General features: G+C 38.0%; 1 protein-coding gene and 1 long non-coding RNA gene across 3 annotated transcripts; one reads left to right on the top strand and one right to left on the bottom strand.

The window, feature by feature from the left end:
* The first annotated feature begins 18,308 nt into the window (after positions 1-18,308).
* On the top strand, positions 18,309-50,397 carry LOC136013772 (uncharacterized). Its single transcript, XR_010612366.1, has 3 exons — positions 18,309-18,384; positions 20,531-20,621; positions 50,269-50,397. It is a non-coding gene; the product is annotated as an uncharacterized LOC136013772 (long non-coding RNA).
* Positions 47,804-53,145, bottom strand: PCDH20 (protocadherin 20). 2 transcript variants are annotated; one of them, XM_065678150.1, is made up of 2 exons: positions 53,001-53,145; positions 47,804-51,903 (listed from the first exon to the last, which is right to left on the bottom strand). In XM_065678150.1, exons 1-2 carry the CDS (start codon positions 53,133-53,135, stop codon positions 49,201-49,203), a joined length of 2,838 nt encoding a protein of 945 aa, XP_065534222.1. In that variant the 5' UTR covers positions 53,136-53,145; the 3' UTR covers positions 47,804-49,200. The 2 variants fall into 2 exon arrangements, with proteins under 2 accessions (XP_065534222.1, XP_065534224.1); XM_065678152.1 differs by lacking the exon at positions 53,001-53,145 and adding an exon at positions 52,686-52,740.
* Positions 53,146-72,089: the final 18,944 nt, after the last annotated feature.

Here is a 72,089-nt window from a genome sequence, read left to right as displayed (position 1 = left end):
GGGAAAGAAGGGGGATGGGGAGTGAGTGAATGGCTGCAAGGTTTCTGGGTTTAAACCACGAGACATCCTAAGCTCTCTTTGTGGTCAAATGTGAAACAAAGTAATTTTAAAGATGCATTTTATCTTTTCTTGTTTCCTATTTTTCTTCATCCTTTCCTATAAGACACTATAGGAAGGCTAGCTCAGACACAAACATCTACAGCAGAAGAACACAATGCTGACTCATTCTAAAGTGAAGTTAGTTAGATGAAGTGTACCAATCACAATGATCTGGTTAAATGATTGCAATAGATAGTGTGAATAAAACTCATGGTTTTGATTGCCGAAATTTTAGCATGAAGTGTGACACATAAGGGTAAAGATATATAATGATGTAAGGAGAAAAAAAATAGATGATGAAAGGACCTGCAGGTCTTCATTTATGGTGAACATATATTTTCTGTTCTAAACTCAGATCTGTACAATCTAGGGCCACTACATTTGGCTACCTTGGTTATCACCATGTAGATACAAAGAAAGCATAGCCAATGTAAATCAATTTATTTTCACTGCATGTCCCACACCACATCCTTCTCTCTAAATTGGTGAGATATTAATTTGATGGATGGACCACTCCGTGGACAAAGAACTGGCTGGATGGCCGCACACAAAGAGTTGTGGTCAATGGCTCGATGTCAGGCTGGAGACCAGTAACAAGTGGTGTCCCTCAGGGATCGGTGTTAGGAGCAGTCTTGTTTAACATCTTTGTCAGTGACATGGACAGCGCCCTCAGCAAGTTTGCCGATGACACCAAGCTGTGTGGTCCGGTTGATATGCTGGAGGGAAGGGATGCCATCCAGAGGGACCTTGACACGCTTGTGAGGTGGGCTGATGCCAACCTTATGAAGTTTAACAGTGACAAGTGCAAGGTCCTACACCTGGGTCGAAGAAATCCCAAGCACAACCACAGACTGGGCAAAGAAGAGATTCAGAGCAGCCCTGCGGAGAAGGACCTGGGGGTGCTGGTCCATGAGAAAACGAACATGAGCCGGCAGTGTGCGCTCGCAGCCCAGAAAGCCAACTGTATCCTGGGCTGCATCAAAAGGAGCGTGACCAGCAGGTCAAAGGAGGTGATCCTGCCCCTCTACTATGCTCTTGTGAGACCTCACCTGGAGTATTGTGTGCAGTTCTGGTATCCTCAACAGAAAAAGGACATGGAACTGCTGGAACAAGTCCAGAGGAGGGCCACGAGGATGATCAGGGGACTGGAGCACCTCCCATATGAAGACAGGCTGAGGAAGTTGGGGCTGTTCAGCCTGGAGAAGAGAAGGCTGCATGGAGACCTCATAGCAGCATTCCAGTACCTGAAGGGGGCCTATAGGGATGCTGGGGAAGGACTCTTCGTCAGGGACTGTAGTGACAGGACAAGGGGTAACGGGTTAAAATTTAAACAGGGGAAGTTTAGATTGGATATAATGAGGAAATTCTTTCCTGTTAGAGTGGTGAGGCACTGGAATGGGTTGGCCAGGGAGGTTGTGAGCGCTCCATCCCTGGCTGTGTTCAAGGCCAGGTTGGATGAAGCCCTGTGTGGGATGGTTTAGTTTGAGGTGTCCCTGCCCATGGGAGGGGGGTTGGAACTAGATGATCTTGAGGTCCTTTCCAACCCTAACTATTCTATGATTCTATGATTATGGTTGCACCATAATCCTATAAAAGTTTACTGAAGACTTAATCTCTAATAGATCTATTCCCTAGCACACACTAAGTCCAGAAACTGCCATATGGCATGAGATGCAGATGGATCAGCTCTGCATGATCTGTAGTCTATAGCAGGTTGAGCTGTGGTCTACAGTAATTTAAGCGCACATTTGCTTTTTTTTTTTTTTTTTTTTTTTTTTTTTTTTTTTTTTGTGGGCTGCTTAGACTTACTCTCTGGAAAAAGAAAAAATACCAGAAAGTAAAAAATAGTCACCTATTGAAAAGTTCAACCCTACAGCCATGGGTATAATATATTCTTGCTATTCTGTGCTTTTAAGAGAAGACATTTGCTTTAGCAGCTAGAATAACATACAGAAGATGATAGCCTATTTTGGTTTTATGCATCATAAAGAAAGTTGCATGAGCAGGTGTGAACTCAGGAATAAAAAAGAGAAAGTCTTCAAAATTGAGAGATGGCAACAAGTGGATGGCTGATTTAAGAGAAAGATGGTTAATTTACAGTTCTGTGACATGATTCCCAAAAGGAAAGCATACAGATTACACTGTGCTGCCTAAAACAGGCAAAGAGGAGAAAGAAGTAGCTGATGTGTTCACCTGCAAAGTCTTCAGGCAATATAGCCCTGTAGCATAGACATGACAATAGGAAACTAGTCAGGAAAGTATTATGAGACTGTGAAAGACTGATGTCTAGATTTCAATAATTTTGAAGTATCTTCCTATGCCAAAATATTCTGATATGCCTTGAGAAGTGATCAAATACAATAAAAGATAGCCTCTGATTGAGCGAGATTAGGAGCATCCCATTAGAATAGCAAATTCTCTCTTTCTCATTTGTCTCTTTCTTTTGAAGACTGTTTTACCCTTTGTAGATGGTAGCAATAGGGACTGAAGCTAAGTTCAGAAATAGGAAAGTAGAAAGGAACGTTAATGGTACTGTCTAGGCAATAGGCAGTAGTCCATTTGTAGATATGCAGACAGCTTTTAAAACATTTATATTACTTATGTTTCTGAGTGGTTACTGTATATTGCCAGTCATTCTGCTCCAAGGGACAGTGAGTGGATTTAAAAGCAAACAAAATAAAGATATTAGAGACACGTTCTCTTATACTAAATGGAACTTTCCTCTCCAAATCCCCTCACAAATCTCTTGCTATTAAACCTACATGAGCTAGAATACAGGTATTTAATTGGTTTTGCCATTTATATATGCATGTGATTTGAAGCATTAACAGCATCATTTTTTCTCTCCTGCTCAGTGCAAGAGGGCAGCAAATATATAACACATTTCCAGACTGGATTCAGAATGTAAAAACTAAATGCTTCCAGTCTGTCACATCTTTGGAGTAGGAACAGAAATCCTGTCCCTGTTTGGTTTGAATATTTAATTTATTATATTTTAACCCCTATTTTTAACCCCTAATGACTTTTTGATCTCTAAAATCTGAAGTTATCCTCAGCTGAGTATTATCTGATTTATAATCAGAATAATCAGCTCTTCAGCTGCAGGCAATATGTGTTCTATTCAGCAAATCTGTTGTATGGTTCATAGTTCCGTACAAAGAGGCTGTTCTCTTACTTTAAAATGCTATCTCCTCTCCAAACTTCATGTTCATTATTGAGGCAAAAATTATACTGATCTCAGTGTTAACTTAAGTGAGTGTGTGAGATTAGGATCTCCAAGTAGAGGGGTAGAAAAAAGAAAAAGAACTATTATATAAATTTTTATTTAAATGATTGTTAATGTTTTACAACTAAAGTTAATAGTTACATAATTTATGCATACATTCCTGAGGTTTCCATGGAATTGGAGGGCACAAGTTATGTCATCTGCTGAGAGCAGATTTTCAGCCCTCTAGCACTGAGGTAGTACCTCTGTATGCTACTTCGTATCTTAAGTCCCATAAACAAAATTATGGACAAACACTTTCTTCAGACAATAAACACAGAGAATGTTCAAATGTTCAGTCTGCAATTTTTTTCTTTTTTTTTTGGTATGAAGATGGAACTTGCTTCCTTAGGAGAGTTATCTATGTAACATAGTCCATTTCCATACAGACTCTTAAAAACTCTGCTTCTCATATTCCATGCAGAAGAATTTTAACGTTCTTATGGAGGCAGGTGTTAAAGTGAATGAAACAGGATGCATTGCCAAGCACAGGAACTCTTGCTGCAAATGTTAGACAAGAGGTCTAGCTGTTAGTAAGCGCATGGTAGAATAAAATTTTTATGATGCGGCTTCCAGAGGTGGACAGAAGAACTTGCAATAACACAACAAAGACAGAGCAGGGTACACCTAAGCAGCTACCCCTGTGTCCCCCTGGAAGAATGTAAATTTTTTTTAATAGCTGAAAGCAATGGATTTTTCTGAATCCTACTCTGTGAATCTAGGAGCCAAGATGAATCCAGGAGAAATCAAAGAATGTGCCTTAGCATTATTATGAAAAGCTGGTGAAGACCCTGAGTAACTTCATCCCTAATCTTGCTGATTGTTAAAGTTGCCTCTAGATCCTGCCCTCCCTCTTCCCAACTTGCTTTATTAACATAGTTTCTTATCTAACTAAATAAATATGAGTTAGATAAAAGTCATCAGCTAATGAATTCCCGAGGGACAAAAATATTCCTTTAGCAAAGTATCATCAATGTCAGAACTAGTATTTGCATTTGCAGCCTTTTTTTCACTATTAATTATTTTCATGTGTGTTTAGAATATAGCTTCTGAGAAAGACAAAATGTCAAGTAGACAGTTAGCTGAGCATTAGGTTTAATTTCAGTACATCTGGACAACTGAATTACATGAGATTGACAAGTAATGCTGTTTGCTTGGTACTAAATAATCAAAGAAATCTACTTTAATATACTGTTACTGCTCAACTTGCCATCACCATTGCATCTTGCATAGGATTCCCCAGGTTAATTCTAGTGGTAGTAATATCTCACCATATTAGAATCTGTATTTCTGCCTATCGTATTGTTCTGAATTAATGAGCACCAGACATCACAAATTGTAAAATTATGTGATACCATGAATGATGAATAATTAAAAAAAATATTAATGGACTATACACAGTTTATGTTTTTCTATTTCTGATTGAAGAGTAAAATGAAATTTTTGTGAAATTCTTGGTCTCTCTTGACAGACTTACTGGGCAAGCATTGATAGTGTTATGCATTGTTTAATGTCATAGAGCATAATGTCAAAGTCATACACCTTTTCAAAAATTCTATCCTCAGACAACTTTAGATGAAACACTGGATAGAGGTCTTGGTACTTGCTGAGATATGTAGACCAGCTGAAAAAGAAAAACAACAATCAAACAAAAAAAAAAAACCCCAAACCAACAGAAAACAACCAGCAGAGATGATTAATTATGGATTTGATGTAATTAACTGTAGCATGCATTTGAATTTTATTCAAATAATTTCCATGTTTTGATGTAATAGCAGGTGAAGCTTGATCGTGAAATTATATGTATTTTCACTTAAGAGTTGATTTTGTGTTATAGACAGTTTCATCTTCTTTAAGTTTACTGAAAATACCAAGTAATTTAATTTCTGGGCTAAAGTGTTTTTGAATGAATACCTGAACAGACAAAAAAACTGCAAAAGAAAGGAATATGCATACATATAAAAAAAAAATCCTTTACATAACAACACTATGTTTATTAGAGCTGCTTTTCTGAGATCCTTTAAAGAAATATTGTATGGTGTTGTGGCTAAGGCACTGGATTAAGAGATCAGTATTCAGCTTCTGGCTGTGTAACACGTTCCCTGTGACCTATCACCTAGGCCTTGCCTATCTCATTCCTCTGACTTTTTTATTTTTTTGTGCTATGATACAAATCCATTTTATTTAAAAATAGTTCATAGGACAGTGTTCATAAAAGTTGCTAGCCAAAAATGTGCCACTGAAGCAATTAATCAAAGGAAGGAGACAAAGGTATATGACCTCACTGATCACAAAAAGTGCTGTATATATACATGCAAATGCACTTACTTTTTATAAAAGTGATGAAGAAAATTGAAGTCTCTGTACAGAGCAACCAAATTTGCTTCCAGCAGTTTATTTATGACACTTCTATTTCTTCAGTCAGACAATAATCTGTGTATTTTCCATTTAGGAACCAATTCCTTAACCGGAATGCTAAAGAATAGAAGGACAATAAAATTAATATGATATAAAATTCCTTGGACTGATTATTTCCAGCTATCCTTTTAAAAAGGTTCCATCCTTTCCTCAAGAATTTCCAAAGTCCTACTGACTCAAATAAAGAGTTACAAATTGAGTCAAGCTAGTACTCCAAATATGCATTTTGGAGAGATAATACATTGTGAGAATTGACATAAGTCTCACTACTATTACACGCATTTCATTTTCAGAGGATCATGGCCTTTAGGCTTTAAAAAAATAACTATATTGAAGAGGTAGAATAACCATTAAAAAGAACTGTATGGTTTGGAATGACCCATACATAGTCATAAAATGCTCAACATTTTAATGTTTTCTGTCTACAGTGTTTCTTTAAATCTTTGATACTTCTCTTGGCTGAACAGACTGCTGAAAACTTGCAGTTTGAAAGAACAGAAAGTGTTTTTTCCTAGCTCATGAAATTCCACAATTGGAGCATGAACTTTCTTTATGCTAATCAAAAAGCAGATTTATGCTATAACTTGCTTAGTCTTTGTGGGCAAAGCAGCACATCTTTTATGTGAAACCAACAAATCATTCTTAGTCTAATTAAAATATAAATCTAGTCAAAATGCAATACTTATTATTAGTAGTCCTGGCATAATACTAACAGTTTTAGTCCAAATTACACAATTAAGCCAGGGGAAAAAAAAAAATAAATCAGTATTAATACCATTAACATCATCATATGGGAAACTCTGCAAAACGCCTTTTCTAGGGGTTTTGCTTGCACAACCAGTGTTCTTCTGAGGATGCTACAGTGTGTCGTAAGCATCTCAACTCCTTCACCAGGATACAGAACCTAGTGTGGGGATCCAGACACTGCTAGTGGGGGTTTGTTCTTTATTGTTGGGGCCTATTTTGACATATTGGGAACATTTTGTTGTCTCTTCATTGATTTGTCATTTCATGCTACATCCACATTTACTGTACTTTGTTGTGGTTTACATAATCTGGCACTTCTTTTTTGCATTGTCATCCCTTGAAACAAATTCTATCCAACTGACAAAGTTGCATTCCTTTGATGATCGTTAACTGATGACTGCTAACCTTTTCTCAGTCCTGAGGCCTGTGGTATTGTCCTGTGCTCGTACTTCCAAAGTTTCTGCTGTCATCCTGTGCTTTTACTTCTCTATAGATTATCATTATTTTAGGGTAATACATTACACACAGAATACCTTTTATCAATACTTGTTACTTAACACAACAGTGACTGTTACGGCTAAGCAAACTAAATCAAAGTGCTAGAAAAGCCCAAAATAAGTACAAATAAAAAAAATATCTGAAAAATCTCAGTCATGAGGCTTTACAGGGTTAGCAAAATCTGTGGCCTGTTAAAGCAAAGAAAATCTCATATTTGCAGGCCTACATAAGTACAGCCCTCTCTGTGAAAACAGCCTTCAAAGCTAATAGAAATGAACCAATAAACCAATTGCTCAAGAGGAATGCTGAAGTCTGGTGTTCTGTTACTCCTGCCAACAACAGAGTGATGAGGGTGAGAGCTGAGCAGAATTCATCTTGGATGTAGGGTTAATATTTTAACTGGAAAAGATTCTGTAAAAAAGTGCTATATCAAGAGATAGTCTCAATGGAAGGACAGCTTTGAAAAATTACAAGGTAAATCTATTGTATGATTTGCAGCTTTGACACCTCTTACAAATAGATTTCAATACATCTAACAAAAATTACTGTCTTCCCAAGGATTTCCCTTCACTGTCCAGATCCTTGCTTTTGAACAGGATGTTAAAAAAGGAAAACCAAAACCAAAACATAAACCACAACAATTTGGATCATACACGTAAATTTATTTCTGTCTTAGCCTACCTGTCAAATTGTCCATTTTTAACATCGTTTTGGTGTAATTTTCTGTATTTTTGCTTTGAGACAGTCTAAAATTTCCTCCTTGATCATCTGCAGTAGTTGTTTAAGTGGCAGAAAATACTTGGTGAAGGTGTGGCAACCTCAAGTTCTTTGGAAATTTTGGAAGTTTAGCTTTAGCTTTTATTCACGAAAGTAGGTTAGTACAGAACAAGAACAGGGAAATGAATTCCACTCTGAAAGAAGAAAATGGGGAGCCACTGCTCTGAAAGAAGAAAATGGGAAGCCACTGTAAAAGCAAACACCAGCACTACTATGTCATTAGCAGAATGCTGCTTAACTGTTTCTGAGTACTTGCTCATTTCTTTTACATATTGAACAGATCTGAGTCTTTATTTAATACCCATGGACATCTGTGAGACATACGAAACCTTGAAAATCTGACCTCTACGCACATTTCTTCAATTCCAAGGAATATTTTTAATGTAGCTTTTATATAACCTTGCATACAGTTTAATATATATGAGTTTATGAGTTTGATGAAGGACATTCTCAATTTCATTATATTTCATTAACCATAGCTGTAATTATGTCTTTCAACCAGCATTTTAGAGCCTGTGTTTTTTTTTTTTGATGAATTGGCAGGCTCCCCACCAAATTATGAGGGTTTTTTTCTTTCTTTCTGTCATATTCTGAGGCTGTGATGAATAAAAACAAAGTATAAAGCTGAGACAAAGAAAATAACATTAATTATATTGAGACAATCTTCTAGCACTCAGGGTAAATGAGGTCTTTTTTTTACAGTCAAGTGTCACCAGTATCAATAGTCCCATCAGCTTCTGTGCTTGTTCCCCTGCATGACTGAACAGCTAGGTAGGTCATTTGTCACAGAACATAAAAGAATTCAGTCCTTTGAAGTGGGGAATCCAAGCCTACAAACCCACCAGTAATTCATACTATAATTCCATTTTTGCATAATCAGAGAGATTAGCTGCCAGCAGTCTATGTGCAAGAGCATAGCAACATCTTGAACTTAGTTTTCCTTTTAAGCCTATAATTTTTTTTTAAGGTTTGTATTTTTTCATCAGCAAAACACATTTTGAGAAAAGGTAAATGCATTTTTTAAAGTAAACATGTTTCACTTTTAGTGATGCATGGATACTGGTCTGGCATTTTGTTATGAGAGGTAGCCAAAAGCAAATTGGGCTCTCTTTTTCTGACTGGTGAAGAGCTTGAATTTGGGACTGCACTAATGCAGATGACCACTGAATTGATTTGACCTCTTGAGTGTTTGTATCAGCTCAGCTGGAAAACTGTATATTAGCAGGGCCCAACTGAAAAACAGATGTTGTAGCACAACAGGTACAGTTTCCATAAACAAATTACAGCCAAAACCTATGTGAAATAACATGTAGTTATTGTAAAAAAGTAAAATGAGAAACAGATTGGTGACATTATTTTTATTGGAAATTAAGCAAAGTTTCAAAAAGATGTGTTGCTATGGTTCCAAATACATCCTTGCACTGAGAGGTTAAGTAGCATGACATTACAAATTTCTTGAGGGGGGAAAAAAAAACACCTTGAAATCTGAGAGACCTAAAGTAATAGAAAGTCATCTAATGAGGAACACATTTAGCAGAAATCAGTCAAAATCAGAAGGTGAAGCATCAGCTACCTTAGACATTTTCTTATAAATAAATAAATAAATAAATAAATAAATAAATAAATTCTTTATAATAAGTAATTTTCATATTTATAGCCTTAATGTTATTGAATCCTTCATAGGTTTCACACCTACCTCTTAGAATACATTTATTTATGAAGGCAAGTGCATATCACCATTTATGTTTTTCAGACAGTGATGTTTTTTCATAGGAAGAAACATAGAAACGGCTGAAGGAGCTATGTCACTTCTTTGGGGGGATGAGTGGTGGGGGAGAAGCTTCATCACAGTATTCTGATGCTTAAGAGGTGGATACAAAGAAGTAACAGACTTTCCCTTCACATGGAGGAGACAAGGGGCAATGGACAAAAATTTCACTGAGAGAGGTTTCATCTTGAAATAAGAAAGAGATTATAGTGGTAACAATCATTTGCTGGAATGACCTCTCCAGGGGATAGTGATAACAATCATTCACTGGAATGATCTCTCCAGGGGTGCGGTAGATCCCTATCACTGGGGGTTTTCAAGATGCAAGTGGACAGGAAGCTAGGTAATCCCATGTAAGTTCCATTTCCTATGAAAGGCTGGACTAGATGATCTTTTGTGGTCTTTTCCAACTGTCCTGGGTTCAGCAGTAGCAGTTATTTTTCTCCTTCTTAGTAGCTAGTGCAGTGCTGTGTTTTGATTTTTTGGTCTGGGAACAGTGCTGGTAACGCTGATGTTTTTAGTTGCTGCTCAAATGTTTGGTCTGGCCAAGGACTTTCTGAGCCTCATGCTCTGCCAGGGAGGAGGGGAGGCCAGGAGAAAGCAGAGACAGGACACCTGACCCAAGCTAGCTAAAGAGGTATTCCATACCACAGCACGTCATGCCCAGGATGTAACGGAGAGTTACCTGGAAGGGCTAGGACTGCAGGGTTGGACGAGGTATCGGTCGGTGCTCGGCTGGGGGGAGTGGGGTGAGTTATTGGTCAGCTGGTGTTGAGGTGTTGTATTCTTTCCTCGTTATTTCCTTTAGCATTATTATCATTGGTGGTAGCAGTAGTGATTTGTGTTATACCTTAGTTACTAAACTGTTCTTATCTCAACCCATGGGAGTTGCATTCTTTTCGATTCTCCTCTCCGTCCCTCCAGGAGCAGGGGGAGGGCAAGAAGGCGGGGAGTGAGTGAACGAAGTTTGTGGTTGGGTTTAAACCACGACACCAACACTGGCTGTTCTATGATTCTAAATGAAAGAAAGTACTGAAACTTAAAACTTCATGCTAGCATCTTATCATTGAACAATGATATAATTGCACTAATAATAGCAGTCTGAAGAGATGTATAACCTGAATTCAAACTGTTAGTTTACCTATGCAGTAATGTTTTACAGTCCATACTTAACACCAGTTTGAAACTTCTTTGAACTAATTTAAATGGTATGAAAATAATCTAAAAAGTTATTTCCATAAATATTAGAGGTCACCCGAGTTAAAAGAATCATAGATTCATAAAACACTTAGGGTTGGAAGGGACATTAAAGATCATCCAGTTCCAACCCAGCTGCCACGGGCAGGGACACCTTCCAGTAGACCAGGTAGTTCAAAGCCCTGTCCAACCTGGCCTTGAACAATTCCAGGAATGGGCAAACACAGCTTCCCTGGGCAACCTGTTCTAGTGCTTCACAATTATTATAAGTAATTTTCTCTGTATATATTGAAGTCTATATGTTGTGTGCAGTGAGTAGTGTATGATTTCAGAGCTATAACAATGCCATTTAGATGTGGTGTAGTGATTTGTTTTTGTTGTGGTGGCATGCAGCACTCACGGGTTATCAGCATGGATGTCTCATTGAAATGAAGAATGCAAATCTCAGTGGCTTTAATGGTGTGAGTGCAGGTGAGCATCACAATTTATAGACTACCAAGGGAAGTTTTTCTCTATATTTCAACCATTTATATAATTGAAAACCCTTAAAGCTTCTATGAAGATTTCAGGTATTCCAGCAGAACTTTTTCTTTACAGGAGAAGTTTCTGTAGTGAGGAAGACCAATCTGAGTTTAGGATAGGAAAATAAATAAAAAAATATTTAAAATTCATGAAAATTCACTGTAAAAATCACTAACATATAGAAAGAGGAGGAAACCTCTGGCCCACTTTCAGAAACTTAGAACTCATATTAAACTAGTAGTAGTTAATTCCTGCCTCCCTCTGAATTTACACATACATAGTACAATTTATTTCTGTAATAAAGCACAGGGAATTGCATTTAACAATTAAAGATTAATTTCATAAGAAGGTCTACATATCATAGATTCATAGAACGGTTTGGGTCAGAAGGGACCTTAAAGGTCATCTAGTTCCAAACCAACTGCCACAGTCAGGGACACCTTCCACTAGATCAGGTTGCTCAAAGGCCCGTCCAACCTGGCCTTGAACACTTCCAGGGATGGGGCAACCACAGCTTCTCTGGGCAACTTGTGATAGTATCTCACTACCTTCATAGTGAAGAATTTTTTTCATATCTATTCTGTATCTCCCCTCTTTCAGTTTAAAACCATTCCTCCTTGTCGTATCACTGCATGTCCTTGTAGAAAACCCTGCTTCAGATTTCTTGTAGGCCCCCTTTAGGTGTTAGAAGGCTGCTCTAAGGTCTCCCTGGAGCCTTCTCTTCTCCAGACTGAACAAATCCAACTCTCTTAGCCCGTCTTCAGAGAATAGTTGCTCCAGCCCTTACATATGGTAAGCTGTCTTATGCTATGCTTAAAATCTAAAATAACTTAATGTTTATGGAATTGAAATCTTAAAGAGTCCAAGAATAATTTTTAGTTAAAAGTAATTACTGTAGAAAAAGAATGAATAATTCTATGCAGAGAAGCTTTCAGTAACATAGTTAATATAGTTATACAATATATTTAATATAGTTATACCTTCTCATGGTATTATACTTACTCTCCCCTTCCTCTTCAGGGTCCTAAGGTCAATAGTTTAATTCTGCTCACAATGGGATTTGTCAGCACCTGCAACTCTTTACTGGGAGGAATGTGGTGTTCATCTTAATGGTTTCTTCTTCACTCCAAGAGCTAGTTGGGATCCTTTTTGTGTGTTACCTAACATGCTTTTAAAGAGCTACATAATTACACCTCTTCACTCTTGAAGTTTAGGATGTTTAGAAATCAAAGGATGAAGCCAAATGTTCAAGCAGAGGTAGAATGCTGTGATTCCAAAATTTTAATATAGTTGCCTTGATTGTCAAGCACACTTAGAGGAACTTCACCTTGTAACTCAGGCCAAGGATAGTTGCATTTCTGCCTGAGTGGAAAGTTCCTTTAGGTATACTCCTTCTAAAAACAGGGAAAAAAAATGAGAGCAGTTTCTTCTACACATCTTGTTCTCAGATATTTTCTAGTGGAACCCGGTACAGAAATTCTTTACCACTTTTGTTTGTGTATTTTTTATTTAGAAAACATATGTACTCAAATTTAAAGTTGTTTTTCATTTATACACTGTACAGAGATTAGATATTGATATGTAGATAATTCAACTGTTCGACTGTTGGAAGAAAGCCCTTCTTGCAAAAACCCTGATAAAGATAGGTACAATTGAATTTATCTTTGCATCACTGTGTTCTTTATTTGTAATTTGTAAAATAGTCAGATACCTTAAATTTATTTGAACTTCCTTGTCTAATTCTTAGTAGACCATGATATCAGAGTGAGACATCTCTGATACAGTAGACATATGTGGTGAGATTTTGAAAGCTCAGCTATGTTTTCAGATGCATTTATGATAATTGCTTTTGACTAGAGATTATAGGACTCGGTGGGCTGTTCTTCTGAAGGATTTCTAGGCAAATGATAGGCATACTGCAAAAGGCACTTGAAACAGTGTTTGTGTGCAGCCCTAAAGGTACTTAGATAAGGCTCAGTTTTTTTGAGCAGACGGTGTAATTTGCTTCCTGCTGCTTTTAAGAGTTGTCTTCCTTATCCTGAGGTATTCTAGTATACTCTCATGCAAATACTTTTTGTCCTTTACAATTTTTTTTGTTTCTTTATTTTAATTCTCCTTTGACTTACCTTTCATTGTTATAGTGTGTTAATTTTTTTTCCAGGGATTATGGGCCTAATAAGCCTCATGCAGCCATGATATACATGGCCCTGGATAGCTGTAATAAGGGTCCTCCCTCCCTTTTATGATTCTGAAATAATACATTAAAAAATGCTTCTCTGAAATTACAAAAAGAATTGCTAATATGATGTAATGATGAATTTTTTATACTATATTCCCAGAGATTTCCACTGCCAAGATCATGTAAAATCAACCAATAAGTAAGGCTACTTTTAAAATGTCATTTTATATAGGTATTTTAATTCTTAGAATACACATCTTTTCTGCTCTGAAAAGCAGTCCACTTACATCCCCAAAGAATAGAACTTTTCCCCTTAAAATCCCCTGATGTTGAGGTAGAGATAGCAATTCTTGCAATCCTTCCTTTCACATCTGTGGTGCTTTTCCAAAAGAAAGAGGATGGCAGTCAGAGAGAACTGTGGTACCACAGAAGTGATGCATAGGGGCAAAGCAGTTTATGTCATCTACATGGGCTCATACAAAGTGTTTGACACTGTTCTGCGCGACATCCTTGTCTCTAAACTGGAGAGACATTAATTCGATGGATGCACAACCTGATGGATAAAGAATTGTCTTGATGGCCACGTGCAGAGAGTTGTGGTCAATGACTCAATGTCCAAATAGAGACCAGTAATGAGTGATGTCCTTTAGGGGTTGGTGCTGGGACAAGTCCTGTTCAACATCTCTTATTGCGTCATGGACAGTGGGATTGAGTGTGCCCTCAGCAAGTTTGCCGATGACAACAAGCTATGTGGTTCAGTTGACATGCTGGAGGGAAGGGATGCCATTCAGAGGGACCTTGAGGGGTGGGAGGCGGGTTGGAACCAGATGGTTTAAGGTCCTTTCCAGCCATAACCATTCTATGATTCTATGAAATGTGTTGGTGAATCTGATTCTGCCTTCAAGAAGTTAGAATCAAATATGTCTAATTTAGGATCTTTTAAGGTAAAAGCTGTGAAAATATAGCAAAGAAAAAAAAAAGGGAGTAAAATTTCTCTAGACTTCAACAGAACTCCTGAGAACCCTTTCTTAATCTTGACAGTGAGAGATGTAAATACAGTAACAGGCATGAGCAATAGTGATCATTAAAGACTACTCAGCAAGTTATACTGGTCAAATATAATTAGGATAATTATTAACTTCCTGCTCAAATGCTTTTTCATAATATAAGAGAATTTAGGCTTTTTCATCCTGTTGTGAGATGTAAAGCAGTTACAAAGTTTTAATTCATATGAACTTGTATTTTAAATACGGATGTTGTATTTCAGTATAGATATTGTAGTTGGATATTTCAGTATGGATAATATAGAGTTGTTTACTGACATGCTTCATGATGAAAGACAAAAAAATGAAGTAGTGTTACTCATTTCACAAGTTATCAACTGCTGTCAGTTGTTATTGAAATTTGGTCTTTAATAACCTCTGCTGGAAGCTGCAGTCACCCACAATGAAACACTGAAATCTTTTTCATTTTAGTTTCACTAATGGCTTTCACATAAAGGAATTACTTTTATTTGCTCCTGCTTCATCCATGTTATTTCTAAAATAGTGGAACTTTCAAAAGTGCAGTTGTCTGATGATCTGCGACTTCTTTTTAAAGTGTGGCAAGCAGAACAAATACACAGCTTCTTTAAGAAAACTAGGTACTTAACTTCAAATGATAAGACAAGAAAGGGAGAAGTAGATGAAGTTACTTCATATCATAGTACAAATATTGATAAAAGGAACAAGTAGCAAACCAATTTAAATGCAATGAATGTGTCTAATATGACTCAGTGACTCACAAAAGGAGGTAAAGGGCATACTGTGCACATTATTAATCCTTAAGGTCCAAGGCTTTTAAATAGTTTTACTAGTTCATCAAACAAAATGAAAAAAACCAAACCAAAACAAACAACAACAACAAACAAAACCCTCAAATTATTTTTTCTTATATAAAAGGTTTCCCCCAGGAAACCAAAGCAAGCTAAAAATAATAGTGAAGTGTTCCAAACATGTATCAGTTCAATCTCCATGGATTATTTTAATGAAAAATACTTAAAAATGAAATTCAATTTTAATGAATAAAACTGCTTAATGTGTGCGCTTCAGTGGTTTACAAAATGTAAGGTCCTCCTACTTGAAAAAGTTTCTCTTTAATTGTATTCTATTAAACATAACGTCCACCTGGGAAGCACCTGGAACAAAAATAAACTGATCTCAAAGACATTGAAAGGTGTTTATTTTAAAAAAGTTTAATACAGAACTTTAAACTAAGTAAAAAAACGTGACTTACATAACAACATTCCTTTCTCACCTAATCACCACTGTTACATGTATACTTCTAAAAAAAAAACACATGGTAGTTTCTAGACATTTTAACTAAATATTAATGGAAAAAGATGGGTGTGAAGACAATATAGATTTCTCTTTCCCTCCTTCTCCTCACATGTGTGAGATAATTTCATATACAAAGAAACCCTGGTGGAGCTGGGAGAGAGGGAGTTTAATTTAACTGGGCATTCTGAATTGCTCTGTACATGTCTCCATTGGTGACCTTGGTAACAAAGGGTGATTTCCATCAGTTGCTGAAAATGCCTATTTTTCTCTGATAATAAGAGCTGCTCAGACTTAAAAATCTATTTTTTTTTAATCTCTAAAATGGTGTAGATGTATCCCTCACTGTATTGACTTATACCGCACTACGTGCTAGGTATGCATGAGTGAAAAGGCTATTACCTGCTCTCTTCCCCGATTTTGCTGCCCCAGAAACATGGATGGGTTAATATGAGAAGGTTAACATTAGAAGGACCTGCAGTTGGCTTTTGCTTACTTCATTGGACGACACTGTAAACCATAGCACTTCAGGAACATGGAGAGGATCAACACGGACAGGTCAGGGTCATAAATGCTTTAGCATCCCCAGGTTCAACTACTGTTTTATGATACTTAACATAGGAAGTTATAGATTTGTAATAGTTGTCATGCATGCTGCTCATTCATATGATCCTTCAAATCTGTATGGATTAGCCCTGCATGTAATAGATACTTGTCTATTAAACTGTATTTTTCACTCTTGCACTGTGAGCAAAAGCATCCCTGGGCATCTTGCTGAATCCTGACAATGTGTTAATAATGACTGACAATTTGCCTAAGATCACATCAAGTAGTCCTTCAAAGTAGGTACAGCAGTCTTGACTGCAGTTACCCTCAATATCCTTGCATGAGCGCAATCAGTCACTAGGCTAACTTGTGGATTACCTGGAAAGCTGATATTTTTTCAGTGAAGAAGGAAAAAAACAGATCTCGTGTTAATCACACAGAGCTCTGTTTAACCATGTGCAGAACTGCATGAGTGGACAGACTGTAACCTTTAGAAAATAGTTATCTAAAGAGGGGAAGATATACCTGCTATCCAAATGGGAGACAAGTTACACTAGAGGTGGACAGACTGTTGCTCAGTGCTAATGAGAGAGGAGCATTGCCACATCTTAGAAAATCCTTGCTTTTACATACTTCAGTGGGGAAGAAAAGAGGAGAATGATTTGTCATGGTCATATGGTTACTTCATGTTAATAAAGCAGTGGCATATCGTATAAGTTCACTGTTCCTTTTATCTATTCCTTACACGATGCCTTTCGTGTATATAATTTTGACTTGTACAGGTTGACCATTATTTTTATTCTTCATCTTTCATGACATCTTACTTGTACGTGTGTTTCCCCACCTCTCTTTTAACTTGTATAAATACAGATATCCCTCTTAGCTTGACTTAAATAAGTATTAAGAACAATGATTAATCCATCTGCTGTATAAATCTTAGTATAGCTTGTCTTGGCAAGTGTGTAATGTTAGAGTAACTTTCCATTCAGATTTCAGAGCTTAAAGGGCACAGAATAGTCTTTCCACAGCTGACAGAGGGAAACAGGGGTTCACTCCAGAGGCTGAGTCATCCCGTTCAAGGGTATTAACACCCAAGAATAAGCCGTTCTCTGGAACTGCCTGTTTGCATTAATGAAGAAAGGGCCCAGTGAGAGTGTACTAAATGCTCAGCACCTAGCTTTTAGATGGTTAAATTTGACTGAGACAGATATATTTCTCAGTATTCCTTCAGATTTTCTAATTTGCCTGTCTTCATAATTAGGTATTAAGATGAAATTACTTAGTTTTTCAAAACCTATTTAATTTGCATTATAAATTTATAGCCATGTTATAATCTTAATACAGGTGACAATTCTGCTAAAGTAAATCTAACCCTGATTATCAATGCTATAGGACACCTAATCAGAAATATTCAACTGAATATTCATTTATACATAACTGTGGTGATAAAAACACCTTTCTTTTGACATGGTTGCAAATCTAATACCTTGAAAAGTAGGGAGGCCCTGAGGTGTAGTAGCTATGGTTATGAAAGACAACACTAAAATAGAAAGACTTTTAAATAAGCCTTATCTTCTGCAGAGTAGGGAAGACTATTCTGGTGAATTGCCCATCACATTCAATATACTCACAGAACTGACTGAGAGATTTATTTAGAAGATGTTTAAAAGTTAACATCGGAATTGACCGTGAAATTATCCAGTCTCAGCCTAATATACCAGATGTCTTGTAAGTAGCTTTTTCCTAGCTGTTTTCACTAAAGCATACCCTTCTGAAAGCCACCTTCTTGAGATTTGATGTCATCAAGAGATGACAAATCCACTACTTCAGTTTCTTCCAATTGTTAATCACTCCTAATACTCCAACTTTTTCACTGTATAGAGTGGTTCTCCCACTCATGAATAATTTTTAATGCTCATTTCTTCCTTCTTTCTATCCCTTTTTCTTTTTTTTCACAGGTGCACTTCTTGCCTAACTTATCAGCTGAGAGCAGACATTTTGATTCATTCTGTCAAATGCATGAATCTCCCCAAGCATTTTCTGATGATTATTTGTAAGTATTGCCATGTGAACTGCAAATCACTAAAGCATGCATGGGTAATTAATGCCCATTTCATATGAAATATGAAAAGTAAACATCATTAATTTGCAATGCATAAAAATCTTTAAAAAGCAGAATGTGTATTTAATGCTTTTTTTAATGCAGATAGTATTTCTTTAAGCCTTTCACCTCTACATTTATTCCTTCTGCTATCTTAGAGAATATGTCATTCAAAACCATATATAATGTGCATAGTAGGGCTATCAAACAACAAAACTGTAACCACTTTCCCCTGCTCCCCACCCCCACTTGCAGCAATGGATTATTCCTCTGTAGACCTATTCCTCTGTAGTCCTAATCTGTTAAAGGAAGGAACACCACTGCTTTTCACAGAATCTGTTGATATGAAGCATATTTCAGAACCAGTCACCCTTATAAAATGAAGATAGTAGGTAAAAAATAGGAAAAAAAAAAAGGCATTAACAAAAAGGTAAATGAAGTGACAAAACCATGGTTCCCTTCAATTTTAAGAACAAGTTGAAAAATTTTCACTGTTTTGAGGTTATTTTGCAAGAGTTTGGATGTCTGTAGAAATGTTCTGAGGAACTATTCCCAACAGACCTACTCCTTTTATTCATATTAAAAATAATATTGAAGTATTACAAATAGAATTAACTTCCGCCGTTCTCGAGGAGCTGTGGGATAAGAACTATCTTTCCTCTCTCCCTGATTACTTCTTTTGATACTTCATCAATACAAGTAACATGCTTCAAATGGAGAAGCTGGTCAATCAGTTAGAATGAGAAGTACTTGTAGACAGTAAGAAAGCTAGTTCTTGTTTTCTTGCAGATTTTAATCCAAAGAGATTTTCTGAAGCAAGGCCGGTTTTTGTAACTTCAGGGACAGGTGAGAAGGAACAGTTCTGCACATTTTGAAAACTGCAGTTTATTCTAGACTTTTGGCCACTATGCCTTTTCTGTCTACCAGGTTCAGTAGGTATACCATATGCTTAAAATGCTTGCACTTCAAGCCTTTTTAACGTGACTTTGAGTGTGGTAAAGAAATCACAGAAGCATTGGACATTGGTATCATTCCACCTATATACATAAAAGACTGGATTAGCTGCGGATTTCATATATGGACTGTTAAGTTGAAAGATGGTGGAAAAAGAGAATAACAACAAAGTTAAAAAAAAACCACCAAAACTTGAAGACAGAGAGTGTTCCTATCCAAAATGAATAAAAATTGCTTTCAGTGATAACGGCTATATTTTGCAGGAGTGTCTGCCTGTGGGTATTTCTTAGCTACCAGCAGTAGTTCACCAGAGATGTAGATTTGGATTCTTACAGCCACAGTCTGCAAATGTATTAGCTTGCAACTTATTTGGAATTCACATAGAATAAAGTCCAAACTTTAATACCATTCAGGATTTTCCCAGGATGAGATAATGTCAATCTAATTTCCATCACAGATAGTCTTGCTTTACCCTCTCTTGGTATCTGCAAAAAGATCAAATACTGAGCAAATAAACAAACCATTGTATATACATATGTATATGATCACTTACCAAGTCTGTATTCCTGCTCATTAATGGGGTTATTATATAGGAGAAGCCATCTGTGCCATTGCTTGCCTATGATATACTGTTCTGCTTAATGAAAGCTTACCTTAGGAAAAAAACTTACTGAATAAGATAAATATTTTCAATATATTATAAATACCAATAAAAGGCTTTCCAGTAGAGGCCCAACTATATTTCAGTCTCTGAGTTCTGGAGCACTTCAGAAGCCTTTCAACCTTTTGACTTCTAGTTTATGAAATCTGCTGAGTTCTTTCAGTGAATTACGGCCTTGCATTCATATGGTGGTCATATCTTATTCCAAATACTGCATTTTTATACTGCAGGCCACTAAACAAAACACTGAAATAATAAGCTTAAATATAGTCAATTTTATTCCAAAAACATGACAAAGTTATAAGTATTGTTCTTCAGTCATTTATAAAAAAAAGTATTGACTAATATATACAAATGTATTTCTAATATTGTAATATGCATAATGATTGTCTAAATATTTCATAGCTGTTCTTTTATTTATTTTTTTAAAGCAAGTGTAAATCCATTTTTTTTCCCATATTTTTTTATTTTATTGGAATATAGTAACTTAACTGGATTCAGTGCCGTTGACTCTGCCTGGAGCACAAAATAGAGCCACTAATGGAAGCAACTACCTTATTTGAACACGTGTTGGGTAAGAGAATGGGCTAAATGGCCATCTGAAGAATGGGATTTTTGAATAACTACTTCAGATGATCTCATAAAGGTCACCAATCCATCATGGTCAGGACATAACAGATCCCATCTTAACTCCACAAAGAGGACTCTTTACTTCACCTCTCCAACTCTGATTTCACACATTTTGCAAGTGAGTTATTTATTTTTCTAGTCCTCTGAAACATCTGGTGTATGGAGAAAGTACCCTGGTTTTGATAGACCTTTCATCTGTTCTGCTATGACTCATTTTATGCTCCACCTGCTCTGTCATACTGAATCACATTTAGAATATCTTTGAAATGTTGCTTAAAAAACATCTAAATGTTCAGAGAAATGTGCACAATGAAGGTGTTTTTGTCGCATAAAAGCAAACCTTTAAAAATGTTGTTATGCAAGACCTGGAAGCTCTTTTGTTAGAACTGAAAATGGTATATTTCTCTTTCTAACATATGCAACAGATACCATGCGTTTTTCAAAGAATCTGTAACCATTCTAGTTGATGTGTAGGGACATATCAATATGCTAACTTGTTTTTTCTGGAATAGGTAGAAATCAGGTGTTACAGCCAGAGAAAAAAAAAAGAAGAATCAGAATGAGGTTTCTGTGCAATGCAGAAATGCAAAGGCAGAATGATTCTTCCATTTATTCTGAAGAGTTACTAGCTGCTCAAGTTGTTCGAAGTCAATGGTTGTCTTTTCGAAGTAGACTTCTAAGTCAGAATAAACATAAAAATTCAAAAAATGTTTTCATCATTTTTTAAATGGAAGGGCTTTCATTGTTGCAGGGTTGCATTGAGTCATACACTGGAAAAAAGTCATATCTGTACATGTGTATTTATAGACAGTTTTATCCAGGTTGACAGTATTTTTCATGTAACCTGTCTTCTTGTAAATTCTTTTTGGTACTATTAATGTAAGTGCTTGGTATTTATTTTTGCCTCTTGCCATATTCAGTGTCATGTGTCTACATTGTTCATGCTCTTTAACAAAGAAAAGAAGGAATGCAAGGAATCTAAATCAAAACTGAAACAACAGACACAGAGAAGCAAAGCCAAAAAGGATCCTTTATAATTTCTTATAGTCAAGTAGCAAATTATCAGTATGGGGTTTTCCTCTTATTATCTGAGCTAAACGGCACTACTTTGTTGCCAGTGGGTAAGTCAGAATTTAGTGTTACTTTTCCATGAAGATGAAAAGTAAAACCACTTTGCCATGACCCAGAAGCTGCATCGGACTGAATAAAGGATGAGCTAAGTAATGCAAGCCACCTAAGCTAGGGTTTTTTATTAACCAAATTTAAATATTCTTTGATCTTGCTCTCTCACTCTTATTCTCAGTGCAATATGGGAGTGTGGCTGGGAGCTAAGCTAAGACATCCCACTGAACAAATAGATTGATGTCTGCGATCATGGAATAAATTAGTAAACATTCTACTAATGTAAAAGCTTGTGTGTCCTTTAGTCTCCAAACTGTTACTCATTATGCAAAAAGTGAACTGTAGCAGTTTCAGTATAAATACTGGTTAAAAAACCCTGAAGAAGATGCAAATTGTTTCTATAAAGTTTTGGGTTTCCTTAAGCTTACTAGTCCTGAAATTCTTTTTGGTGGGGTGGTTGAATAACAGGAACAAAACAGGAAAACAAAAACAGGTTGAACAAAACAGGAAACTGTTTTGTTTATTAGTATATGTGGACAATAGCTCAATTTCTCTCTTGTTTCTTAGTGGCTGGACCTGTGCTATGTATCTGCTCACAGGTCAGGCATTTTCATCCTTGCATCTGTAGGAACAGTAGCAACACATAATCTCACTCTTGCAAGACCTGGATAGCCTCCTGTTCTACTCTTCTAGGGACGATGGGTGTTGATTATAATTTATTTCTGTTTTTTCTTGATGACCTGGAGAATCTAAGTCTAACACCATCTTACAATGGTGTGGTACAGATGCTGTGGTAACCTCTTGACTAGAGCAAGATGTACAGTGTAGCAAGAGTTTCTTATCCATCCTTTTTCCATCTCAGGCTGTTGCCTTCTATTTTCTGCTTCTGCTTTGAATGCATTGACTGACCTGATCTTTCGAGCAATCTTTGTTACTCAGAAAGGAAGTCAAAGGGCAGCTCCCATTACTCTGGTTGGAATACAGGCTGAGAAAGTTGGGGCTGTTCAGCCTGGAGAAGAGAAGACTGCCTGGAGACCTCATAGCAGCCTTCCAGTATCTGAAGGGGGCCTATAGGGATGCTAGGGAGGGACTGTTCATCAGGGACTGTAGTGACAGGACAAGGGGTAATGGGTTAAAACTTAAACAGGGGAAGTTTAGATTGGATATAAGGAGGAAATTCTTTCCTGTTAGGGTGGTGGAATCGGTTGCCCAGGGAGGTTGTGAGTGCTCCATCCCTGGCAGTGTTCAAGGCCAGGTTGGATGAAGCCTTGGGTGAGATGGTTTAGTGTGAGGTGTCCCTGCCCATGGCAGGGGGGTTGGAACTAGACGATCTTGAGGTCCTTTCCAACCCTCACTATTCTATGATTCTATGATTCTATGAATACCATTTGTAAATTTGTGAGTCTAGGGTGTGAAGTGGAGCAGGGAGGTCCTTCTTGGCTCTGTAGAGCTGTCCCATAACACATTGTTACGTATACAGAGAGGATTGTCTCAAGTAATATTCTTAGACAGCAAAATCACAGAATCACAGAATCACAGAATCCCAAGGGTTGGAAGGGACCTAAAAAGATCATCTAGTCCAACCCCCCTGCAAGAGCAGGGTAACCTACAGTACATCACACAGGAGCTTGTCCAGGCGGGCCTTGAATATCTCCAGTGTAGGAGACTCCACAACCCCCCTGGGCAACCTGTTCCAGTGCTCTGTCACTCTTACAGTAAAGAAGTTCTTCCTGATGTTAACGTGGAACTTCCTATGCTCCAGTTTACACCCATTGCCCCTTGTCCTATCACTGGATATCACTGAAAAAAGCCTAGCTCCATCATCCTGACACCTACCCTTTACATATTTGTAAACATTGATGAGGTCACCCCTCAGTCTCCTCTTCTCCAAGCTAAAGAGACCCAGCTCCCTCAGCCTCTCCTCATAAGGGAGATGTTCCACTCCCTTCATCATCTTTGTGGCTCTGCGCTGGACTCCTTCAAGCAATTCCCTGTCCTTCTTGAACAGAGGGGCCCAGAACTGGACGCAATATTCCAGATGCGGCCTCACCAAGGCTGAGTAGAGGGGGAGGAGAACCTCTCTTGACCTACTAACCACTCCCTTTCTAATGCACCCTAAGATGCCATTTGCCTTCTTGGCCACAAGAGCACATTGCTGGCTCATGGTCATCCTCCTATCCACCAGGACCCCCAGGTCCCTTTCCCCTTCGCTACTTTCCAGCAGGTCAACCCCCAACCTGTACTGGTACATGGGGTTGTTCTTCCCCAGATGCAAGACTCTACACTTGCCCTTGTTAAATTTCATCAAGTTTCTCCCCGCCCAACTCTCCAGCCTGTCCAGGTCTCGCTGAATGGCAGCACAGTCCTCTGGTGTGTCAGCCACTCCTCCCAGTTTTGTGTCATCAGCAAACTTGCTGAGGGTGCACTCAGTTCCCTCATCCAGGTCATTGATGAAAATATTAAACAGCACCGGTCCCAGCACCGACCCCTGGGGAACTCCACTAGTCACAGACCTCCAGCTAGATTCTGCGCCATTGACCACAACTCTCTGCCTTCTTCCTTTCAACCAGTATGTCATGTTCTTTTCTCATGTTACTTCCTGCTTTGTAGGTAGCATATTTAGACTGGTAGACTGTTTCACAGATTATTGCACTGAAATGTGGTGTAATGACAATGACTTGTATGAAAGGTTGAAAGAAATGAAGTTATCATGGTTTAAGATGTTACGTCCTCTCATGCATGAATAAGTGTTTAAAAGATAAGAAAAAAAAGGATAAGAGGAAAAAAAAAAAAGCTACCTCCAAATAATTTTTTTGTGGTCCTATTCAATCTATTTATAAATGATCTGGAAAAGTGAGTAAGTAGTAAAGTGAAAACAATTAACAATGATACCAAATTCTTCAGGATATATTTAGCTTTTACTAGCTGCACATTATCTCTGAGGTATCTACAATACTGAATGGCTGGAAGATAAAATGTCTGATGAAATTCAGTGTTGATAACTATGAAATGATGAATATGTGGGTAAAAAAATAGTTGAATACATATACACAAAGCTGAGACCTGAATTAGCTATTGCTGTTCAGGAAAGAGCTCTTGCTGCCATGGTGAGTAGTTCTTTGTAGATGTTAGCTCTGCGCTCACTGGCACTCAAAAAGATATGTTAAGAATTATTATAAAAAGATTGAAGAACACAAGAAAAAACATCATTATATCAGTGCATAATCCCACAATGAGTCCACATCTACAACTGCTTGTGAAGATCTATTCAGGCTTCCTCTTCCTCAGCTTCAAAATACATGAAACTTTAAAAGGTACTTTGGTAAGGATGATAGGAGATATAGAAAGCTTCTTTATGACAAACAATTAAACAGAAAGGGCTTATATGGCCTGGAAAAGAGAAGAATAAACAGATTTTCGTCATGAAGACTTGTAAAATCATGAATGGTATGAAAGCAGTGAATAGCACAAGAATTACAGGCAATTATTATTTCATCAAATGAAATTAGCTGACTGTTTTTGAATAAAGATCAGGAATTACTTTCCCATATAATCAAAAATTATACTGTGGAAGTCATTGTCAAAAGATGTGGATGTCAAAACCCTCAATGGGTTTAAAAAGCAGTATTGTTCAAGAAATAGTTATTACACACAAAGAGACAAAGACACATCCATCTCAGGCAATGCCCTCTTTGCAGAAACTGACATTGTTAACAGAGGTGATTGATAAAAAAAGTAACAATCTATATTTGTTCAATTCTTATGCTTTTTTCCACAAGTATCTGCTATGTTTCTACTGTGAGACAAGAGTAGATTGTAGATTTCAAGGATAATTGGTTGAATCAGTACATAAGTTCCTGCATTTCATGGTATTATATGCACTATCAATTCTTTCTGACACTGCCTGCATGAAAAATTTATCTCTTGGTGACTTTATCTTTGGAATGGAATCTGTACATAGTCATTCTCTTCACAAATGAGATGTATAGCTCTATGACAAGTAAAGGCGTTATGAGGCTTACAGTGTTTCCAGGAAGAGGTTAATACATCAATTCTTGGCCTAGGAATGAGCATTTCTTTTCTTATCTCTTCTACACACTTCCACTTCTCCTCAGTATTCTGACATGACTTTGCAATAGTTTGGGATAAATCTTCTCTAGCCCACTTTTCATTTTGAGCTTAGAAACTGCACTAATTAAATTTTTTGTGATAGTTGCTTGCCTTCTCTAAATTAAGGACAAACTTGTTATTTTAGTATTTCAGAAGGACATTTTATGTCCTTTAAGGATGGCATTAAGACCCATCTCTTCTACAAATTGACTATGTTGAAATTCGTATGAATTTATTTCAGAGGGACAGATGAATGAGAAAAGCCTTTTGGGTCCTGGAGTCCAATCCACTACAGTCTCAGCAAAGGTAGGTCATTCAGTACAGAAGGAGCCATTAATTAAATGCTGGTGGCATCGCTTACACCACAACCTCCGCAAAATCTTCAGATCAGATTCACATCACCTAAGTTAGCACTACAGTCATCTCAGATTTCTGACAGCCAGCAGACAGTGATAAACAACTCCAGAGTTTGACTGAATCCACCAAAGATGTGGACTCTTTCTAGAAGTACTTCTTTCCAACGATTACTGATGGTGCTTTGTCAGTGATATTCTTATAATAATTTTCTAACTGTCAGAGCTCTTAGTGCTCTAGTAGGTTTTAATGTCCCTGACCAGCCTTGCATTGGACCCCCCACTCCCTGCTCACAGGCTCAGTATCCCACTTCAGCTTAGGTTTAGGACCCTAATCCTTGGCTGAGGTATGCTGTGAGTGTGTATATCTTCCATCCTGTGTCCTATTGCCCTAATTTACTGATTGATCTTCCTGGACTTACGTTATAGGTAACTTGGTATCCAGTACTCTCCCTGCCCCTGTCTCATGGATGAACCTTAGAATTATATTGCGGGTGGCCTTGTCTTTAGTCCCATCTCTGGCCCTGTATCCAGCTGTTCCAGACTAGTCACCCCCTGCGGACACCCTGGACATGACTGCTTACCTTGTTTGTCTGGCACTGTGGATGGCCCCTGCCGCTGTCACCAGTGCAGGCCTGCTTAGATACTGCAGATCTGCACTGATCTTTGAGGGCACTGTGCAGGCTGTGCTGGGGCTACCTGTGGCTCTCAGCTCATCCTCCTTTAGAGAGCAGCCCCACTCCCTCTGCTCCTTGAAACTTAAGTTCAGTGAGATGACACTGAACCGAGTCAAAACTGTATATAAAAACAAATCAAACAAATAAAAAACAAACACCCCCCAATCAACAACAAAAACAAACAAAAAAAACCCCAAACCCCTCCGCCTCAAAAAAACCCAAGAATGAATAAAACACCCCACCTACTCAAGAAAAAAAAAAAAAAAAAAAAAAGAAAGAGTTTTATTATGGAAAGATGAAGAGCAATACTTGGTGTTTGCCTGTATTTCTGTATTTGAAGCTCAGTGCTTCTAACATTCAATATCATCTTAATACTCACAACTCTGTATTTCAGGTGAACAGATTTTAGGCAGTTCAGGGTTCTACTTGGAAGAACCACACTTGCTCCATGAGACTTATTTATTTAACAGTAACATTTACCAAGAGTATTTAGATCTAATTATTGTTTTCATAAGCTTGTCCTCTAGAGATGCAGAATATAGTCCTTTCTCTGCTGCCTTTTCTGTTTAGTTTATAGACATCCAGGTCTGAGAATTTATATGGAGTAGAATATAGTATGATCTTGATAGGGCTTTCAGATTTTACCACAAACTAGCTGTAAGACAGTACAAAGCTGTTTAGAAAATTATAATAAACTGAAGAAAATAAAGATGATGGAGAATAGGTTGATATGGGTTAGAGTTAACTAACCTGGCTTGAAAATTCGCAGAAAAGAGTAGTTAAGAAGTCTGTAAAGAAAGAAATTGTGTAAACTCACTTCAAACCAGAATCAAGATAAAACTGGAAGTAAATTTTACCAAAACTTTCAAAATTAAAATATATTTATCAAGAAGAGAGGAAAGCCAGTAAAGAAATTTGAAGTAGTACAAAAAATGCATAGAACTAAAGAAACATTTTTTTGTATTTTAAGGAATTATTATATATATTATAACCATTATACAGTATGCTATTGTTAAAACCACATAAATCTAGAATCTCCAGTCTTTACTGGCAATCCAATATCATTTTTATATGAAAGTTACAATATGGTTAAAAACACCCTTTTTTGTTTGAAAGAATTTCCCATTCTCCCATCTTCCTCTCCATCTTCCCTTCTTCCCCTTATACTTATGAATTCCTGTGTTTGCTTAACAAAAAAAAAAAAAAAAAAAGGGCAATTCAATTAACTTAATTTCCGTTTTGTATAACTAAAAATGTTGTCAAAGCCTTGAGGCTTGGTCAGAAAAAGAACCAAAAAATAAAAAGAAAAGCCCCCCAAACTTTTCAGCTTCAGAATATATTTTTCCAGATCTTTTTTTTTTTTTTTTGCTTTACAGGATACACTGAAATTAGTGTTTGCAAGCTGTTTTTAATAGAGCTGTTCAGAAGTGTCAGAGCATACTAAAAATACTGCTAAATTGAGACTGCAAAGACTGCAAAGTTATGCAAGCAAACTCAGAGAAAGAATGTCTGAATTATTAAAAAGAAGAAAAGCTAGAGGGAAAGTTAATTTGTATCATAACCAGGTCACTGTGCTAATCATGATTTCAATCCCATGAAACGCTACCTCTTGCTTTATTGGCCTGGTAATTGTTTCTGTTCATGCCATAGATAGAACAATAATGCCTATCTAGAAATGTGATCAGTCGAGAAGTGATACTAACTACTTGGTGTCCACACAATTAAATAATTCAATGTAATTTCAGATACTCTTGTTTCCAGAATGGTTTGGTCAGAGGTAAGACAATATTAACTGCTCTGCAAAATCAGAGGAAGAGAAGGAAATTTTCCACTTTGGAGCCATACTAGCCAGATATGCTTTAATACTCTTCCACTGTTCAACTGTCAAATATATTATGTTTGGTCTAAAAGTAATAGTAGAATTTCTTAATAAAAACTCTCTGGCTTTTTATGTGTTACACAAGTATGCAGCAAATTAGACATGCGTACCTGGTATAATTTGCAAGTGTTAACAGAAAACCTGAAGGCTGCTGAGTGCTAGAATTACACAGTACAATATACTAGGGAACATCTATCAGTCTCAAAGTGCATATTTTATTTTATGTAAGTGATTTTAGTGCACTGTTCTTGTATTTGCCATTGTGAAAGTTTTTGATAGGACAAGTAACCCCACTACCGTATTTATTTTCTTTGCTGGTTACAAATGCAAAGCGTGATTACATGGAAGTACACTGGTACAAATAATAACGATCATTCAATTTGAAAAGCACCTTTCTCACCAAGCTCTTCAGCACTATATAAATAGTTATATAATGCATTATCACTTTAACAAAGATGACACTTTGTGTCTGATGCAATATGCTCTATAATTACATGGCGTTCCATTTAAATCCGATGTCTAGTTTCATAAAAAAAGAAATTCTGGAGGTCAGCAGTGCCTGCATTCACACTGTGTTCCTAAAATATCCTTTTAAAGAGAGAAAAATGCCATACTATTTGGTAATTAGTACAATTATTTTAGAATAATAGATTACATTTCTGCATGAGCTGTGCAGGTGAACTGCTCTGAGACTCATCAGTGAACAAACCCTTACACTGCCTTTCTGTGTTTATATTATCATCTTCTTCCCTCTGATGGGGAAGATAAGATGTCAATAATTTATCCTAGACACATCCCAGACAAATTCTGAGCCTAACGGATTGCCATTAAACCTTTCCTTATCCTGCTTTAAACATTAGGCTATACTTTTTACTCTTATTCTTCAGAAAATTGAGTTAGAAACCTCATCTTAAAATGAATTTATGTGCATATAATGCCAATAACTCAATTATCAAGTGTAATGTTTTTTTAAATGATAAAAATAACCTGAAGCAGAGGCAGGCATTGCAAACCAGAGGCAACAACTATTTCAGCAAGCTCTGTTCGTGAGCACATATTGCTAGCACCACTGACTTCCCCATGGATTTTTCTTTCACTCTATTCTTCCTCTTGGTTTTTTTTTTTTTTTTTTTTGTTGTTGTTGTTCATATATTTCATTTGTTTGCTTGGGGTTTGTGTGTGTGTGTGTGCATTAAACTAATAAGAAATCTTTGCATATAATAGTCAAAATAACTCTCAGAGGTCATGATGAACAGCCACCAAGAATGTTTCAGTAAAGTGATTTTGTCCTCAGAAAATACTGTTTTCCTCCAGCTAAGACTTTTTGCTATGATGAACTGGGTTTCAATGACATGCTTTTAGAAAGGTTTCATAGGTCTTGGATAGAATATCTGGCAAGGAAGAGTGAACAAGTGAGACTCCAGAAGAATAAGTGACGGGGCAGGAAGGATAATTTTAACTGAGATGTAGATCTGGATTAAATTCCTTCTATGAGGGATTTAATACTTTCATACATACATAATGTGCCCTATTAATTTAGTTATTCAGAGGCCAGAGTTACAGTGTCATATGTCATTACGATTTTCCTAAAATTCCAGACACTCTAGTGAACCAGAAAAATTATCTCCTGCTCAGTTCTCCCTGTGAGAAATTAAGGTAAATTTTCTTATAGTATTGATAGTGGCAGTAGAACATATTCTGACGATTTTATACATCTATTAAGACACATACGAACCTTAAAATTAAATCTGAATAAATTAAACTTCTCCCAAGGAACTGATCATGCAGCTTTTTCTTGCAAATATTTGTGTCATGGCCTCAAAAAAGAACAGGAGAAAGAAGAAAGTCCATTTTATTACACTGTAAGTACTAGATGAACTCCAGAATGAAAGCTCTATGTTCCTGAAACCCAGTGACTTGTGTGAGATATGTTGTTTATATACAGTGAAGTATGTTTAATAAAAATAAATTTGGTTGGGTTTCAGGTAGCTGCCTTACATTCCATCAATGTAATGAGGTCACTGTTGAACTTAATTAATTTTACATGGATATACTGTTTCCTTTTTAATGTCTGGTTGTACTAGTGAGTGCAAATAACATTGATGGATAATAGACACAAACTTTCTGAATGGGCCAAGCAGTAAAGTTCAGTTGTGAACTGGTACTTTAAAGAGCAATTTTATGTTTAAATCTCAGACTAGTAGCAAGTTGTCCTGGGCTCTGCAGTAGCAGTCATTTTTCTCTGCCTTAGTAGCTGGTGCAGTCCTGTTTTTGACTTTCACCCTGGGAACAGCACTGATAATACCAATGTTTTTAGTTGCTGCTCAGTAAGGTTTACTCTGACCAAGGACTTTCTGAGTCTCGTGCTCTGTCAGGGAGGAGGGGAGGCCGGGAGGAAGCAGAGACAGGACACCTGACCCAAACTAGCTGAAGAGGTATTCCATACCACAGGATGTCATGCCCAGTGTATAAACCGGCCGGAAGGGTTAGATCACTGCTCAGGTCGGGCTGGGTATCGGTGAGCAGTTGTATTCTCTTCTCTTGTTATTTCCCTCAACATTATTATTATTGATGGTAGCAGCAGTGATTTGTGTTATACCTTAGTTACTGGATTGTTCCTATCTCAGCCCATGGGAGTTACATTCTTTCAATTCTCCTCCCCATCCCTCAGGGAGCTGGGGGAGGAAGGGGGGCGGGGAGTGACCGAGTGGGGTGCACGGTTCTGAGTAACCAGCTAGGCTTAAACCATGACACAAGATTTACCAAAATCCCTACCCAAAATAACAACCAAATAATCAAAACACACACCACCACCCCCCAACCAAAAAAACTTGCCTTGAATAATAACCACAGGATAAAGCCTGTGAAAGTGAAGAATCTGCCTGAATTTCTGAAACATTTTAATCCATTGAGTAGAAGATACAGTTCACTGTACATGAGATCAGTGCATTAGAAGGCACTGAGGGATCTTAGTTCAGTACAAGCATGTCATCTTCATAATTTCATTAAAGTTAATACGAATATTTTTTTAAAGGTATTTCCTTTGGGCTTTTTCTGTCATTGCACTTGCAAAACATCTAACAAGCAAAAAAAAAAAAAAAAAAAAAAAGAAAAAAAAAAGTTGGAAATACTAATTTTTAGCCTAACTTTCCAGATTTTCTTTTTCAATTATGGAAGAAATCTGATTTTCTTTTACACAAATTTTAGCTGCTGGTGCTATGGAAAGTAAGAATTTTTGATTTGACTACAAGAAGAACAATATATTGTCTAATACTCAAATTAATGAAGGGCTGAGATTTAATTTCCTGAATCTACTAATCCCGGCTGCACAGGCACTCAGCTTGTAATAAAGGAATAGTATTGGACAGGATTCAAGTTAAGACTTTTGTGGCAATTGGAGGTACAGTTTCCAGGACCTTGAGACAGCTGGGGGAACTGAGTCCAGCTTTCTCATTTCTGGGCAAGTACTTTAATTATCACACTGCTCTTCCCTCAATTCTCTCCCTCAACTTCACCCAAAACTTGAGAATGCTTTTAAAACAGATGTATTTTACTGTAAAAGGTGTTCATCACACCTGTGTAAGGTGTTGACATGGTGGAATAAACTGCCTTTAGGGAGCTTGTGAGTCAGAAAGGAGCTACTTGGTTACTTCTGGAAATACTGTGGGGATGGTAATGGAACAGCAGTGTTCATCATTATTATCATGTCCTTCAGGTGAACGAATTCCTCTTAGACTTTTGCCTAACTCAGAAGTTCTGAGTAAATTATTTTTTATACTCTACACTAGGGTATAGCTAACCAGGACTGCACTCGTCTATCACTCTAATTACTATCCAACTTTTAGATTCATTAATTTCTAATTATGTATAAATAGTGGTTAGAGTGAGTGCATCGACTGTTGGTGGTTTACTGAAGAAACATACAGTTAAGGGTAAACTTCAGAAATAAATATCCTCTAAAACTGACCTTTCTAATATTTATCTCCTCATTGTAATGCCTCATCTTAAACCTTCATTTTTCTTGATTGGATACCTACCACTGCTGATTTAGTAATTGAAAAATGTCATTATGCTAATAATACATTGAGATAAAAGATTATTACCACAGAAGAAAAAAAAGAAAAATACAAAGAGAATGTGTTTTTGAATAATCTTTGTACTCTTTTCAAGGTTGTAAATTGGAATACTTGGGAAAAAGTTCTTTTTTTTTTATTGTTAATTTCTTTTTGAAGAGGAATACAGTACTCATGAAAAATCTTAATACTATCAGAACTAGAGATTTTTCCTACCCAAATTGCCTCAGAATTTACATCTGATCCTTTCCTAAAGAATTTACATCTGTTCCTTTCCTTGTGAATTTTTAAATCATTAATAATGACTTTTAACATATATGAAATGGTAAGTACAGAACTATCATCTGATACTTTAGCAACTAATAGTTATGCTGCAAATATTGACTTGAATTATGATTAGGTGAAATATTGTGGTTTATTAAATAAAATGGTCGACTTTTAATTCACTGAATGGATGAATGAAAATGCTGTGATATAACTTGGATGACGTACACAGCTTCTGGATGAAGAGGACATTAATGTCACAGGGGAGAACTTAAGTAGGATCAGGTTTTGAGCCATAAATGCAAGAAAATAAAAAAAAAAGTGCCTTAAAGAAAGAAAAACTCAGTGTTCTTTTATTCTCATATAAGTAACTGAAAACTGTATTTGTACCAAAAATCTCTGACTTTGATAAAGCAGAATGCTTTTGATTCAAGTCCACTGCAGGAAAGGAAAAATGAACTCATAAAAAGGGATTACCTTTGACTTTAGATAATTACAGAAGAACAGAAAAACATCAATTTTTCTTATATGCTTCACCTGTCCTCTAGTCAACAGAGCTACTGGGGAGAAAATATGGACTAAGTCCACAGAAGAACACATAAATTCACAGTCTTCATGTGGGACAACCTAGCCACAGAAACCTAGAACTCTAATTCTAGCTCTAGTTCCAAGGCATTGAGCAGAGGGGCAGTGTAAGAGTTTATGTGCATTTGAGGCATACATTTCGGATTTTGGTAGCTAAACAGAGACTAAGAGAGTGAAGGATTTTAATAGGTCTATTTATTACCTGAAGAATAAGTACCACGTTCCCTTCATCTGGTTAATCACTTCAAAAGGAAATAAAAGTTACAGCCCACCCAACACCGAAGAGGTTCAGAAACTATGGTCAGATCCTCAATGCTTCTCTGTTTATTTTTCTCTGCACACATATGATTATGCAATCTCTTGCAAAGAGTTCCTACATACAGAACAATAGATGGAGCTCTTCACAGTATCTGCAGACAGACTTGTGGGACGGTTTCCTCCTGCCTCTTTCACTGTGTGATTTCTGATCACACAAGATACTTTTTCTTGATGTAAAGTCTGGTTATTACTGTAGAAGTTATTCAGGCTTCAATTACCCATTTCCTTTAATTCTTCTATCTTGATATTATCCTTTTCAGTAATGTTTTCATTATTTCTTCCTTTAGAAAAATCATTTAGTATGTCAGTCCGTAATATAGCAACTATAAATGTATTTCCTTTATTTACTCATCCACAAATGAACAACCTAATTTAATAAAAAATCAGCAACAAATTAGGAACTTCACTGTCATCAAACAAAAGAAGACAGACAGACAAACAAAGAAAGAGCCTAAGGTTACTATTCTTTCCCAGCAGATAAGACATCTGAACTCTATTTAATATTTAATAGTTTATTCAAAGTACAACAGCAGTAAAAGAGATTAAGACCACCCAGCTACATTAAATAAAGTAATAGTATTAGGATATTTTCTTCAGATATGGGTTTAAATATCTTCATGCAAAGAAAGAATGTGAGTACCAGTCTCCCATGGAAAGAGATAAAAATAAGTAAATAGGATAGATAAATAATAAGGAACAAATTGGTAACATCTTCACTTCTGTTAGTACTCCAGTGCTGCCTCACTTCTTTTCAAAAGAAACCAAAACTCTATTTTTTCACGTGCTCTAAAATAATTCTTATTGTGTTGGGATATGTGTGGGTGGAAAGTTGCCTTTTAATCACAAGGTCAATCAAACACTTTTTTAAAATTATTTTTTATATTTCCCTTAGCTTTAGTCTTTCAGGACTTTGAATCAGACAGGTCCATAGCTGGCTCCTTTCTCTAAATGTATCCTTTCTGATTTATAGCAGTTTGTCCACAGCTAATGCAGTCTTTGAGTACACAAGTTTTTCCTCTAAAAGAACAAATATTTGTCATCAATGTATTTGTTTTAAGTGCATTTCCTTTAACAGTATGACTGCTTTAAGCAGCTCTACGTCCTGTGTTAGTGAGCATGTAACTATTGATAAGCAGAGTGATGAGATATCCTCAAGCCAATGTACTGTTGCACTTTCAGAAAGAAGAAAGCTGAAATTAATCAAAAAGGGTTATTAAAAACTATTGAAACCCCATATTTAAAGGCTTTCTCCATGTATCAAGACCTGAGAAATTTCTGGGTTTTACACAGGGGTGTATCCATCCAGACCCATCCCTCCCTCCAACATGCTTCTGATGACTGCCTTCTTTCAGAATATGAAAGTACCTACTAAATTTAAGCATATATATTGGATATACATAGTTATTCTGGGGGGTAGGGAGTGGGAGTGTGCATGTCCGCCTGGTTGGTTGGTTGATTTTGATTAGTTTTGAGTTAGTTTTTTTGGGTTTTTTTAATGTCTATTTCTAGTTAGGCCAAAGTAAAGACAATTATGAAAACAATTCACAAATCCTGCCTTAATCAGACAAATTTCTAGATTGCATAGAAATTCCTGTATATGCAGCCTGATATCCTTCACAGATCCAAGATAAACCAAGATACACACTTCCATTTGGAAGTGCTATCTCCTTACTTCCTTTGGTTTTCACCGTGGCTGCCAGAAAAGTTAGAATGCCACTGGTGACCTACAAGGCATAGTGGAGCAAATTGTCTGTTACAGAGATCAGCCAAGAAGATGGCATTGACTGAAATGAAAAGAATTAAAAACTGCCCTTCTACAATGAGCTTATTAAATTTTTAAAATCATTGTTATAATAGTTCAATAAAAAAAAAAAAAAGACTTGGTTACGTTTGGTGTCAGTTTAAAACAGTGATTTATCTGTTATGGGTAATATGAGGTGAGTAGAGCAAGATTTTATTGAGTAAGTGCAGTCACTTATTTCATTTGAAACTTCTGAGGATTATAAAATTATTTCAAAGCTGCTAAAAGGACAATGATAAGGCCAGTATATAACTGCTGACAGTACTGTCTGTGGGAGGAATGACTGTCTCAGAAGCACAATATTACACCTAGTTAGTTGAAATCAGGCCAGGTCACAGCTATACAGTACTGCATGAGCTCCTACATTTAATGCCCATTTTATTGCAGTCATCTGCCCACTAATTACTTAGTATTAAGATCCCACTGGACTTTTCAGTGCTATCAAATGTCCAATTAGATACAGCTGAGTAGTAATTTATTTCCAACCCATCCTGCCTCAGTTGTCCATGTAATACAATAGTTTACCTCACCTACATTGTTAAGAAATGGGAGCTCTTACAGGGTGCTTCTACCGGAATGATAGACAAGAATCCTTGCTTGCTGTGGTCCTCCCTTCTCTGTATGGGGTCCTTGATGGCTTCTGTTTTGAATTTGAAAGAGTGGTTTCCTTCATCTTAACCAATGTAGATGAAACTACATGGCCAGGCTGTTCAGGAAAAGTAATGAAATTACTGGTCAGTAGTAGGACACTCAGTGGTACAGGACACAAGGCTTTCACAGAGATCAGAGTAAGATTGTACAAACTAATACTGAAAGGCAGAGTAGAAATGCATGTTTCCAGTTTGGGATTCATGCCATATAGTTTTCACGCGTGTCACACATATGCATATGTATGTGCACCTAAACATGCATAAACATTAGTGCTCACTATACCCCTATGCTGTATTTTCCATTGGTTAATTGCTGCCGGATGAGAGAAGACAGAAAGAGGTTACTTTGCTTAAAAAAAAAAAAAAAAGCTTCAGTACGGCACAAAATTATATTAATTTATTCATATTCAGTTTACTTCTCTAGTTCTAGATATGGAGAATGATTATGGGCAATGTTATTTTACACTTTTAGAACAGACCATATCCTTACTTCTTTTTCTATCTCATCCCGAGACATACTCTTGGTGAAGATGTCTCAGCTTTAAGTTAAGAAGTTAAAACTTCTATCTACAGAACCTCTAAAAACCTTCATTAAATGATATTTCCCACTGAAGGCTTTTTGCCTGCCATCTGTCATTAAGGGGTACTAACTCCATTAACTTGAGAAATTATTAAAATTGCTTTATTGAAATCTCATAATGCTACATTTTGAAGCATATAATCTGGTTTCAAGTCAAATATCTTACATGAGTTCGACCGTTACTTCTTAAATTTACAAATTTGTATTTTAATCAATAATCAATAAATTCAGGTTTGCTGTACAAGATAAGTTTTGCACAGGATCTTTTCTACTTTCATGAAAGTATTCTTATCTTTTAATTCATAGATTCATAGAATCATAGAATGGTTTGAGTTGGAAGAGATCTTGAAGATCATCTAGTTCCAACCTCCCTTGCATGGGTAGGGACACCTTCCACCAGACCAGATTGCTCAGAGCTCGTGGCCTTGGACACTCTGTTTTGATGTCACGGCCTACTGCAGCTTTATTCATTGTCCTACATTAATAATAATGGATTTAGTTTGTATAACAGCCTCCTTATTCAATTCTAGGTACTTTGTCTCACTTGTGCCAGTGTTCACTCTCCCATTTGTTAATGACTTCTCTCCTGGGAGTTTCAGTTGTTAAGCATTTGTCAGCTCTTTCAGTACAGCCCGTATTTATCTTTTGATCTTCAGCTACTTTATTACCTGGAAGATGTCACAAAGATCTGATTAACAAATTATGAGAGACCATGGCACTGTGTATCAAAGAAATAAAATATTTTCTGAGCCTCTCAAAGGAGGCTGAACACATCAAGGAACTGATATACAAAACACCTGGAATTAAGGTGACATTCATATAGGTGGCAGTCCTATAACTTGGAGGAAAAAAAAAATCCACATGCATTTGGGTGTATAATTTTTGGACTTTTTTTTTTTCTTACACATGAATTCTTAAAACCCTTATGTTTTCTCTTTTCCTGTCTCATTTTACTGACACTTGTTCTCCTGAATGATTTTGGTACCTTGTCTATTCTAATTTCTGTTGATACTCTTTATTCTTTACTTTGCTAGTATATTACCTCCTTGATTGTTCTTAGCTACATCTAATTTATTAGTATTCTTTCACATGTTTATTTTCTTTCCTTTTTAAATTTATTTATGGGGATGGTATCTAGTTCAATAAAAAAAATCATTAATGTCTTCTTAAAAGCATCTTGTACAGTATTCATGTGTCCAAATGTCAATGAAATATAACCTAATTCATATTAGTGTTTCTAATACATGATTTGAGTTTGACCCTCAGAGGATGTGCTCAATGGGGTCCTACACTTCTTTTTATTGTCTTCAATACATTTCAGAGAGTTCAAATTGCTTACTATGCTAATCTTTTTATTTTTTAGTTCCTTAAAGTTGATTGAAAGTGACCAAAACCCCATAACACTGTGTAAATGTTTACAATTTTTCTGTAGCTTATTGTCAGTCATTATCTGAAAACTGTCTGTAAAAATTGCATGTCTTGCAAAGACAGATTTCATATATAAAATTGCTTTTTTCACCCAGGTCATCTTGTAGAACACTCAATTCAAAAGTACCCTGAATTCAAATATATTATTTCTAGATGGTCTTTACCTTCAAAGTAAAAGGGCTCAACTAATTTTTCCTATGGCTTTCTGATTTTTTGCTGAAGAGGTAATGATGCTATAAGCTGTTCTACTCTAGCTATTTGACCCATGCAACAGTTCAAAGTCTGACCAGGAATCTGTGTGTTTTTATTAGGCTAGAAGGAATTTTTATTCACTCCCCTTCCGCATATTTTCACATACCAGTTTTGTCATTTCAACATAGCGTTTCTAACACACGTACAACTTCCATCAGAGAATTGCATACTCAGCACCCTGCAATCTATCACCTGCAGATTGAGGAAGACAGAGTAGGGAAGAGACTGTTCATTGCCTCTATGTCTGCTGTATTTCATTCTTTTTAAGATTTGTGGGTTTTCATTTTTACAAACTGCAACTGACACAGCAAAAAATGTGTCAGTTCTATCAAATGCAGCTGTCCCCATCACTTCAGAGAAATTTGTTTCTATGCTAACAGAGATTAAAGTAAAAACTAAACACACATAAAACCTTCCATACTCAGAAAAAGAAGTTATCTCAATGTGTACAGAGGTTTTATAGGGCATAACACTTCAGGAGTGTTTCCCATCCACTGTAATTGGAAAACGAAAATACAATACTTGGCTGTCTCTTGTTCTAGTACATAGTCTAGTTTCATTCTATTTAATTTGAGATATTTAACTGAGGTACCTTTGCAAGGACTCTGCTGTAATAGCTTTGTAGAGGAAATTGGGAGCAACGCAGGCACTGTCATAAACCACCTACATTCCCAATAAGCGGCTTCTAGAGTTGCCCTGATTAAAGAAGCAGTCTTAGGTGTACGCAATCCTCACTTGTTTATACAGATGCCTGAAGTTTAGGTTGCATGAATCTGAGCTGGGAATCACTTATGACTTGGCATTTCTGGATGCTGCTAGAAATTAAATCTCTGCCTTCAGTAGTTTTTAATTTCATTAACTTTCAAGCCAGAATTTAAACGTATATTTGGAAAAACACTGTACACTATCAAAGACTATGGAAAAAATAATATGAGACTAATCTTTGAATGCTTTGTAATGCCTCCATGATGTTGAATCATAGATAATAATAATAGGCAAAAAAAAGTATTGCTTTTTAATAATGTAACTTTTTTACTTCAAAGCTAAAATTGTGTGTGTGGGGGGGGAAAACAAACTAAAACAAACAAACAAAAACAAACAAACAAACAAACAAACAACAAAAACAAAACCCAAAACCATCTTGGACATTTTGTTCTGACATTTTGTAAGTGATCATAATTCTGTTGATAAAGGTATTTGTCCAATGCATTCTGTCAAATAAAGTTGCTGTTGGATAGATGTTGAAGGATTCAAGGTAATAGAAACCATCATTTACAGTTAATAAAAATAGCCTGACCCTTCAACATATCTTTTCTGATGTCTTAGAATCATGGAATCACAGACTGGTTTGGCTTGGGAAAGATCTTAAGATCATCTAGTTCCAACCCCCCTGCCATGGGGAGGGATGCCTCGCACTACACCATGCTGCCCAAGGCTCTGTCCAAACTGGCCTTGAACATTGCCAGAGATGGAGCATTTGCCACTTCTTTGGGCAACCTGTTCCAGTGCTTCACCACCCTCACAGTAAAGAACTTCCTTATATATAACTTCTCTGTTTTGGTTTGAACCCATTAGCCCTTGTCCTATTGCTACAGTCCCTGATGAAGACCCCTCTCCAGCACCTTTTCCATCATCCTTGTAGGTCTTCAGAGCAGCTGTAATGAGGATAAACAGTGTTGGCTAGTTTGACTTTTGCATATTAAACTTTAGTTTAACATGAACACTTGAACATTTTTAAATGGTATTTAAATTAATGAGAGATGAGGCTACCTATTTCCTGAAGGTCTGCAGCAAAGACTCTGAGGATCTGTTCTAAGTACATGCAGATGAAGGTACTGAATTGTCTTCATTGTGTCTAAGCATACTGAAAAACATCCTTGAGGAGCTTAATGCATTAGTTATGTTATGTTGAATTTATGAGATTGAATTATACTCCAAAACATTTCTTTTCATTGCATGTTTGCTTCCTTTACTGCTTTTCAGATATTCACATATCTAGCATTCAGGTGCATAACCTTATATATGATGCTTCTGAAAATTAAATTAAAATTCAAGGAAAAGCTTGTTAAAGATGAACATGCTTGTGTTTTCAATTCAGCTAAACTTAGCTTGGTAAACCAAAATAAATAAAAAGGAACACCAATACAACTGTTTTACCTTTGCTTTTCTCTTATGACTTATAAAGAAAAAGACACCCTCAAAACATGTAAATTACTTTAAGATAGATATGCAAAGCATCCATTTGAATATATTTTAATAAAAAACATCTACAGGATCTACACTGCGTCAACACAGCAGTATATCAGAACCCTCTTCTTCCTACTATAATGAAATGTTTATTCTGTTTATAAAGATGAAAAGAAAGGTTATGTTATCATTATGCATTTTATGAGCACAGAAGTATGTCTGCTGTGTGTTGTCACAAAAAAGGATCTTATCTCATTAACAGCATTCACTAGAAACATTATGACACTATATCATCTTTTATTTTGGCTGAGAAGATGCAAATGTTTCTAATAGGATCTTTTTGTCATGAGTTAGCAAAAATGAATGGACCCGATGTAATAACACTACAAAAAAATAACCATGAAAAGAGAATGCTGTTATCATAATGGAACAGACACTTTAAAGATACCCTACTCAAAGCCTTTTTTTCTCTATACAACTGTGACCTGAAGACAATGAGAATCAGCTTTTAATGTATTTTGTATTAGTACTTTGTGTCAGGAAATCCCAATGTTCTGCAACAAGCTGTCATCCTTACAGGTTAAGAAAAGGGATAAGGTACTGCTGAAAGGGGACTATTAACCCTGCCCTGCTGACAATAGACAGTAAATCCCATAGATCAAAAAAATGTTTATATTGTTTCTGACCACTTCTCTTTTTTTCCTCACATGCAGTCTTTGTGAAGAGCCCTTTTATTTTGACTGCATTTATTTATTCTTTTTGTCTTTTGCTCTTCTCTACTTCAGTCTGTTCTGACCTGAAACATATCTTGAGAAGGAGTTCTGCTTTGTACTGCGATTGTCAGAGATCCTTTATAAACACATTCCTCAGAAAATATAGCCTTAGGCAGAGGAAGGCCCGCTTCTACCACAAACTGTCTTGAGACTGTAACTTTAAGGGGATTACAGCATGAATAAAGAGAATAGGATTGAAATTAGTCTGAACTATGAGACTAATACCTCTGAAAAAGATCTGAGGTAACTCTTTAAAAGTTTTAATTTATATTTTTTTGTTTAAATACCCAAGCTGCTCACTGGGGGGGGGACAGGGGGGGACACGGGGACGGGGACACGAGCACAGGATTGTGATTTCCCTGGTTTTCTTCCCCCCTCAATGACTGTTTGAAGAAAAGTTTTGAATGTACTTGGAGCACCAAGAGATGCTCCTCTAGTAGATTTACATGATTGTGTCTCCTCAACCTCAGAAGATTTTGGCATTTGAGTCTTTGTATTAAACACAATAGCTCAGTTTCCAGAAGGCAGCTACTGAGTGTCCTTACCAGAAGATGCCTTTAGCATCCCCTCCAAATAAACAATTGAGAACACTCCGAAAAATAGTCAAATTTTCTTACCTCCTCACTGAGTACTCTGCCATCGTATTATTCAAAGTTACAGCTTCTTTTATTGTGTTCTATAAGTGACTTGCATGCAATACTTTGAAACAAAACCAAATACAAAACCAAAACAATAACAAGAAAAAAGAAAAAAAGTAAAGAAAGATAAAACCATGAGAACCTTTGGACAGTGAAACCTAAATGGAAGGAGCCCTGAAGCCTATAACAAAGTGTCTGAAAGACAGATTAAAAGCCATGTGAGCTCCAGGCACCTGCACTGATTGCAAGTGCACTGGCTGTTCTGGTGCTTCCTGAGACAGCAATCTAATACGATGCATTATAATGCTAGTGGGAATGCATAACACCATGATCTGTAGTTCTCTTCATGGCCTAAATTTCTCTTCTACTGAAACACAAAGTGAAATCTTAGTTACCCTGAGCTACCTGTAAACTTAGAGGAGAAAAGTTAACAACTCCAGTGCTTACCAAACACCTGAATTGCCTGCAAGAAAAGATATTTTATCTCTTTGCTTGTAGCAGGTGGCACAGATGGCTTCACTAAATCACTAAAATAAAATGGGATTAATCTAGGTTTCAGACCTTATCAAGTAGGTATGATAATTGTTACATTTTAGACTTGTAGGTATTTTTTGGCTCTGATGCTAAGGATGTCTCTGTATGATATATGTGTTACGTTCCGATTATAGTCTCTCAAGCTCTACTCAGTGGAGCTAAGAGGTTTGCACAGTTCATGCGTCGCTACCAGTGAGATTGCATGCCAATCCATAGTTTTGTCATGCTGTTTTAGGTGTAGCTTTGCACTCTTGGCATCTAGCTACTACCCTAGAAAGGCACCAGTCTTTCTGACAGCCCTATGCAGAAGTTTGAGATGCTCAAGGGCATTCTGGATAGCACTTGATATTAGCAGGATAGCACTTTGAAAAGCAGCTAAACTTTGCCCTGAATGCCTACTTTGCAGCAAAGTTCTACTGACTGTGTTGATAAGACTCACAGGCTATAGTTGAAACAGATACCTAGCTCATTGATCTATACCTGTATGTAGACACTTCAACAGTGATGTGTAAATACAGAGCTGAATCTTACCAAAGACTGTCTGTAACACACATGCTTGTTTAGTGAATCCCTCCTAAAATATACAAAGCATCTACACTAGGCTGGCATATACAATGATTCATTGATGGAAAGCCTGCACTCTTCCAGACTTGCAGCTGGAAGCCAGGTGGGATACCTTAAAGCATCTCAAGCAGCACTAGATGCTGACACACAGGCAGAGAAATCAAGCTGTCACTCTGTTGTGCATAAAGAGGTAAGAGTTCTCACCTCACTGACTTGCTCTGAAGATGAATATTTAACTAAAACTTTGTAGATGGAAAATAAAACAAAATAGGAGAGAAGATTGAATTGACATTACTAGGGCTGCTGGGAGAGAATAACATCCAACTTCATGTTTAAAATGCAAGTACTCTCAGTTTGAACACCGTTTAAATGATCCCATATAATTTATTTCAGTTAAATGCTTACTACTTACAAGCAGCATAACTAGCAAGATGGAAACCTGCAACTCAAACACTTAAGGATAGATTTATTTTCACAAGCACTGGAATGAATGACTGAATGCATTGTAACTAAGTCAATATTTCTTCATTCAGAATGATGTTTTCTCAGCACCTGTTCAAAGCACTATGTCATCAGAAATATTTAGGAGTTGAAATCTGGCCTTTGAAATTCATGCCCTGATGAAACTGGAATGCAAATATAGCAGAAAACACTAAAACATTCATATACAGCATGTTAGAAAGAGTATGCAGCCTATAAATCTGTGGTGATAAGAATGAAAGAATTTTTCTTGTCCATAATGTGAAAAACAGAGCTGTTTATATTTCTTTGTGAGCCAAAATCTTTGAATCCCTCCATCTCCAAATGCAAATGGAAGTTTGATCTTTTCAGTCTTTGTACCAGAATGAACCAGCAGATAAGAAAATAGCAACACTTGCCTGCACAGGTATTTTTGCTCATGCTTTAACTCAGAAAACTGTAAATTATGGCATTTTGCAAATCAGTTGAAGCTTCATAACTCTGAGCAATGTTAGGAACCTGTAAGTTAGAAACTTTCTGATAGTTTACTCAGAACATTTCCCACGCTATTAAAATAAAGCATAAAACTAATTCCTGAAACTATTATCTGTCTGAGCAACTGCTATGCATATAAAATGTATAGGACTCTATAGGAAGTAGGGGTGATGAATTGTCTTTTTTTCCACTTAAACTTTCACTAGACATCTCCCTTAAGATTAAACTGTTTTGGTAAAGAAGACAAAGGTGCTTAGCTCCTCAAACACCAGCTCTGAAAGAACTAAATCAAAGTTTTGCATTTTAGCTGGATAGTATTACATAATTCATTGTTTTGCTTTGTTTTCTCCTTGATACTTACATGAGTGAGAAGGAACATACATAGAAACTAATTGTGAACTAATCTAACAGTGAAGACTGAGGCAAAGCATAGCATATTTCCTCACAGCAGCCTTCCAGTATCTGAAGAGGGCCTATAGGGATGCTGGGGAGGGACTCTCCGTCAGGTACTGTAGTGACAGGACAAAAGGGGTAACAGGTTAAAACTTAAACAGGGGAAGTTTAGATTGGATATAAGGAGGAAATTCTTTCCTGTTAGGGTGGTGAGGCACTGGAATGGGTTGCCCAGGGAGGTTGTGAGGTTTCCCTGGCAGATGTCAGGTTGGACATCTTGGGTGAGATGGTTTAGTGTGAGGTGTCCCTGCTCATGGCAGGGGGGTTGGAACTAGATGATCTTGAGGTCCTTTCCAACCCTAGCTATTCTATGATTCTATAATTCTAATGGCTGTGAGAAGGTGGTGACAAGAACAATACAGGGAAAGTGCTAGTCAGCTTCCTGCATGACTCTGATAATACATGTGAACCATGAAAAGTAACACTGCATATTCGGTTGATTATTTGTGTCAGAGCTGGTGTGTATCTCCGTGTATACCAAACTGAGAGGTATTTTTGTAATGCAGGCCACTGCTCCCTGAGAGTTCATTGCTTTGAACCAGGAAGTGAAATGCTAGTCATTTAGAGGATTACCCATCCTCTTCACATGTTTATTTTAACGAAAATAGCAGCTGGGGGCAGAAAACTTACTGAAAACCTCGTCAGCAAACAGGGGTTTATTATTGCTTTCAGGAAGGCCAAATTCTGCCCTAACACTGTACCTATCATTGCACATCCTATTAAGATAGTGGGAGTTTTTTGCATTTTCCTCAGTGGACACCGGCACAGTTGCATATTTGGACATTGGCACTGAAAAATAACTTAAAAGGCCACAAGATGAATTGTTTTCTGAGTTCTGACATAAGAAAAAGCAATGTGCTCTAATTCCCCCTCCACACTTTCACATCTCATCCTTTACTGATATTCAGCCCAGAGCTAATTTTGAAACAAAACAGTAACTTCAGAGAGTTCCTTTAAAAAGAATAAAATGAAAGAGAAGGCTGAGCTGAGTTGCTCTGTCCACTGCCACTGGGCTCACTGCCCATTTCTTGTCTTTTATTTTTTAAATTGTTAATCCTAATGAAAAAGTGTTTGCAAGGCAAGTTTAAGAGGCTTTGGCAAAACAAAAGCTTAGGACAATCTCATTTTTCATAAAAATCAACAAATATCACCCACTTATTCTAAGATTGTTCAATGGATACTGTAAATGAATGAGACATTTATTTTTGTGCCAGCTCAACTACCAATGTCAACAAGATTTGCATATATTTTGGCAAGTGCACTGCACAAGGTGGTAATAAAATAGGCCTTTTATATTTGAGTTTAATTTACTTTGGTTATACTCATTAAAAATGTTTTCACATGAAAAGGGGTTTCAGTATGGGATACTCTGGAAACAGCAGTGTCACAGAACTGTTTACTATATAGCCAGCACCAAGCATTTTTCCACTGAGAAAGAACATTTTTTTGAGAAGAAATTCCCAGTTCTATGAATTCAAGATTCCTGGGTTTATTGATTTTTATTGGGTTTTTTTTTTGTTGGTTTTTTTTTTTTTTTTAGTTTATCACTGTTAGGCTCAACATTGCAGGCTTAAATATCATGCTTATTACTTGATACCAGATGTATGTTTTTTAAGTAACACAAAATATGGAGTTTTTCTTAAGACAAACCCAACTCAGTCTGCATATTTTGCCATCTTCAGTGGCATTACCTACCCAAAGGCTACCCACAGAAAGGCAAAAATGCACTAGTACTCTGAGAAGTATTATTCAGGGTAAAGTATTTTTCACAAGCAGTGGTGCTGGTATGGCTGAAGTTGTGATTTCAAACCAATTTTCTTTAAATGCGTAGAAAATTGTGAGTGAAATGCTTCATGAGCAGTAGTTTCATTTTAACAGGCTCATACCATTACATTCTATTATGCATTAGGAAATGTGCTTGAACTACACCAACCAAAAAAAAAAAACCAACAAAAAAACAAACCACAGGAACAGCACATTTAAACTCAGTAAACTTAATCAAACAGGTTCAAGACTATGTATTTATCAAACCTGAATAAAAATATCTGACCAGTGTCACATGAATACACACTGAAGGATCAGGTTCATGGTTTTATCGTATTTTTCCTGTTTAAATTGTCTTAAGAAGATATTAGACACCTAATTCAACTGAAAGCAATAAAAGAAGCCTGTCTTTCAGTTACCTTGCCTCCTTACTGAATTAAAGATGCAGAGGATCTGGCTTCACTACCACTGCAATACAGAGCATCTGTAATACTGAAGCCATTTCTGAAGAATTAATGTGTTCTTTCTTCAGAGGTAATAAACAGTGTCTCTTTGTGACAAATGCATTTCAGGCATTCATACCATTTTCACATTTTAATAATATGAAAATAAATCTTAAAAGGTGATTAACCACAAACCTCTGACAGGCTGAATTAATTTTTCATGAAACACAGCTATCAAACTGTGCATAAACAAAATATTCTAATGTGAAAAAATAGCTATTTCTTATAGGTAGAATGGCAAAATCTGGGCATTAAGCGAATACTGTTACTTAGGCTAAGCAGAGCCAATATCGATATGAAGCTTCAACATTTCAATAGGCTCAAGGTGAAGTAATGTCTGAGTCACAGAGAGAAAAATCAAAACCTGCCTCAGACTGCATTGCCTATTTTTAAAACAGGTATCAGCTGCTGCCCCACCTACATCTGCTAAAATACAACTGTCTTTGCCAGTAATTTCAAGAAGTACATATATTCTCATTAATGATTTTGAAGTGTACTAATTTGGGGAAGTATGATGATACATCAGACAAGATAGCCATCACTGAAGCATTTGCAAACTATGCATTTCTTATAACTAAAATAATATTAAGTTTTATACTTAAAATTCTAGGAGAGAGGCAGAGAATAAGTTATTATGAAAATATATAGCTTTAATTTGCAGACATATAAACACTTTTGGTACATTACAGACATATGATGCCAGAAATCAAAATAATCTGTTTTAAGCATAACACTAATTTATCTTGCTCACACAGAGAAATTTGATATAATCATCATACAAAAGATAGTTCTCAGCTCTTAAAATGGAGTGAAAGTGATACATCACCAATAAACCTGCTGCTTTGCTACAGAGGATACAGCAAAGAATAAATTATCAAGAAAATATGCTACCAGTCTTACAAGTTAGATTTTGGACCTAATCCAAAATCAAAGCCAATGAAGAGGAGCCAGGAATGGTCGCCAAAAGTCAGAAACAAGATCTCTCACATGAAATAGCAATCTAGAAAGGAGCAACAGTCAGAATAAACTAAGTCCTATAATTCCTTATAATATAAAGCAATTTTTGTTTTCACCTGGCAGATCAGATTCAGAAGTATCACATGAAAAAACTATTACACAACCAAACTGATGGAGTACTACTGACAGATTGCTCAAAGTACAAAAAATATCACCACTTCTGTGACAACTAAAGATTTAGCCATTCCCTTGCTTCCTTGCATCTGGCATGTTTATGAGGATGAGCATGGAGTTCTGTCATTATTTGCTGTAGGAAATATTAAATATAATTTTTCCATAAAAACGACCAGCAGATTGCTAGAGCAAATGATAATGTGGGTGAAATCTGGACCAAATGAAAGATGATCTGTCACAGCAGTTCAGATTCTCATTACAATAGCTTGCATTCTTGCTCAACAGGAATTGCACTTCTTGTTAATGCCTTTTTCTATCCTACTTTATAAGCTTTACTTGTGAGGTAATCAACATTCATTTTTTTTTTTTATTACTAGTGCATTTTTTATCCTTTATTGTTACTTCTTTTATTCTTTACTATTACTATTACTACTGTGTCTTTATTCTTTTAATTATACATACATTGGCACAGACTTTTTTTTTCATCTGTATGCCAATATGTATTTTATATTAAAACCAATATATTTAAAATATACTCTTTATCTCATGGACAGTACCTCGAACAGTTCCCTGCTCTGGAGTATCTGATGCCCTCTTGTGGTTAAAAAGACTTTCAAAACTTGAGTTCAATGAATAGTCTTACCTTCCCTTTTTTTATGATCACTGCTTTTACTGATTTATGAAAGCTGCAAATGATGCACATGTATTTATAGACAGGGTGCTAGCTGTTAGTTACTACGGTTTCATAGAAAAGCTGTACACTGAATTTGAATTTAAAAAACTGTAAACAGCTATTTACAATTATAATATTAAGTTATAAATTAGCAGTCTCTTGTTGCAACATCTGTCAATACGACCCACAGCTAGGTGATTCAGAGTTCTCCAAGGTTTTTCCTTGTCCAAGATGTTTTATTTATCCACAAAGAAATGTCAAATGTTAGAAATCTCCATTGGTTTCTTTTCCAACATATGCAGGTTAATTCTTCCATTTAGTGGGATTTGTACTTCCAGGTTTTCATCTGCTCTGTGATGTTTCTTCCCTTTTCTTAGGCAGATGTAAATGCCCATCCCTGTTACTAAAGTGATTGAACCCAAGCTTATTATCGACAGAGCTATCAGGGTAGGCATGCAGGATGTTGACTCCATTTTTTTATGAGTAGGCTCTATGGATATTTGAGGCTGCTTTTCTTCTATACTGATATCAGGTTCCCTTCTTAACAAACTTTCAATGTAGCTCTCATTGCTAACAGTGTCATTGACGAAAAGGTTCACCATGACAGTGGAATGGAGAGGTTCTGGATAGCCGTGATCACTAACTTTTACAAGCAGCCGATAGAGGCCATAGTCATTTTGCATCAGTGACTCTTCCAAGGTAATATTACCAGTTTTAGGGTCAATCCTAAATGACTCTGGTCGAGGGCCTCTTCTTCCTATGATGCTGTAAGCTATGACTGCATTCATGCCAGTGTCCTTATCAACAGCATAGACCTCAGTGATGGGAGAGCCAGGAAGTGTAGAAGGAAGGACCAGCAAATAAGACATATTAGATTGAGGAAACAATACCAAAGGGGGATTGTCATTTATGTCCAGAAGAAGGATAGTTATTTTGGCTGTAGAAGACAGGGCAGGATCACCGCCATCGACTGCTTCAATCCACAGGACATAGGAGCTTTGTTGTTCCCTGTCCAGGGAGACTTTAGCTCTCAGAACTCCCTTTCCAGTATCTATGACAAAAATATCACTTCCATTCAGAACTGAAAGAGCAACCCATCCATTTTGCCCTGCGTCAGCATCTGTGACACTTATAACTCCAATTTCACCAAAACCTGGAAAGTTTTCTGGCACAAAAAAGCTGAAATCCTTATTGATAAATCTTGGACTATTATCATTTTTATCCAATACAGTGATGGTGACAGTTGCTATTGATTCTCTTGGAGGGAACCCAGAATCTACTGCTTTGACAGTGTATCTGTATTTCTCTTTTTCTTCTCTGTCCAGCTGAGTGGAAACTGTAAGAACTCCTGTGGTTTTATCTAAAGAAAAATAGGAAGGGGCATCAGGACCTAAGAAATAGGACACCTGCCCTCTTTCTCCACTGTCAGCATCGGTAGCATGCAGTTTGGTCAAGAAAGCATTGGGAACATTGTTCTCCTCAATGGATAATTCTATCAGCTGTTGAGAGAAAACTGGTGAGTTGTCGTTGTCATCCAGAACCTGTACTTTGATTATTTTGTTGACATGAAATCCTTCTGAGTTCCATGCAACTACAGAGATTTCGTACAACTGCTGTGTCTCATAGTCCAAAGGCTTTGTGGTCTCCAACAGGTATTCATTGTTGTATGGCTTGTATGGTGAAAGTCTGAAAGGCCCATCACCATCCAAATAGCAGCTGACTTTGTATTTTTCATCAGGGTCTTTGATGGTAAAAAATGCTATTGGTGTGTTTACAGGCTCCAATTCCTTTAAGTACACCACCCCTTCTGCTTCGTTAGCTATGAAACGAGGGACAACTTCAGGTGGCCTCATCATGACTTTGATGATGGTTACAAGCACTGTGATCACAGCAGGGATACAACCAGGACCATTGCCCAAGATGATTAGCCTGTGAAGCCTTGGAGTGTCCCCATCAACTTTACTGGAGAGCGTGATCGCTCCTGTGCTTTCGTTCAGATGGAATAAGTCTCTGGATGGCTGGGGGACCTTCTGGCTGTAGGAGTAGGAGATCTGGGCATTGGATCCAAGGTCCATGTCTACAGCATGCACAGTGGCCACGTGTGTCCCTAGACTGGAATTCCCATAAAGGGTGACACTGATCTGCGAGTCATTGAACTGGGGGCAGTTATCATTGATGTCACTGATGCCGATGGTGAGGGTGGCACTGCCCACGAGTGGAGGAGTCCCCCCATCCTCAGCAACAATGACTGTGACATACTCCTCCCTTGTCTCCCTGTCTAGAGCCCCCATAACGATCAGGTAGGGAGTCCTCTCCCCGCTCTCATTCTCCTCCACATCCAGGGTGAAGACACCATAGTTATCTCGCAGGCGGTAGGTCTGGACACCATTGGTGCCCATGTCAGGGTCAAAGGCAGGGTGCTCAATAGCCAAGCGGGTGTTCACAGGTGCATTCTCGGGCACCGAGAGCTGGATGTGGGGCACAGGGAAGCGGGGCGCATTGTCATTGACATCCCTGATAGCGATTTTTACCTTCACCAGACGGAAGTACTCCTGTGGCAGCACCAGCACATCCAGGAGCAGCAAGCAGGACTCGGATGAGGGTAAAGAAGAGGAAGAGGCAGCACCAGCCACTGCCCCAAAGATGGTGGCCCCACTGCTCTCCACGCACAGAGCTTCCCGGTCAATCTCCACAGCTGAGGTGTGCAGCTCTCCAGAGCGGTTGTCCAGCTGCACATACTGTTCCCCAAAACCCCGGGAAGCCAGCGTGAAGGAGAGTGGGGGCTGGGAGGCCGCAGGGTGCTGCCCGCCAGCCATCGGAAGGCGCAGGTCACGGGCCAGGCTGCCAATGAGCACACCGGCAGGCAGCCCTTCGTTCAGGCTGTAGAAGAGCTCGGTTGCACGGCTGTAACTGGCAAAGCAGTTGAAAGGTCCAACGAAGAGCAGGAAGAGGATCAAGTGCTGAAGAGAGAGGCACAGGGGAAGAGGTGGTGTTAGAGAAGGAGAGGAAGTAGCAGGCAGTCCCCCCCTCGCCGCCCGCAGCCACTGCCACTGCCAGCAGGGAGTACGGCATCTGCAACATGAAGCCATCCTCCCTCTCCCCCCCATTTTCTTCCCTCAGTACAGCAGCTACTTCCAGGGCATCATCTGTACCCTCCAGGCAACACCAGCTGCATTCCCCACAGCAAATACGCACTGCCAGGGATGGCCCGGGGGCACCCTGCCTCCCCACCAACCAGCAGCACTTGCGCCCCGAAGAGCTATCTTCCCTTTCTCCCTCCCCAAACCACCTCAAGCTCGGCCCCCTTCTCACAAGCAGCACCTACCCTCCCACCGCAATAAGATCCCAAGCCGGGGTATCCCCCTGCACAACACCAAGCATCTGCTCGCCCCTTTCCTTTTCTACAGCAGCAACGTGAAACGCGTCCCACACTCTTCCCCTGCCCTCACCCCGTCCCAAAGCCCGTTCTTCCCTCGTGCCCAGGGGCCCTGTGGTGCAGCGGGGCACAGCCCGCACCACGCAGACCACCGGGGTCCCGGTGGAGCTAGCTCCGCCGCCCGACCCGCGCCCCGCCGCGCTCCGGATCCCTGCCCGCGGCCGCGCAGCCCCGCCACGGTCCGTCCCGTCCCCCGGCCTCGAACGGGAGCTGAGCAGAGAAGCCGCGGAGAGGTTGCGCGGAAGTTGCGCGCATTGGTAACCGTCGCCAGCCCCTAGCGTGCGGAAAGGGACTCCCGAAACTAACTTCGGGCATCCTCTCCATGGAGGAATTTTCCTCCTTCTCCCCTTTTTAATCACCCATTTCCCTTTTCCGCTGCTCTCTGCTACAACGCGCGTCAGCAGCGGCAACGAAAAACGAACTTTTCACGGCTCTTCTGATCTGTGGAGATCGTAGCCAAGAGGAAAAAACCCACAACAAACATACGCATACGAACATGTATACGAATGCTCTGGGTTGTTTTGGGGTGTTTTGTTTTATTCCCAATGTTGCTGCTGCATGCGAAGCCGGTCTCGGGGTGGACAAGACGCGGCGCCTCCCCCCCGCTGCCCCAGCCCTCACCTGCAGGCTGCCGCGGGCGGTGGGGCTGCCTCGGCCGCCAGGGAGCCCCATGCCCGGTCGCTGCCGCCGGCTGCGCCCGAGCAGCCCGGCTGCTCCGCCGCCCGCCCGGCGCCTCTCCTCCCCTCCGCTGCCCATTCCCCCGCCGCCGCTGCCGCCGCGCTGGGCCGGGCCGGGTCGGGCTGGGCTGGGGTAGGGTGTGCTGTGCTGTGCTGTGCTGTGCTGGGCTGCGCCGCGCGCACCTCCCCGGACACTCCCCCTCCGCTCGCGAAACTGCCGCTGCCGGCTCCGCTGCTGCCGCTGCCGAGCGGAGGCTGGGAGAGGGGGGGTCGGCCAATAGTCACGGGCACTTCGAGGAGGGCTGCGGGGCGCCCGCTGAGGCTGCGGCAGCGCGGCGGGCAGCCAGGGAGGCAGGGATGCGCTCTGCTGAGCGCAGCGCCCCTCCACATCGGAGCGTGTGTGTGTGCGTGTCAGTGTGTATGAAAGACTGTGTGTGGAGGTATGTCTGTGCGCTGTGTGTGTGTGTCTGTGCGAGCTCTGGAAGCACTGGGACGAGGGGATAGAAATACTCCCGTCTGGAAACTAACTGTGTGTGGGAAACCTAACTAAAAAAGTAAATAAAATAAATTAAAATAAAAATAAAATAAAATAAAATAAAATAAAATAAAATAAAATAAAATAAAATAAAATAAAATAAAATAAAATAAAATTTCTGTTTTTTTTTCTTTTTTCTGTGTAAAGATGTCACAATGTGGGTGTCAGCGGGCAACGCGAGAATTAAAAGCTGCCTCCGTTTAAGGAGCGTTGCTGACAAGTAGTGAGCAGCTTGTGCCTGAGCAAAATGAAAGTAATATTTTGAGGAGTTTGCAAGTGTTTGGCTGGTGGAAGGTTCGTGTCTTGCCAAATTAAAGCGGCAACTGCAATTTCCTGCTGGCTAGGAACCCGATGGTCTTCTGCGGCAGAGAATCGTGTGCACTCATTGTACAGTCTCCAGTCACCATTGGCTAGATTATAAGATTGCCATGGAGCTGGACATGAATTTATCGGTGCTCAGGAAACTTTAGGTAGCAAAAGACCAATTGCACACTTCCTTAACAACTTGGACTATTAAAAGAATAGCCAACTTCCATATGTTTTTTACACTGTCTGTCTGCAAGATCTCATGGAATTTGAAATGATGTCTGTCTTGAGCCTTAAAGTGTTCAATGGTTGGGATCCAGGCTGTTGCTGAGAGGTCAAGTACTGGAACTCTGGCAGGCAGCTGCATTTGGCAAGCACAGTGGTGCTGCCCTTCACAAAGGTAAAGTTTGTACAGGAGGCTGAACTGTCTAAATCACATGGTCTTAAGATGACCTTAAACTTCTCCATGTTCCATGGCAGGCACAGCATGCAGGCATTTCATCTCAGTTTAGGGAGTAGAAACATGTAGGACAGCAATAATTTTGCCTTCAGTCAAAGCAAAAAATATACTTTCCTTTTCCTTCTACAACTACTTAAAACACACTTCACATCTAATCCAAAATGGAGAAACAAACAAACAAATAAGTAATTAGAATCACAATCCAAAACCAGAACAAGGAGGCATGTTTCTTCGAAACATGCTGTAATTTTAATATCCTTTTTATCCCCAAAATGACATTAACACAGTAATTATATGTGACTTAAACAGCAGAGCATTAGTGTACTAACAAAAGGCACAACTATATTTATTATTCACTACTCTCTAGGGTTTTGAAACCACTCAGGATGTACTGCCCTTATAAATTGTTTATATATTTACCATTCAATTCAAGCACAAACAGAATAGGCAATACAGTATACACACTTCAGAGCAAACATGTATAATTTAAGAGAGGAGTCAAACTACGCAAGTCCTTTACCTTTACTAAATTATCATGCATGTACACTGTTCTGCAGATTGCTCAGTGTGAAAGGTGCCCATAAACTCTATTCTGTTTAAGTTAGTTTAGCTGGACATGACAGATGCTTTTAGTTGACTGGCATCTCCTCTAATTTTACTCATTTCAACAGCGAAATATTGACTCATTTGGATTTCAGTCATATTTTGACACTGATTTATGTGTAGCTTGACTTTCATAGACCTGATTATAATCTTAGTTTTAGTGAATCAGTAGTCTTGCAAATACATCCGAAGTCTCTCTAAAATTATAAACTTTTTTCCTCACTGCTGTCTCAGTTGATCTCCCTTTCCCCTTATGCTCTTGAAATTACTGACCTAATACCATATCATTTTTCTTAACCTTTACAGCCACTGCCTTTCCCTGAAGCCTCCAATAGGGTAAGCGATGTCTCTACTTCTATAGTTTCAGGTTTTCATTGCATCTGATGCATTTTATTTTATTAACCCATAGGTGTAACAGTAGAATTAAGAGTTTTCTGGAGCAGCTGGTACCTTGATAATATTTTATTTTATTAGACATTGGCAACATTTGATAAGTCTTAAAGGCTCCTTAAGGACTAAAGTGTACAATAAATCTCCTGTTTAAGGAAAAGTACTCCAGCTGTGTATGGGGTATGGAATAAGGGGCAGGAGAGAACAAGCAGTGCAGAAGAGATTCAAAATTGGAACATTAATTTCTGGATTTTTTTTTTTTTTAAGTGGGCGGAAGAGCTATTTTCAAAGTCCCAGGCAAAAAACCTAATTGATTTATTTATATTTCTATATTCAGTAATCTTTTCTGGGGATGTTACCAGTTTATGAACCCAGTCCCATTCGATCACATTTAGCTAAAGATATCCTTTAAACTTGCATTTTAGTAGAGAAGTCAAAGCTAATTATTACTGAATGTATCCAACTATTGGTACATCATCCAAGATTTTGGTTGCAGCTACTGACTAAGAAGGAACAAGTAAGAGCATTTCTGTGGGGTTCATGATTACCTCAGGTAAGTTACAAGGCACAAGACTGAGATCAAGAGACAAGCCATCCAAGAAGTGTCATAGTTATTTATAAGTACATTAGAAAGAACACAGTATTACTATTGTAAAATAGAGCATGTATTTGACTTTACTAAGGTGAACATAGCAGGTACTGACACTCGGTTGAAATGCCTTAGGTTTGTGGGCAGTATTCCAGTGGCAGATGGAAGTTTCCAGGTGAATCATTCAGGACCATCACTTCTGAAAGGGAATCTCAATAGTTTTTTGGGGGGTTTTTTTGCATGGCTGGCAACCCTGATCAACTTTTATAACGGATGGTGATGTTGTCCCCTCAACCTAGCAAAAAGCTGTCTGTTACAGCCTGTGGCTCCACTGAGGAAGGTTGTGGCGTGAGATTCCCCAGAAGTGAGATTCTACTGATTCAGCTTGCAAACTTCATAAGTTTGCCTTTTGAACTAGGTGCTTTCCAGTGAGGAAATAGTCAAACTGATTGAAAGCATTGATGCTAGCGTTGATTCCTAATCACAGTAAAACTGAGAAAGACACAAGACTAACAGATTGTGACTTCTCTGAAGACTTTAAACCGCAAGATGTACAGGGCAAGTAAAGGGGGTTTCTTTTGACTATCAGTGATATAAACCTTTTATTGCTTTTCTGCTCAGTAAGAAATATGCCTTGCATCCTGAACTTCCTGCACAATATAGTGGATTACAGTGTGCAAGACTCTATGAATATTAGATAGTGACTTGGCCCACAGAAGTGTCGAGCATCTGGTGCTCCCAGTTGTACTGAAAGCCGTGATCATTCTATGTCACTGTAGATCAGACCTAGCATGATCATCCTATTTCCAGCGCAGAGCAGGAGTGGGGTCTTGGCACTGCTTTCTCGTGTGACACTGAAAGACAGTAATAAAACCAGGGTCCAGCCTGAATGAAGCAGCAGTGGAGCTGGAAAATGGATGACACTTTGGAGTTCATATCCCTCAAATCTCCAGTCGTGCTTTGAAAGGACTGGTTCTTGCAGGCTCTTGCAGTGTGAAACTGCAAGGTTCTGCTCAGCAGTCTTTTGTGAGCAAAACCCTGATGCCTTCATGACAACTGTACAAGAAAGTAGCTGACATGTGAAAGTAGTTTCTAAACCTAAGAAGAAATACCCCATGAGACAAAGGGATGTTTGATAGGAAGGCTGGCAAAGGTGGATGAGATTTTCCTATCTAGTTAGCTTAGCATCTACTGGGGACTACTGTGCTGAAGTATCACAAATCTGAGCTGTTAAACACTGGCAGAGAAAAGAAACTTGGAAAAAAGCTTCCTGCAGTCTCTGAACCAACTGCATTTGATATATTTGACCAACTTCTTCCTCAAATTTTTTTGAAGTTTCATAATAATATGAAGGTTTTGACTGTCATGTTTTGCATATGTCTCCATATGTTTTGTCCATGTTTCTTTTTATCTGGAAAAATGCCAAAATATTCCAGCAATGGGAAAGATTGCCTTCAATATATTTCTAGTCTGATCACAACTTTGTTTTCAAAAGAAAAACCAATTTAAAGCATATTAACTGAACATAATTTTCTGAAAGGAAGTGGAAAAGAAGGATTTAACTCAGATTATATTCCAGCACATCTTTTTTACCAGTTTTTTTTTTACATTGTACTGCACAGTGTATTAATGTTTGTTTTCACTGACTTCTCATGTAGGGCTTAGAATAATAATGATACAACTTTTGTTTCATACAAGCCAAAGCACAGGCTGAGGTACAATACTAATATGACACTGCTAAAAGTTATTAATACTGTAAATCTTTCTTTATGGCCCTTATCACATTAGTTCAGGGACAGCATTGCAGCTCCTGGTAACGCACATTCTACAGAATACCTGGCAATTATGAGAACGTCATGAATATATAGACATTTCTTAATTGACTTCTCATTGACATTTTCACCATGACTGCTGCAGCATGTTCCCTTCCGTCTCCTCTCCTCTCCTCTCCTCTCCTCTCCTCTCCTCTCCTCTCCTCTCCTCTCCTCTCCTCTCCTCTCCTCTCCTCTCCTCTCCTCTCCTCTCCTCTCCTCTCCTCTCCTCTCCCAACAATAAATGATTTTGATTTTCCCAGGGGCCAGATTCTGTCATCTTCCCTCAGTCTGCATTCAAGTAAAAATTCTTACTGAAGTTGTTTGTTCTAATTCTTTAATATTAACTTATTCTGGGCTGACCAAATTTCTTAAAAAAATCCACAAAGCATTTTGCTGAGCATGGGATAATTACTATGTGATCTGGGATTTGGGCCAAATTGATTCTTTTATTTAGACCAGTGAATTGACCAACTTTCAGTGGGATTTAGTACATTTTTATGTCTGTGATGAAATGAAGGTAGTGAAACCAAATAACCTAATGTGTAGTCAACTTTCTACGTAATAGGAAAATATATTGGCTGTATGCTTCAGAAATATTGGAGCTGATAGTGGCTTTATTGTTTATATTGTTGCTCTGATCACTCAGCTCCCTGCTGAGATAAGAGAAAATAGTGTCTTCTCAGCAGAGGCCCTGGGTTCATTCAGCAGAGCTGAACAAACGGTGAGAGCCAAACCTACTCTAAGGTTCACCCAAATATGGATTTACTTGAGTTTGTAGAAGCTGTTGATCACATCAGAATCATACTTCTGTCTTGTTTATCTTGTATATGTAGTAGAAAGAAAGAATTACTCAGTAGAAAGGGTGGGATTTGTTTGCTCCAACTTTGATATCTGAAAATCAGGCATTCAGTCTAAGCTCTTTTTTTTTTATTCCTGAGATATAGACATTTCCAAGGTATGTAACTGAAAGAGATAGGTGTCTAAAACAAGTGAGATAAATTGCTCTCTGGATGAGCCTGTTTCCCTCCCAACTAAAAATGCAAGCTAGAGTGAGTAACTCACGTACAGATGCTTAAATTTTATCTGTTTAAAGTTATAGAGAGAGTGCTGAATGTGTAGCCACAATAGTTACATTGTAGATGTGACTTTAAACCTTACTCTTAGAATAATCAGCAGTATACTTTAAGACCACTGCTGATCCGACCTAAGATTGAACGCTAAAATCATACTTCTCACAAATTATCAATCATGAAATATGTGCATATGTTACTTCATAATAATTTTAGATGATCATTGTATCAGATAGGAATAAAACCTCAAACAGTGATCTCTCCCTAACATAGTTTCAGGAAGTCAAAATTAATTATATACATTATTTTTTTAGAACTACTAGCTATATTCACCAGACACCCTTTTAATTCATGCATATACATTTTAACTCAGTTAAACTAAGAAAATAACTTCACTTGTATGAAGATGATGTTTGACATTTTTACCCTCAATAAGATAGCACTTTCATTTGACAAATAGATGTTTTTTAAGCAGCATTGAAAAGTCAAGTTTACAGTTTAACTTCTTCCCTCTTCCCAGTGCCACATATCTCTAGGGCTCCCCATAAAAAACATTTTATTCAAGATATAAGAAACTCAGAAAGCAGTTTAATAAAAGTCAAAAGGCATTTCCTACAGCATAGAATAAAATAGTCTAGTGTTTTACTTCTTCATATAATGAACCTTTTCAGGGAAAAAAACATTTTCTTTTTTTTGTTGTTAAAAAAATTGAAATGCATAATTCATTGAAAAATAGGCAGCCTCTACACAAGGGTAAAACCTTTTTCTTCTTATTCAGGATAATATGAGATTATAAATGAAATAGCAATTAATATAAATTTCTATTTCAAACTCTTTTTTAGTCATGTACCATCTCATATGGCAGTGTTAACAGCATAACCAATATGTTTGTTAGTGTTTTCCTATACCTTAGGGAAATAAAAAACTCTATTTCAATTGTCAAGCCAATGAAAAAGAGCATAGAACTGCTGGAATCGCTTTTATGTGGCATATTGCTCTTCTTGTACATCTCTTTAAAAATTGATATATGCATAAATAGTACCTCTCTGTATAGAATACGCGTTGTAAGTAAATTGACTGAGAAGATCTTGCAGCAGAGCAAAAGTAACAATTCAAGGAACCCTAAAATAACAGAAAAAAAAAAAATCTCCCTGTTTCTATTGTATTTTCTGCATATTTTTGAAGGTGTTTTTCGACATACGGTCAGGGGCATTAAAATACTTTTCTTGAATGAGTCTTTCATTTGTTTATGAGTAATTTCTTTAAGTCTGAAAAACGTTCATCAGTGGGAAGATAACACAGGGGAAGAGTAACTTACTAAGTGAACTATGGAAAAGGAGCTTTTTCTTTCTTTTTCCTTTTTTTTTTTTTTCTTTATTTCCTGTCCAATATTAACTCACGTCTCATTCTGATAAGTCTGAAAGCTTAAGTATTACCTCTACTCTGGTACAGAGTGAAAGTAGAAAGACCAGCCTCTGAAAGAAATGGTTGGTACTTTGTTAGCTACAAATCTCTATCCTGAAGCCATTTTGTGGATGTATAAGGATCCTCAAATATAAATGTGCCTATTATGTATGCTGCATATATGTTGCTAACTATTAGTGAGCAACTTTCTTCCTTAGACTTGGGTTGCCATGCTTAACCTTCTGAAACAGCAACATCTCTCTCTCACTTTTCAGCTTTACACAACCTGATACTAGCTTTTATAAATATAAACACAGTTGTTTCCACCTATCATAGAATCATAGAATAGTTAGGGCTGGAAAGGACCTTAAGATCATCAAGTCCCAACCCCCCTGCCATGGGCAGGGGCACCTCACACTGAGCCATTTCACCCAAGGCTCTGTCCAACCTGGCCTTGAACACTGCCAGGGATGGAGCATTCACAACTTCCCTGGGCAACCCATTCCAGTGCCTCAGCACCCTTACAGGAAAGAATTTCTTCCTTATATCCAATCTAAACTTCCCCTGTTTAAGTTTGAACCTGTTACCCCTTGTCCTGTCACTACAGTCCCTAATGAACAGTCCCTCCCCATCATCCTTATAGGCCCCCTTCAGATACTGGAAGGCTGCCATGAGGTCTCCACGCAGCCTTCTCTTCTCCAGGCTGAACAGCTCCAACTTTCTCAGCCTATCTTCATACGGGAGGTGCTCCAGTCCCCTGATCATCCTCGTGGCCCTCGTCTGGACTTGTTCCAGCAGTTCCATGACCTTTTTATGTTGAGGACACCAGAACTGCACACAATACTCCAAGTGAGGTCTCACAAGAGCAGAGTAGAGGGGCAGGATCACTTCCTTTGACCTGCTGGTCATGCTTCTTTTGATGCAGCCCAGGATACGGTTGGCTTTCTGGGCTGCGAGCGCACACTGCCGGCTCATGTTCATTTTTTCATTGACCAGCACCCCCAAGTCCTTCTCCGCAGGGCTGCTCTGAATCTCTTCTCTGCCCAGCCTGGAGCTGTGCCTGGGATTGCTCTGACCCAGGTGTAGAACCTTGCACTTGTCATGGTTGAACTTCATAAGGTTGGCATCAGCCCACCTCACAAGCGTGTCAAGGTCCCTCTGGATGGCATCCCTTCCCTCCAGAATATCAACCGGACCACACAGCTTGGTGTCATTGGCAAACTTGCTGAGGGCGCACTCAATCCCACTGTCCATGTCACCGACAAAGATGTTGAGCAAGACTGGTCCCAACACCAATCCCCAAGGAACACCACTCATTACTGGTCTCCAGCTGGACATTGAGCCATTGACCACAACTTAATGAATATTGATTTTTTATTGTGTTTTTTTTAAGCCATAAAATTATCTTTGATTTTCTGCACAATTATCTATTGATTTTTATGTAGTTATCTGATATTTCATTCATTACCTTCTAGTTTTATGATTATAGTTTTATAGTCACCAAAAGCACCAGATTAAAAGCTGAACTGTCTGATATAGGCTGATGTTTGGTGTGTGTGTGTGTATGTCTTGGAAAATAGAACATTAAAAAACCCAGAAAATGTGCTATTGAGTGTTGCTAGTTCCAGTCCAGGTCAATTTTTACTATGGGTCAATGGAAACAATAATAATTATTGCAGGTCATTGAAATTTGTTGTATCAATTGTTCTGCACTCTTCAGAGGCTAATTTTAGAATTTATAAAAGGAGTTCAATTTCATGTATTTTTTTCTTCAGTAATTTGTACCCATAGCTAGTTTCAAGGTTGAGGTAATTTTAAAAAGAAAGGTAAACATCATGTCATCTGTTTTTTTTTCAGACACAGAGAAGTGTACACTACAAAGAGCTCCCACCAGCCTAGAATGGGTGCTTGTTCTCCCTTCACAGTGCTTAACAAGCTCATGCCACAGAATTCTAAACAGTTTATTGGTTGATCAGGGAGCCATTTACAATTATCATGGTCTCTGTGAAGTGCCTAAGGCTTCTTCAAGAGAAATATCAAACAGTTTTATCCACCAAATATATTTTACATCTGGCCTGGTGTCGTGGTTTACCTTTGCTCTAAAGGTACAGATTGTCATGACTATCCACCGGCAACATCGAAGGCTCAGAAGAGCCTTTGACAGCAAAGAGGCCTCAACTTCCCCTGAGGGATCAAGGAAAAGAAAAAAAAAAAAAATATATATATATATATATATATATTCCTTTTTGTAGGACACATGAGATGCCACTCTGCTTTTATAAACTGTGGTGATGTTAGAGGCTTTGCAATGGAAGGTACTTCCAGGATTTCCTTCTGAGCCATCTATTCAGACCAAGAGGATGTGTTTCCTTGCAGGAAGTTAACAAGGATACCTGAGGTGGCACTTTGTTAGCAAGGTCTTCAATGTTATTTTTTAGTTAGATTTTGCTGGTTCTAGATAATATGCAAAACTGGGGTGATATTCTTCTCAGTGCACTTCCATTTGAGTTTTCTAACTTTCTACTCATAACACACATATTCCTCACATGTGGTCTGGACAGGCATCTGATCATTGCATTTCTTGATCAAGACCTGTGGGGGTTTGACTCTATCTGGATGCACACCAAAGCCACTTTCGGCTGGATGCTTTCAACTGGACACCTGCCTCCTACCCCTCCCTTCTTCCCAGGCTTAACTTTACTCTCAAATTCTCTACCTCCTCCTTCCCAGTGGCTCAGGGGAATGGTGAATGGGGGTTGTGGTCTGTTCATGACACACTGTCTCTGCTGCTTCTTCCTCTTCAGCGGGAGGACTCCTTATACTCTTCCCCTACTCCAGCATGGGTTTTCTCCCACAGGCTACAGTCCTTCGTACACTGCTCCAGTGTGCGTCCCTTCCACAACATGCAGACCTTCAGGAACAGACTGCTCCAGCGTGGGCCCCCTGTGGGGTCACTAGTCCTGCAGTATACCTGCAGTGTGGACTCCTCTCTTCATGGAGCCACAGCTTCTGCCAGAAGACTGCCTGCTCCAGTGCAGGCTTCTCATGTGGTCACAGTCTCCTTTGGGCATCCCCCTGCTCTGGTGTGGGTTGCTCCATGGGCTGCAGGTGGATATCTGCTTCACTGTGGACCTCCATGGGCTGTATAGGCACAACTGCCTCACCATGGGCTGCAGGGGAATTTCTGCTCCAGTGCCTGGAGCGCCTCCTGCCCTCCTTCTGCACTGACCCTGGTGTCTGCAGGGCTGTTTTTTCTCACATATGCTCACTTCTCTTTCCACTGCTGTTGTTGTGTAGCAGCTTTTTACCCCCTTCTTAACCCTCCAGGGGTGCTACCACCATTGCTGATGGCCTCAACCTTGGACACCAGCAGGTCCCTCTTGGAGCAAGCTGGCATTGGCTCTGTTGGACATAGGGGAAAATTCTAGCAGCTTCTCACAGAATCCACCCATGTAGCCTGCCAGTTACCAAACCTTGCCATGAAAACCCAATACAACGCCTTGCATGGCTATGTATTTTTTCTCAAAGCAAGGTCTTACTGGGTTCCCAGTGAGGCTAGAGAGTGTTCTTAGCGCTGCACCACCTGATCACACACACAGCTTAACTGCTGGCATAACATCTTGACTCTGTGTTGGATTACTGGAACGAAAAAGATAAATATCATGCTGCTGGGGCTAATTAAAAAGTATAAATGTATGCTCCTTGGTGCTGACTAGTGAGGGATAGGACACGGATTGCTCCCTGGTCCTATATTTATCAATACAGATGGAGGCACTCAATTCACTTCCTCTTTAGAAGACTGAGGATGTGGAAGGTGGAATGATTCCAAGCTGACTCAACATAGCGTATGTGCTGTTCCACAGACTGACGTATATACAGATGGAAATTACGTATGTTGGGAAAGAGGCAGAGAAACTTCCCTCATTAGAAGTAAGAAGAGACCCATTAACTTCACTTGCTACACAAAACTAAACAGATTGCCATCTTTGCAAACATGTTACGCTGTTTCACAAAGTGGTCTGGCCTGAGAACAACTTCGGAAGAATTCCTGAGAAAGAATGGAATTTGGCATCAGGAGAGCCAAAGAAGTTGCTACAGTGTTGAAATACCTGATCTGAAAAGAGCCAGCTCAATATCTTTCTGTAGTATTGAGTTGACTGAAGCTAACCGGCTTCAATTGTATGTCCTCCATAAAAAAAAGAATCATCAGTATCAAATTAACATTGTAACTGGCACAGGAGTCAAACAGAGAGACAGGCACTAAACAAGATCTTTATATTACTAATTTCTAACCTTTGGTACTCTTACTTATGTAAAAAAAAAAAAAAAAAACAAAAAACAAATCCAAACCCTGAAAAACCTTCAGCTTTCCCAAGTTGTTATCTTGCTTTCTGAAGAGATATTACCTTTCCTTGCCCTCCTGCTGCTTCAGTTAATCTTTGGTGATTTAAATGTAACTTCATTGTGTTTGTAAAAAATATTTCTTAGGGAGAAAGTTAGAGTAATCTTTCCACAGAGATAATAGGAAAAAACTCTAGAATAAAGCAACTTCTGAAAAACAAGATTATTTTTGATCACAGCATGTGATGGCAGAAGAGGCAGAATAAACACTAGGAATAGGCAGACTGAAAGATGTGCTATATTGTCAAATGCATAATTCATTTTCCAGATAATGTAAAGCCTCATGTATAATGTTTCTTGAAAATAAGTATGAAGATAAGCAGCATACTTAGGTAACCCACTCATTCTGTACACCAAGAAGAGAGAAATCTATTCCCCTTTTCATGGAGGAAAGGGCTGTGGTGGATAAACTTGTACAACATGCATATGTTAATAAATTAAACTTTTCTGATAACCTTGCTTTATATGTAGAAAAATACTGTGACTCTCAGAGGAAGATCATGACTTCTCACAACACAGTTGTGCTTATTTGTGTGCATCCAAGACAAAAATGGCTTTGGAGATTATAATTCAAAAATGATTTGATTGATGTCACTTTGACAGCTCGGAGTGGTGGATCTGTTAATCTTAAAACAACATCTCTAAGTTAAAGGGTTCAGAAATGTGTTAGTATCCAGTTTTATTAATGAATAAAGTAAATGACTTTCACATTTTTTTTCTGTGCCTCCAGGGTTTACCTTATTTTGCTTGGAAAAGATTACAGAAATTGATCACATGATTCCTGACCTTGGATTTCACTTGTAAAAAATCAACCAAGTATGACTTTCATTTATATAATAGGACTTTGCAGTGTTCTGATTCATTCAGCATATTCAGATAAGAGGTAATATTTAATGTCCACAGTATTATATGTAATTCTTTATCTGAACATGATTATATATTTATTTTTTTAATTTATTCAGCATGTTCATAAAAATTAGTAAATTTACTTTCTCACTTGTAAATCATAGCAGAAATTCTGACAGCTAAGTCAATTTTAACTGATGTTACTGACTTGCAAAGTAAGACTTTAACAATGTTGTCCATGTACTTTCTCTATGACATGATGAACTCGTGGCTAATTACTAATGTTTTAACTCATCTTGCATCCCATTCTGTTTGATTGCCTTACACATCAGTTTTCTTACAATATTTATGCAGTGGACATAATGCACCTAAAAGGTAATGAACTTGTTAAGTTCAAGATAAAACATTTTTTTTTTTAACATTTATAAAGACAATTAATAGTATTGCACTGTTTACAGCATCTTCATGCTAGAAGTGCAATAATGCATGAATTACTCTAACATAATACTGTTTTAAATAATGGGAACATGTGGCACAGCACTGTTAGACATTTTATCAAGATGTGTACATCCAGTGGTAGGATTCCTCTCTCAGTATTTTTCACTTTTTATACGTGACCCATTTGATCTGCTTTAGGAATCATCTAGAAACATGATTGGTCTTTTTCTGGTTTGACCATAAAAATGACTTACCCAGCTCTAAACTTTTGTGGTGTTGGTGATTGGGTATAAATTTGGACAGATAAATTAGAAAGCAAATCTTTTAATTATCATTCATCATGTTTTTCTCTGCCTTTTCTTCACATAAGTTGTGCTGATTCCCCTGACCCTGCATGTGTTTCTTTCAAATGGCAGATCCATGTCTGTACATTGTTATAATAGGATCCTGTTAGTTACCCTCACTCTGTGCCTGCCTTATCAAGTTAGCATACTGGTAATTATTCATCATGGTTTTGGCTTGATATTTTTGCACAGGTTTAGGCTTTCTTTTGGCAAATTAAGGCAGTGGCAGATTTCAGTGGCAGAGACGTGCTCGTTCAAAATAAGAAGTTATTTAGTCAGGAGACTGTAGCAGCAAACAAAACGTAAGCAATAACCTCTCTGGTACTCAGGTTATCTAACCTTACCTGAAGCCTAAAATCTCCTCAAAGGTGTGGCAGATTCCATACAGCCAAAGTTCTGCTTTCTTCCATTCCTTCACTTTGCATTTGGGGTGATGCACATTCTCAGGTTCTCCTTTTGTGCTTTAAACAATATTGCCAATTGCTTAGCTCTCAACTGTTTTCAAACTCTGAAAAACCATGGAGGTTACAAGATTTGGACTCCCTTACCAATTTAAGATCTTTCTGAATCTAGTCTAATTCATGATTCTATATTAGCAAAACTAAGCGCTAAAAGAGTTAGTGCCAGTTCCATATGTTCAAACACCAAAGATTTAGTGGCTTAACTGGCAATGTACTGACTATTGAATCAGAACATATACATACATAAAATTACTAGTTTATTTTCAGCATTAAAGTTGAGTTTTAAGTATGAACTATGGTCCCATGATGCCACTTTTATCTTCATTACAGTTATTTATTCATTATTTTCATTAGTACTGATCTACATGCCTTCAGGGATTATTTTTATAGCATGAAGACTACAAAAACCTCATAATTACCTTGGTGGAAACAGTAATACCTTCCTCCAGTACCTAAATAATTAAAATAGCTTGTTTTAACATGGTCTGAATTACTGAAATCAAGTTTGTCTGTGTCTAGCTAAGATTCTAGAAAACACAAAGAATTGCTTAGAATTGCTTTTACAATTTGAAATAGGCTGAGGGGATAAAACTGTCAAATATGAAACCATATATATATGATACTTAACATTTTCAAAAATACAGAAGTAGGATTTTGTACTTTGTTTGCTATCAAAATTGAGTACATCAGTCATTCCTTCCACCAATCCTCTCAGACAAAGAAAAAGCAAAAATAGAGGTAATGACCTTCTTCCAATTTACTACATTTAAGAATGATTGGTTATAGTAGGATAGTTTTGATTTGGAATACTCTTATTTCTCCCTTTCCCAAATCTCTAGTCATATTTCAATAGGGAGACTGAAATCCACACTCTTCGCTTTTACATTCATAATTTTATTTATAATATTTTTAACAGTTCCAGAAATTAATTCCATAATATTTTCCTTATAAATCTTCACTTATTAAACTTCATAATGTCTCAGATTTATACTGCTGGGTAATCCCAGCCTGTGACAAAATAGTCTGGATTTTACAAATTTTTCTTCCTGGCTATTTTGTTGGATACAGTGATAAGCAATCTCATAGAACTGCTCTGGCAAAATGTCAATTGAATATTCGCATTAACCTATATAGAAGCACAAGGCTCAGTTGTTTCCTGAGCATACCCTGCACAAATGCACTGACATAAAGTTATACCATTAGTGTAGCTATAGGATGCAAATGTCCTGCTTTGGTGAAGCAAACGGATGCCATGCCTATTTTTCAGGATTGGATGTATGGGTGACATTTAATGATCATATAGAGAACACAGACTCATAGAATGGCTTGGGTAGGGAAGTATCTTAAAGATCATCTCATTCCAACCCCCCTGCCATGGGCAGGGACACTTTCCGTTAGACCAGGTTGCTTAAAGCCTAATCCTTTTTGTCTATTTTGATTTTATTTTTTGTAAAGGTATTTTTTACCTGTGAAATATTTTTATCCCATTTATTATATGAACTATTCTTTTTATCCTTTGGGAATTTTCTCTATCTTTTCACAGCATCAACATGTCAGACGGGAGATAACTACATCTAGATATTCATAAAATTATGTCTTCCATGGCAGCTGCTATTTGAAAAGCCATGTTCAATAGTGAATAGTATAATATATAATTTAGCGGATCACACAGGACTCAAGGTAGTTTTAGCTAGAACACTGCATAACAAATGCTGGTACATAGAATACTTTGGTAACCATTTGTGCTGTAATGATACAGTTTGACAAAGACCCACAAATTAGGAAAAAAAAAAGTGAATTCCAGGTTCATATGAAGACAAAATGTTATTGCTTTTATAAATTTTGCTTTGGAGAATATTTTCTCTTACTTGATTCAGTGCACAGCACCCTGTGCTGTGCCGAGAGTTTTGTATTAGCCTACATTTAGCATTTTCCAATCTCTTCGTTGCTTGCAGATCACAATCTTTATTTTGCTACCAAGTGATTTAATAATAACTGCCTTTGGCCTTTTGTCTTTCAGTGACAAGGGGCTTGTCTTTGTGCATCTTTTCCATTTCAGTGTACTGCAATGTAGACTATCTCCTGCAGCTCACATTAAATAGCTCTTGATCACAGACAATCAAATATAGCTTCTGTTTTTGCCCTGGAAACCCCATGATTTGTGGGCTGAAGACTTTTCTCTCAGTCAGATGCTGAATTTCAATCAATCTATGTGGTCTTCTTTTATTTACTTTAAATAGATAATGTATTATCTTTATCCTATGATTTTAGCGTCTGCTTTTCCTGTTAAAACAAAAATGCAACTTTGATGATATAGGACTGGATCTGTAAATGGGACTTGGGCTCTGTGCTGAATGCTATGGTACCCTTAAAAGATGGGTCTCATGCATTTAGGGACTAGGTGGGTTCTACAGCTTGAGTTTTTAACTGTCTAGGCATAACAAAGGGACAACAGGATTTCAGGGTTACCACTATGGTAACCACTTCCAGTGGCAAGTGTTAGGAAAATATTTAAACTTATCCCTAGTATAAGCTCACACTTAAGTGTCTACTTAAAAGGCACCCAATATTTTACACACTCACAACAAAATCTGCCACTCTTTCTTGGCCTCTTTTCTGCCCTTTTCTTTCAAAACATGACATGGGAGTAATCTATTTATTTCAAAGTCTGTTTCTTCTCTCTCCACCTAGTTAAAAAAATTAGCAATGTAACAGAAAAGAACTTTGAGAAAGGTGGATCCCATTACACCTTTTTCACTGGTTTCCTGCTTCATGCAATTGAGATAGTGGCTTAAAATGATTAATATTAAGATATTTCCAGAAATCTGTCAGTCACTGGACGGCATAATGAAGTAGAGAAAGAAAAAGACAGGGAAAAAAAGAAGAATTATCCTGAAACTGAAAAATATGAAGTAGAAAAGGTAATGACAGACTTCTCATTTGCTCAGCTGAATGCGCAGGCCACAAGATTATAGATAATATTCTGCTATGGCCATTTGATTAGACCATAAAAGTGATCTGCCTTACCCTGATGTCGTGGTTTAAGCCGGTACCTATTGCCTTGTGGTATGTGTATAGCAGCACTCAAATTACTAGCAGCAGGAAGAGAAATTTGAAGCACATATCTTTCATTCCAGGCAAGTACTCAAACCAGTGATCCTTGTATACAAGGAGCTTTTCCTTCCATCTGTTTTTCATTTGTAGGTACTGACTGACCTTGTAGAGTACCAGACCAAATGCACTAGCAACACAAAGTGAGGCAGAGAGTGAGAGCTTTCAAATCCCAACAAGGCTTATCCCCTTCAATCAGGGGATGCATGTCACTTGCTTTGGAACAGACTTCCTGGATCTTGGAGACCTTGTTGTCAAATTTTACTAGCTCTGCTTCAAAATATAAGCAAATGTTGCAGGGAGTTTAGTAACAGAGAAGGATGAGCGTCCAAAATTTAGATACAGACAACTAATGTGGCAGCTGAATCTCTTTGCAGTCTTAGCCCTCCTCTAACTTTTTTATCAGAAGGTCCTGCTGGTTTCTGTAGCCATGTTTCATTTCTCTTTTTCTTTGAAGGTGTGGACCACAGTCAACTGAGCATACTTAACGTTTATCTACAGAGTTTCAAAGGCAAATGTTTCAATTTTTTTCTTGATTTATAAGCCTGTCTTCTGTTGTTTTTTTTTTCAGAGAGTCATATCATACCTGAATCAATGTTTGTAATGAAATAAATGAAAAATAAAGATCTTGTGAACTATCAAGAAGCTGTGATTCTTTAATGCATGCTTACTTTTGATATTGCCATATAGCATTTTTAAAATCTTAACAGTAAGATCACAGATAATTCATGTGCAAAGCAGTGTGAAAATATGTAAAAACTAATCTGCCAGGCTTTGATCCAACAGTGATTTACATTTTTCTTGGTATGACTGATTCATTGTTCTGTTCTCTGATGGGCACTTCCTTCATCAAGCTCTCCATGCTCTTTAATCTTAATTCTCAACAGAAATCTTTTTTACCTCATATCATTTTAATGCATATTTGTCATTTTCCACTTCCTGCAGAATTTGTTTTTTGTTCCCATTGATTTTCCAGGTGAATATTAACAAAATGTAACATTTCGAGTTGGGAAAAAAAAAACACCCCCCCCCCCAAAAAAAAAAAACCAAAACAAAACAAAAAAACCCAAAAAACCCAACCAACTAAACAAAACCCATGAAGGCTTAAACTGCTAGTGTATTTAAAACAAAATTGACCAGAAAATGCAATACTAAACTAAATGCTTCAAGACACTTCAACACACTGGGAATAGCGATCATTATTTGGGGAGTGGAAAAAATGCAATATGCCTTCCCAAACCCATGATGGAGTGGTTACACAGTACGGAACTGTTATTTTAGGAGTTTTGTAGAAAAAATCATCAGGAAATGCCTGTAGTAGCACAAACTGAGAGATTCTTCAACTCTGGAAGAGCAGTAGCTCCCAAACACAGATTCATGCAAAGAATTCAGCTCCCAGCCATACTTGTGAGTGATATAAGCATTTTCTATCACCTTGCTGAGACATGAGTATGAGTGGTACGGTTACCCCAGGCTTAGTAAAAAGAAAGAATACGGCCTGAGCTGAGCATCCACAGTACTATTATAATAGTTCCAACAGTACAATCTTATCTTTTCCCATACTTAATGCTGGCTATATTCTGACCTAGTCAGTTCTGTCTTTTTTGCTTTGCTGTCCAGCTCAGTGACTGAGGGAATGTTACTCCGTATTTAACTGATTTTTGCTAGTAGAGTCACAATGAATTCTCCGTTTCCCTGTTCCCTGTAGCACATCATTGATGAAATGATTGGAACACAAGTCTCAATGAGGTACTGAGAAACAAACATTTTAATGATTCAGTTGTTTGTAGGAGTAAAAAGCAGGAATGAAAATGGCATGAAAATGGCATTGATTTTGTGGGCGTCAAAACACCTGCTTTCTGGTCTTCATCAGCTTAAATAAAATGGTACATTTCACTTTTGCTCTGACTTCACTGAGGAATGCATACCTGTCGTTGCAAACAGTAACTGAGTGAGTTTGGAGCACTATGTCACATGAAGCTTCCATCCCCAAATTTGTCTGAACACAACAGAGAAAATCTATTTGAGACCCACTGCACAGACTTTGAAAACAGTGCAATTTATATGAAAATAGAAGTAGTTTCCAGAATCAATAGTCATCTTCATCATCAATGTCATCATGTGCAATACAGAATTTTGCAAGTGCCAAGTGAAAGGTCCTACCCCTGGGCCGAAACAATCCCAGGCACAGCTACAGGTTGGGCAAAGAAGAGATTCAGAGCAGCCCTGCGGAGAAGGACTTGGGGGTGTTGGTCGATGAG

Source organism: Lathamus discolor, chromosome 4 (genome assembly GCF_037157495.1).
Source record: "Lathamus discolor isolate bLatDis1 chromosome 4, bLatDis1.hap1, whole genome shotgun sequence".
Taxonomy (NCBI): domain Eukaryota; kingdom Metazoa; phylum Chordata; class Aves; order Psittaciformes; family Psittacidae; genus Lathamus; species Lathamus discolor.
This window is presented reverse-complemented; position numbering and strand designations above follow the sequence as displayed.

Coding starts and splice junctions, on each gene's coding strand:
- PCDH20 (XM_065678150.1), bottom strand. CDS start 53,135: ATGGGCAGCGGAGGGGAGGAGAGGCGCCGGGCGGGCGGCGGAGCAGCC. Junction 51,904..53,000: donor CCGCCCGCGGCAGCCTGCAG/GTGAGGGCTGGG, acceptor CTCTCTCTTCAG/CACTTGATCCTCTTCCTGCT.